This window comes from Silene latifolia, chromosome 3 (genome assembly GCF_048544455.1).
Source record: "Silene latifolia isolate original U9 population chromosome 3, ASM4854445v1, whole genome shotgun sequence".
Taxonomy (NCBI): Eukaryota; Viridiplantae; Streptophyta; class Magnoliopsida; order Caryophyllales; family Caryophyllaceae; genus Silene; species Silene latifolia.
In genome coordinates, this window is record NC_133528.1 from 130,743,765 (window position 1) to 130,815,853 (window position 72,089).

Consider the following 72,089-nt stretch of genomic DNA (forward strand, 5'->3'; position numbering starts at 1 on the left):
GAGGACATGAGTTATATGCGGTTGTGATAGGTAGTGGAAAAGAAAAGGAATATTGGTAAGGCTTATTAAGGCATGGAGCATGTTTTGTGAGGTGAGATGAGTGATATGATTGTCTGCTGAGTAATGTAAAAGTAAGTGAATGTGGGCAAGGGGTGATGTAAGTTTATGGAACGTGAGAATGAAAAGATTGAAATGAGAGATGCGAATTGTACGTGGTAACTTTGGATGTTTCAGGATTATGAAGGGAGGTAGTTATGACTTGGTTGGTTAAGAATATATATAATGGAAAGGTCGTTATAGGTAAATGGAAAGAAATGGTGTATAAAGAGCTTAGATTGAGTTATGCAGCGATGTGGGTTTGCAGATAGCGAGTGAGTTTGGAAATTTGTATTATCAAGAGGTGAAACCAATGTGTGATTTCCTTGGACAAGTAATGGTATGAAAAGAGTTTTGGGAATTCAAAAAAAAAAAATGGTGATGGGTGATCAGTGTGAGTGATAACATGAGATGGTCTGGACTGATTGGTGATAGCTGTGAGTGATAGCAAGATAAGAGAGGATCCAGGGTCAGAAAGAGTGAGATGATATCGATAAGAAATAATGGGATTTGAGTTTTGGAGCAATGAGAAGGTAACCGGAGCACTAAAGAGTTAGATAGAACTAATAAGGAATTGAACTATTATTTGGTATTGTCGAGTGTAAAGAGATAAGAAGGATAAAAGTAAGTTGAAAAAATGTTGACCAGAGTTATGTGATATAGAAGTAATGAATCGTCGAGATGTGTGATACTATCATGAGGATGTTAGTTAATGGTTATATAGGAGTTCCAGGACGACATATTAATCATGTGTTTCGAGGAATTAAGGAAAGTAAAAAGCTTGGTGAAGAATTTACATGATACGGGATGGAATTGGGAATAGTGTTGAGGTAATTTTGTTGATGGATTTGATGTTCGTTATTTGGGATGTTAACGAAAGATAGGAAAGAAACCGTGATGCTTAGGGATGGGTGTAAAAGGTTTGTTATACGAGCAGTGGGGGTATTGTGGTGTTGTCACTAGTGGTAAGGGTGATGATAGAAAAGAAAGATAGCAATTCTGAAGAGGTTGATTTTGTAGAGGCAGGGTTGATATGTACGTTTGGGAGGAAGTATAAGATGTGGATAGATGAGGCGGGTGCCAGTAGTTGAGTATTAGTTGCATGGTTATATTTGGCAGGAGGTGATGGTTATGCAAATGGGATAATGTGTTATGAGGGGCATACGAGTTAAGCTCGGGCGAGAGGTAACCTTTACCAGGTGGTAACTTACGTGATCAGGATTGACTGGTTGGATGTCATTACGGGTCTAATATGTATATAAATGTTTGTGTGAGGTTCTGACCTCACGGGAAGTGGTATGGTGTGATAGTTATAAAGCTGTTATCTGAATGTTCTGTAATATATATTAAATACGGTAACCTAGTGGAATGACGTTTAGAAAGGTAATAATTTGAGTGATCTGGCATGACTGGTTATACTTGTAATCTTGTATGTATTCATGATATATGTTCTTCCGTGATATGGTAAGGGGATGATATTCATGAGGTTATTACCTGTTTAATTCATATAATATGTTGCGTTGTGATTTAGTGAAGTGGATTTGAGTAAGTTTTTCTTGCCCGACAAATTATGCTGAGTCAGTGTTTATGGGATTGTGTAAGTTGTGATGTCTATCGGTGTGGTTGTGGTGCCTCGGGTGGTGATCCGGGCACGGTACTTCGTGTTGTGATGCGGGTATTTTCGCGTTGTGGTGCAGCTGTTGGTGACGGTGTTATGATGCCGTCACCGGTTGTGGTGGAGTAGGCGAGATGATTATGATACGAGTTTTCGAAAGTACATACCAGTTATACATAGATTGTTGTTTAGTTTGCTGCTGTTCCTTGTGAGTTTCGGTTGAACATATAGACTGTTGTTTTGTTTGTTGATGTTTCTTGTTAGTTTCAGCTTGGGAGTGAGGGTAGAGTATGATATGGAAGAGAGTTGTGTATGTTTCCGTGGTTGTCATGGCATAGTGATATTCTGTTGATGGGACACAGTGGTGAGAGGTTATTCTGATAATTTTGATCTTGTTTTAAGATGAGGCATCGATAGACATAGTCGTGGTAAGCAATTTGTGGAACATGTGTTGTACTGATCTGAAAGCTGCAGGTGATTCATAATCTTTTGTTGAGACAATGAGTATAGGGTGTTGGGAGTTAGTTTTATGTAAAGTTTTGTATGAGTTTTGCGGTAATGAAAGAAAAGAACTTGAGGATCTAGTGTGAGTGTACGTAACAAGTGTGGATCGTGAGTTAGGCTTTTGGCCATAGGAGTTTTATATAGTTTATATAGAGAGGTTTGTCGTGTTGCGGTAATGTGAAAGAATTGAAATTTTGGTTAAGCTAAGGATTTTGTGGTATAGGTTAGGTGGTGTGCCGAATGAATTGAGGCACGAGAGCTGTTTAAGTAAGAGCGCTAAGGATATAGGAATGGTGAGTGTTTAGATTATAGGCGGTTACCTTTCACATGCGATGATGATGAGGATTTTGGGAAGTATGACAAAGGATTTAGTATTAGAGAGTTACGAGGACGTAACATGTATCTTGAGAGGAGTAGGATGCGACAAAGAGTGTTTGAGGGTTGTGCATGTCGTAGTATAATTGGAAGTAGAGTGTTGGTGTAGCATAAATGATGGATATTTGTTGTGATTGATTTTATTAAAGGTCATGGACGTGATTGTAGTAGTGTAATGTTTATGAGTTCGATAGTGTTGACAGTTGGATGATGAGGTTATGAGTGTGAGTAAACTTCGAGGATGAAGTTCCTTTTAAGGGTGGTAGAATGTAACATTCCGTTTAATGTTATGAGTATCTTGATATTGGATTTTCTAGTGGATGATATGTTACGGAGCTAGCAGCGTTAACAACATTTGTGGACGGTAGTTGGTATGTATGGAGTTAGTGTCGAGAGAGATATAATGTGGTGGATATGACATTGTGAGCAATGTTGTGGAGATAGGAATAGTTGGTGGAATTGGTGTTACGAGTTCATGTTTTGTAGGTTGGAGTTTTGTTTTGAGTCCTTAATTGCGTTGTTGTGTCTTGATCGTGTTACTATGTTTGTTTTCATGTATAGGTTGAACTTCGGGGATGAAGTTCTTTTTAAGGAGGGAAGACTGTAATACTACGGTTTTATGAGTCTCTGGGTACTCTATCGAGTGGGCCTTACTCTGTCGAGTAAGGGTGTTTTGTTTTAAGAAACAGTATTCTGCCTGTAGGGTACTCGATCGAGTAGCCCAGGTACTCGATCGAGTAAGTGGCACTCGATCGAGTACGTTAGTTACTCGATCGAGTAAGTCGGTTAACGGGTAATGTTTTGACGGGTTTTGTTAATAACGCGGATTAGTATATATTTTATGTCGTCTTCTTCCGTAAACACTTTTCATAAACCTAATTCACTCAAAGGAGATTTCAAACTACGTTGTTCTCTTCATCCGCGTTATTGGCAAATCCCGGAGCTTGATAGGTCGGATTTCGTTGTTCTTTGTGTCCCTGTGATCCTTGCGTCAAGGGTAAGTCCTACATACCAATTTTATAGCGTTTGATTGACTTTGTTTAAACCCTAATTTATGGGATTGAGGGTTTTTGTGATTAGTTGTGTTGTTAGTAATTGTATGATTATGTGTTAGGAGGAGGATTCGTAGAGGAGAGATTTTGAGGCAATTTGCTAAGATCGTCTTTGTGTGTTTGCATTCCAGGTAGGGTTTCCCTACTCAGTATTAGTCACATAATGTGGTTTGGTGTTTGATTGTGATTGTTGTGAAAAGTATCATATTGGTATTGTGACGGTTGTTGGATTTTGTCATTGTTGATTGTTGTTGATTGTATCTGTCTGTGTTCTTGGGGTGCGTCCCTGGCTGAGTGGAGTCACTTGCGGGAGTGGCTTCACGCCCATGATTCGCTTTCTGTGGAACCCGCCATAGAAGGGATGTGCACATTAATGGATTTGGGTTTATCGCTCGATGGAGATGAGCGGGGCTTAGGTGGGAACGGCTGCGGTCCCCCACTGGCGGCGAGGAGTAACCTGTTGCGATGGGTGCTCTGGCGGGGGCTACACACTTTAGTGTGTAGTCAGGATTGAGGAGTTGATGATGGAGTTCGGGTTGATGTGACGATTGAGCTGTTTTGATACTTGTCTTATTGTGATTGTATTGTGTGATTAGTACTGACTCCGTTTAAATGTTTTGAAAACTGTGGTGATCCATTCGGGGGTGGTGAGCAGTTATTGAGCAGGTATGAGACGATGCATATGGGATAGCTGGGATGAGTCGCCACGTTGCAGTTTAGAAGTCTTCTGTTGTGTCTGACACTTTATAGTATTTTTGATAGTAGACAGTTTTTAGAACTTGTATTTCTTTTTATCAGTTTTGGTTTTGAACATGTAATCACTTAAACTATATTTACTTTTAAAGTACGTTTCTTTATTGTCTTTTGATTATCATTGCCTCGGGTAACCAAGATGGTGACGTTCCTATACCTGAGTGGTCCTGGTAAGGCACTTGGAGTATGGGGGTGTCACAGTACACTTCTCGATTTATTATTTTTATACCTAGATAAATCGTTTTAAAATATGCAAATTCTCTTTTCTCCTTCTATTTGATTTTTTAAAATTATCTTTTTCTTGATGACTACTTTATAAAATAATTGTTTATTTATTTAATACACGGTTTATGAATTTACTCTTTCTTATATACCGTTATATGTTTTCGTTTTTGTTTTTCGAAAACCTCTTACTTATTTGTAAAGATATTCTGATCTTTCAGTTCCTAATATTATTCTACTTTAATTTATTTCAAAACTGTTCACCATATTTATATTTTCATATATATTTTGTTTATTTTTACTGTTAAGACTTCTATATATTTTTCTGCAATTTTTGTTATTTTTTCTTTTATAAAGTTTTCTCTACTGATTGTCCAATAGTCATCAAACAAAATTGCAGCAGCCATTTTTTACCTACAATTCAAACTATATAATATTTAAATATATGTATTTTTATATAGCTATTCCATACTCCAACATCATTATTCCATTAACAAACCGACGCTCACGAGGTAAGTCAACAAACAAAAGCTCATCTATCACACCACTGCCAAATTCAATTTCATTGAGACGGGGAAGTACTTCATACATCGCTTCTGTTAAGAAAATTCAGAATCAAAGAGTGATGATGTGAAGTGTTAGTAATATATTACGACAGAAATCGCAAATTTAGTCACACAACCAAAAAAGACCAACTACAAGACGTCGAACTGAGATTAATCGCAACCAGGTTTAATTCGAGCTTATAATTTCCAACTCTATTGTAAAGAAGAAGAAAAAAAACTGCTTTTTCAGTCTGGAAAATACTGAACTGTCAATTTTAATACATATGGTTGTACAAGGTGAAGTTGGCAAGAATAGATTATAAGAGAGAGACACCAACTAGCATTAAAAACATTACAAAACCATTTAGCCAGCAAAATTGAAGATCCATTCCAGGCACTCATCAAAGATTTTAGTTATTTATTGACGCCAAAATAACAAGGTATAGTATAAGATAAAATCGTAAAAGCGTGTTAGTAAAGTAGTATGTACCGAAACCTCTTCCATATTTCGACCCACATAGCCATTACACCTATGTTTGCACAAGAAGTTTCTGAATTGAAAAGTTGTGCTTCACCCCCATAATTTTGTGCTATTGTGCAATCAATCCTTACAATTTCCAATTTAAGTAAATTGACTCCATAAGTTTCACATAAGCCAAAATCAAACCCAATTTAAAATATCGACAAAATCTCATTATATCGAAATAATATATCAACATGTATACGTATAATAACTAGCTTAGGACCCGTGCAAAATTGCACGGACATGCATAATATGTATATAGATTATGTTTTAAAATTGTTATGTTACTCCTTAGCAAAACCGAGAGGCTTGGGGCTTTCTTAAATTTCTCACTCTATTTTCTAATTTCTTATTTACGGAAATTGTGGCCCGACTTGCAGAATTCTGATTGCTCATTGGGGTGAGCTATGATAGCTAGATATAAGTTTATCCAATAAAATTCAAATTAATAAAGTTCATCATTGAATCATTTCACATAATTACATAAGCATTAACAAAAATTATATATACATTTCTTGTCAACAGTTTCGATATACATTTCTCGTCAACAGTTTTGAGTAATTCATCTAAACTTTCAAGTTCTGTAACAACTCGAAGTAACAACTCTAAATGCAAAAACACCATACGATCAACGACATTCCCTTATTAGAACGAAATTAATCTGCGTCTAAGATATATCAGTCACCGCCATCAAATAGTATGTTCTTTAATTGTGACGCCATGAGTTCATGACGAAGCCTTAATCACAATAAAGATGGTTAATGCCACCATCTAATAACCATTGAAATCTTCTTAAAGCCTGTTTAATGTAGGAACTTTCCTGGGTTTTCTCCTTGATCGATCTGAAAGTAATGATCATACCAATATATAAGAAATATGATTTAACTCATTAAATATGGTACTCCCACAAAATAACACTTTTTGTACCATTTGTAGGCTGTAGCTCCTAAACACTAAAGAAACAACCAAAATTATACGTGTATAATTGTAAGTACATTCAAGAGTTATGTGTTTACTCACCAAGCACCAATTAACACAGAAACCATACCTATTTGTCGATTGTGTATCATCCAACTTTATGTGAACCAAGTTCTGTGATTATTTTTCTTAAGCAATTATGTAATATACACATACGCCTACTTCAAGTTAAGAAACAATTCGTTGTAGAAGGTAGAACTCCACTAATATAAGTAGTATTGAGAAGCTAACATGAAGTTGGTAGGTTGACAATGCCGACAGTAATAAGCCACTTTAAAAGATTTTTTATCCTACAATATAAGGAATCCAAATCCCCGTTGAATAATTTGGAATTATTAGAATTAAGCTCTTTAATTAGATGCCAAAATCTGACGTCATGATGGATTCCCAAATATCATTATCAAGCTAGGAATAAGCGAAAGAGAAGGACCAGTACCAAGTGTATACTTAATAGATTTAAGAATAATGTATATTCCCATGATTAAAAAAAAAATATAATTATATGAAATTAGAGACCAATATAAATAAATAACAACATATATGTAATGCGCTAGGACATCAAATGTCTAAAACCATAACTATTCCTCGTCCATAGCACAACTAATTAATTATCTATGGACTAGTATTTTTATCCTTAAACAACTTGCCAACATAAACTAACTCAGGAGAACATATTTCTACATCACCCAAAATAAAACCATCATCAAAAGACAATGTTAGGTTTCTAAGAGCTTAAGTTATATTTCATCCGTCTCAATCATTTGTTTAATAGGTAAACAAATGAATGGGATGTAGAGAGTAGATATATGGGTTAAAGAGCTTGGTTGTACATTACGTCTCCATATACCTTATGTCATGTAGAAAGTCGATACTTAAGAGTAACAACCAAGGTTCAAACTTCAAAATCAACCGGGATACGCAACTTGAAAGAAAATAATACCTTGCAGCAACATTGACATTGCCCTGGGCATACAAATTTTTTTCCAGAGTTCTTAAAAACAAACTAGTTTTGTGGCCCGTGAAATTCACGGGATGTTTTGTTTTGAGTGTGATGTTTCTAGTGTTTTTAGTAATTGGAATTTTATTAAATATCAAAACATATAGTAAGCTCACCTTATGAATAATTCATCATTGATTACGTACTAAGATTACGGGCATTTACATGTTAACATAAAGATCAAAGTCGATAAATTAAATAAGCCAAAGTAGATGAATATTGCTATTTTTTCGAAGGTAAAATGATTAAAAAAAAACAAACAAATACCAAAATAAAATATACATTTGAAAAAAAAAAACTATTAGTCATTCACGTTGACGTCGTCAATCTTGTAGTTAGTCTCCAATATATAGTTATTTAAGCTATCCTAGTATTTTACTTCTTCATATAGTCTTCTTTTTCCAACGAATCGACCCTATAATAAAAAAAGTAACTCAATAATTAGTCTGAATTAACCAACAAAATAGTGAAATTTGTTTTATAAAATATTATCGTTGTTAACTTAAGTTTCCTCTTAAACAGTGAAAGAAAAAAGGAATGAGAATGAAGTCGTAGAGATGTAAGTATATTATCTTTGAATAGCTCAATACCACAAATCTTGATATCCCCTAAATGAGAACAAAACAAACACAATCGATGAAATTGAAAATGTGATGAACATTTTATAACCCAGTGGAACTTACATAAAAAGTAAATAAATTAGTTAATAATTTAAAACCTTAATACACTTGACTTGATGTTAATAGAATAATAGGAAAGTTTAATGATACATTTAGTTCTACTGATAATAGAGATAAGAAAAAATTGGGCTTATAAATTTTGTCTTCCATCAAAAATATATAAAGAATTAAGGATGCGTTTTATGACTTTTGAGCATCCTTTTTTCATTATTATCAAAATTAATATAGGTATAAATATGAATCAAGGTTCACGACTTTTGAGCATCATTTTTCATTATTAGGAAATTCAATATAAACATTAATAAGGAATAAAGAGAAATGGAATGTATAAATTTTGCTTGATTATTATTATTGTTATAATTTATTTTTTTACAAGATCCACTTTACAGGAGCATTATTTAAGATGTTGTCTTATTATGTAATTAAATTATGACATGTAAATGATGATAGTTAGTTTTGCTTGCATTTTAATTAGATTTATATATTTTATATTTAGATTATTGAGTTATAGATTTTTCTCATTAGGAAAGGAGAAATGGAATGTAAAAGATTTGATTTATTCATATTCTTATTTTTTTTTTGTTTTTTTTACAAAATCCACTTTGCATAAGAGTGGTTTAGAAATTATATTATAAAATTTAAAATATGACATTCAGATGATGGTAGATAGTTTGGCTTACTTTTTAATTATAGACTAGTTTTGTACCTGCGAAAATCGCGGACTTGTTCTATTTGTCCTATTTATTTGCTTTTGTTGAAGTCCATCTTTAACTAAAATATAAAATATTTTTTTTTATCGCGAATAAGCTATAAACCAAACATTTGTAAATATTTGCTTCTTTTACATTATTTTTCATGATCATAGTAATATAGATAGAAGTTTTAATTTGAATTTTATTTTCATATATTTTAATACATGTTAATATTATTCATGAATATTTTGTAGTCACCAATTTAATGTAGATAATTTTATAACAATAAATATTTGTTTAAATTTTTTACAAATTTGTTATTTTTATGTATTTATGTTGTACGTCATAAATAATTAAGCTAAAAACGACTGCGTCGTTAGGTCGATAAACAAAGCAATCCAAGATTGCAGTTACATATTTGATAGGTTTTTTTAAGAAAATTAAATAGATACTATTAATTTAACTTTTCCTTAAAATCTATACTTTTTATCAGAAATATACATGTAAAATAGAGAATCTCGCTGATGATGAATGGTAATGCTTTGTAAGCCAACTAAAAGAGTAAAAAATATGTTTTCGTTTTTACATTTAGATCCAAACATGTAATCTCCATTTTTTAAGAGCCTCATCACAATCAATAATCTGCAAATTGAGATAGTTAAAATTAAAATTAAATAAGCATCATCTTAATTACAAAACTAACTATACAACTTGGTAAACGTTTAAAATTTTAAAATCTTAAAGATAGAAATATTGATTACTTTTAAGAAGACTATGAACGTTTGAATCACATGCACATATACACCTTATTTTTCACTTTTTCGCAAGTGTGCTAATTACAATATTTAAGATGGTTTTGAAATAAATCAAAAGTAACAATATGAGAAATTGTGAAGCTTTATAATCCAAGTTATTGGATTTTTCATTTACCACATATAAGACCTTTTAGGTACTATCTTTATTATTAATGAGGAATTATATGGATAAATTTTACGATTTAAATTTTAAATACTGAGAGTAAATTCTTAATTTATTTTTTGTAATTTACTCCGTAGTACATGATCTTATGGTTTCCACTAAAACATATTATTAGTAGCTTTATAATCCAAATTATTAGACTTTTTATTTACTACATATAAGACTTTTTAACTACTATCTCTATGGTTAATGAAGAGTTAGATGGACAATTTGTACGATTTAAATGATGAGAGTAAATTGTTAATTAATTTTTATAATTTAAATCGTGATCGGTATTATGATTTCTATCAAAAAATATTAGTAAATCTTATAAAGAATTTAAATAAATAAGTCTGATGTAGCCTTAATATTAATCAATATAAAAATGACATGTGAATTAAAATTAGATGTTTTAAGTAGCCTTTTAACTATATTGTATTTTTTTTTACAAAAACATAGTTATAAAAAAACAATTTACTAAGATCCTCTAAATTCTAATTAAAAACTAAAAATGTTTTGTTTTTATAACAAGTGAGACAATTACGTACCAAATAAGTTTTAATATCATTAGAACATGGTTCAAGGACGGATGTCAAGTTTTTGTTCAACTAAATCCTTCTATTGCCTACACATTTCCCATGTAGTTTTTTTTTAACACACTATGTTAATATTATGAGAAGACAAAGAAAGCATCACCTACAAAAATAGAATAAGAAACAAACATACATTTAACGACAATTCAATTAATCTTGTAAGAGGGTTTACATAAAGATAGTATAAAATAAATCTATCACAAAGCGATATTAGTGGATAAATTACAAAAAACCGTGCATTTTACAATAAGCTTATATAAATTACACAAACAAAACTCGTAGAATATACCTTTTGTATAACGTTATTAACTGCACAATCCAACTTTGCAATAATAAGAAAATTGTACCATTCCATCTGCAAAAATAAATCAAGGTGAGAAATACAAATTGACATCAATAAAAGTTATTTAAACAATACCAAAGAAAAAACAAATCTTATGTATGATATAACTTTATTTTTTTCACAAATGCAAATGATTAATAAAAATTATATGCAATGGAAAATTTCAATAACATATGAATATGCCAAAAGGTTAGAAAAAGAGGATAAAAAATAAGGGAGCTGTTATTGCCACGACTCTTTTCAACTGCTCCACTGGTTTTTTGTATTTATTGACTAAAATAACCTTATTTATCTTTACTCTAATTAAAAGATGGGCCCAGCACCCCCTGCCATCGTCATCGTCTCTCCACATTCCAGCATCATCTTCTCCATTTCTTTAGGTTCCATGGCTTGATTCTTAAGGTATGAATCTTTAATATTTTCTATCATCACTTGATAATTATTAAATCAGTAACTTTATTGGTATATCTTGAGCACTAAATCACCTTGGTAATTGACTTCACAAAAATCGCCAACACTCCCGCTACTTGGAATATCTTCGTCATTTTGAGTACACATCGACCAAAATGTTGGCTTAATAGCCAAGTCGTCAATTTCCATCTAAGTCACACCTACTGCCTTCATTATTAGATTAATTAACATATCCTAACCTCCTCCATTCACTTTACCCATCATTTATACATCACCATAATTACCAATTACCCACCAATAATCCAATTCACAGCCATCTTTGTCATTTAAAAAACCTAACATCGGAGCTCCTCAAATCGCACAGCCAACTGCTAATTCGAGCTACCCACCAGTACGATCAACCAATGATGCATCTGCAACCGCCGGAAGCACCCCAAAAGATGCGCCTGCGATCGTCACCACCGGTTCAGGCGGACCCAAATCAGCAACCACCGCGCCTAGTTCCATTTTATGTCGAAATACCTTAGCCTAGAATCCCCTTGAAGACCCGCTTCGAAAATTAAGCTATGGACTGACAATAAGAATAAGTATTGTCTAGGGAATCTGAAATTCCAATTTGAATTGGATTTTCATTAGTACATGATATGTGTGGAGGGAATCCTAAATCCCTCATTTAGTGATCAAGATATGCTAATAAAGTTACTGATCTAAAAATTATTAAGTGAAAATAAAAAGATTAAAGATTCATAACTTAGAAATCAAGCCATGGAACCGAAGAAATGGAGAAGATAGGTGATGGGATTTGGAGAGATGATGATGGAGATAATACAGTAAGGCTTTTTTCCTTATGGGTGAAAGAGGAGCAGAAAAGATTGGTAAAGTTTACAGCGTTTGAGAAGGTGGGTCCATTTAATAAAAGTAAAGATAGACAAGGGCATTTTAGTCAATGAGTTGAAATACCAGTGGACCAGTTGAAAACTGTCGTGGCAATATCAGCTCCCAAAAATAAAAGTGCTTATTTTAAAAACTTTACTTATATTAACTTAGCATTAAATAAGGAGTTAAATTTTAAGAGGAGAAAGGAATCATCAAAAAGGAAAAGAAAGAGTTAAAGAGAAAATGAAGAGTTAGAGATGAATATGGGGTCATAAACGCGATAATAGGTATTCTATCTTAATTATATGAATGAATATTATTAATTAGTCACATATTATCAAATGAAAGTTTCTTAGTGATTCTACGATGTCGCATGTCTTATACATATGCTCAAGGTAGCCTTTTTATATTATTGTATAGATATGACATGTAGATTATGATAGTTAATTTAGCATGCCTTTAAGTTAGATACATATATTTTGTATTTAGATTATAGAGTTATTGATTTTACATACATAAATATGGAGCAAGGAGAAATGTAATGTAAAAGGTTTGCATGAGAGTGGTTTATAAATTATCTTATGAAATTAAAATAAGACATATAGTTGATGGTTGATAGTTTGATTACTTTTTAGCTATATTTATAGATTATTATTATTATTAAACTCACTTTGCATGAGAGTGATTTAAAAATTATCCTATGAAATTAAAATTATCTAAATTTAGTTTTTTACCATTAATTATGAGAGTAACTTTTAAATGTGGAATTGATAATTTTTTTTTCATGTGTATTACTATGCTAGTAATTCCACGTGGACTATATTTTGCCATGTCACAATTAATTATTGTCATGTCACATTTGTCTACATGGCATTTAATGTCTAGACTTTTAATAATATTTATAGATACTTTGTGGAAAAAATCCATCACTTGTGAATTTGTGATTCAATAGATTCAGCCCATTAAAAATATCAAAAGTCTCAATTAACCACAAGAATCAACAGTTACATATAAGTACAAAATACAAATATCTAAAACCCTCTAAATGTATGAACTTGCAAAAATGAGAACAGTAGAGCAGTGTTCCCGTGCCAATCATGTGCTGAACAGTGCAACCTACTTTCCTCTTTCTTCTTTTTTTTTCGTTTGTTTATTCCTCTTTGGCTTTCTTCTTTTGTCTGCTGTTCATTTCCTTTCTCCACTTCATTTCTTCCTTCAATCTCTCCTCATAACTTCATAACTTAACCTAATTTTTATTATACTTTCTACAATTAATCATGTTATCTCCACACAAACTTAAAAGAGGTTGTAGATCTGAACTTCTTGGTGCAGGTTACAACTATATCGGTAAGTGTAATCGGTAATCTAATTTTTATTCTCCTTTCTACAATTAGTTATTGAATTTTGCATTATTTCTAGGTGAGGCGGCATTTTTTGTATGTTCTATTGATTTAGAATTAGGTTTATTTTTTTGATACATTTTGCATTATTTCTATGTATGTTTTTTATCTAAAACCCTCTAAATGTATGAACTTGCAAAAATGAGAACAGTAGAGCAGTGTTCCCGTGCCAATCATGTGCTGAACAGTGCAACCTACTTTCCTCTTTCTTCTTTTTTTTCGTTTGTTTATTCACTAGTAGAAAAACCCCCTATCGTGTCGCCGCTATCGTGGCGGTTCTAATAGAAAACGACACAAAAGGCAAAAAAATTTGGCGGGAAAGAATTTTTTATGCTATAGGAAGTCTATTGTGGCGGTTTTAAAAAAGAACCGTCACAATAAAATAAATTATTTGTGGCGGTTCTAAGTCATAACCGCCACCACAGATAATTTGTGGCAGTTATTTGTATAACCGACATTAATAATGACACTAAAGATAATGATATATAGGAACGCTTATTCATCAAAAACCGCTACCATAAGTGTTTTATGGCGGTTTTAAGTACAATCGACATATTTTAAACGACATATCAAGACCAGACCTTGCTATCACATTACCTACTGACTTTAATTTTGCCTCTCACAAACCCTAAACCACAAGCCATCTGACCATTCCAATAACCATTACATATGCCGCCTCCCGTCGACCACCACTATATGCGCCGTCGCCCCCCGCCCCCCCGCCGTCAGTATCCACGCCTCGCCACCGCCCACCACCAGTTACCTATAGATACTAATAGGCTGTCCTTATTTTTCTCCGTCAATACCCACGAAAACAACCGCCTTTGCAAATTGCTCATGCCACCACTACCACTGCAACCGCCTTTGTTACACATCGCGTTCCCACCTCTGTGCTCAAGACGTCTCTGCCCTCGTTTTCTTTGCTCTCAACGCCTCGGTCATAGCTACAACATCAATATAAAGGTACCCGTTACTACTTATCAACATATATTATCTATAAATTTAGTTTGTTGCAATTGGGATTTTGCAATTGTTTTGCAATTGTTATCAATTAATTAGCAAGAGTTATTGAAGGTACGCCTTACCACTTCATCACCCATTTTCTTTCTCTTCTGTATTACACTCCATCTAAACTTCGTATCCCAGGAACTTCCATAATTTGGGTTTCCTCTTAATTGTTCTTTCACTTATTAATTTTAATTCAATTATTGTATTAAGTGAGTTTGTTGTTAATTTGATGCATTAAGTCAATCTTAAGATTAATGGCAACCTAATCACCTCCTCCTAATTCCACTAATCCAGGTTTTTTTTCCTTTATTTTTATGTTCTGTACTATTATTTACTATTTACAAGTACAAAGATTCACTTTTTGTAGTTGGGTGTTTTTAATTTGACGAAGATGCGGACTTTCAATTATTTTTCGTTCCGGTCATTTGTTTACTTTTTCTTTAAATTCCGGCTCAGGAAAGTGAAAAGGTAAAGAATTAATTGGGGCAAAGGAAGTATATGAGAAGGGATTTAAACTGTGAAGTATTTACTGAATTGCTTATCTGTGATTATATGTTGATTTTTAAGCTTCTGTATGTGGTCGTTAAGCTGAAATTGGGCAGAGGGAGTAAAAGAAAATTGGTATTTTGCAATTGTTTTGCAATCATTATCACTTAGCAAGAATTATTGATTGTTTAAACTATCAATTTTTTTTGCAATTGTTATCACTTGGCATGTTGTAAGATCTTTGACTGCTCATATCAATGAGTAAATCAACAGCACGGTCGATCTTCTGGGGAAACAGAAGCTACTAATTACTGTGTAGAAGGAGTGGGTGTAGTTGTAATTGAAATTGAAAGAGCAAAAGATATATTAGCTTTCTTTTGTAGTCTGCATGACAAAGCACCTTAAAAGATATATTAACTTCGTGCTTTTGTTGTTTTTGCCAGGAGATATTAAGCTAATCTTTATTCACCGCCTCACCAGTGATAGATGCATAGAGCAATCGACTGATGAACCAGGCATTCAGGTTTTTCTGCTCTATCGTACCCTGCTCTCTTCATTTTTTGGTTAGGTCCGTCCTCCCTGACATCTAAGAAACAAGTAAACTTAAGATGTATTCTGCTTAAAATTAGTGTTTTTGCTGGTTTCTAAGGTAAAATTATGAACTTGAGGATACAAGGTCAAACCTGGTCCCTCTTTTTACTTGAGGATACATTGTCGCCAACGAATTCAGATAATGGGATATTACTGTGGTTACCAGGAGGCAATATAGGCAGTTACGCACCTTTTGATTAACAAAAGTTGTTTTCTTGATTTTTGAAACTAGATGGGGGAGTATAAGTTGCTTGGCAACTTGTGAAATTTTGTGATATGCAATGTTGGTTTTTGTTCTATGTTCTCTGTTCTCTGATCCTGCCTGTTCGTGAAGTTTTATACAATATCTAATGATGCTTTGGTGTTAACTTGTAGTCTTTGAGGGTTTCATTTTGTGGCTACAACATTCCTCATCCTTCTGAACCTCTGGTTAATATCCAAGTCCAAACAACAGGTAATCATGGAACGTCTTGGAATCTTAATTGTTGCTTGCCTAGCTCGGGTTAATATCTAATGATGCTTTGGTGTTACAGAATAAATTGACTCTTAGCTAATTTATAGTCGTGCTAAATGAACTCCACAGTAATTCACTAATTCATCATAAGATGACTTCATACATGAAAAATTATTATTGTTCCTCGAAGATAAAAGGCTTGCTTGATCATAATTTCAATAATACTAATGATTTACACGAGTATTAGTTTAAGAACCTCAATTAATCAAAAATTACTTTGGTTGTTAGACCGTCTAGCCGACACAACACGATACAAGTACTATTAAACAAAAAATGATCATGTTTTAAGTATCACCGACTTAGATGCCTGTTCAAGATTTACTGATTAGAAGTAAATGTTCAATGGTTCTGTTCTTGATATTCTTATAATAGTTTATTTATTTTCTGTTCAATAATATTTTTCTTATAACTTATTTTGTTAAGTCTAGTTTATTGCAGATTCAACCATGGCACTTGAGGATATGAATGAAGTTAAAGAGGTGTGGGCTACAAAATGTTTAGAGAACATGTGTTTATATTAGATTATTGGATCTTAATTGTTGCTTGCCTAGCTTGAATTGTTGACGAGGATATACACGTTGAGTGTTGTTGGTATACATTGATACTATTGTTGTGTTAGATGAGATGTAAGGGTGTTTCTATGACATTGTATGAAACATTTTATTGCAGTAGTTTATTGCAATATTATGCAGGTATTGTTCCGTTAATAGTTATATTCATACTCGGATATTGTCAAATTTATAAGGAGGTGCTGTCAAAATTCCGCTAGCGATTTTTTTTTTTTAAAAAAAAAAGTATAGTGGCAGTTCTTAAATTGGAACTGACACCATAGCTTACTCCTAATATGTCTATTCTTACTTTAAAACCGACACCATAGGTAACCCCTATAGTGGCGGTTCTGGAATCAAAACCGACACCATAGGTAACCCTATAGTGGCGGTTTTACAACCGACACGAAAAAAATATGACCCCAGCAATCACGTCGCTAGGAAACCGCCACTGTAGGGTTATTACAACCGCCATTGTAGGGTATAATTCTACTAGTGATTCCTCTTTGGCTTTCTTCTTTTGTCTGCTGTTCATTTCCTTTCTCCACTTCATTTCTTCCTTCAATCTCTCCTCATAACTTCATAACTTAACCTAATTTTTATTATACTTTCTACAATTAATCATGTTATCTCCACACAAACTTAAAAGAGGTTGTAGATCTGAACTTCTTGGTGCAGGTTACAACTATATCGGTAAGTGTAATCGGTAATCTAATTTTTATTCTCCTTTCTACAATTAGTTATTGAATTTTGCATTATTTCTAGGTGAGGCGGCATTTTTTGTATGTTCTATTGATTTAGAATTAGGTTTATTTTTTTGATACATTTTGCATTATTTCTATGTATGTTTTTTAGAATAAATGAACTTCATTTGAGAAATATTTATATGTATCGATTTTTTGTTGATTGGTGAAGGTAGAAACAGCCGGAGGAGCACCAGTGAGTTCATCTTTACAAGCGATTAAGTTAGAGGAACCTCCTCTACCTCTTTGAATTGTTCAGATTGAGGTAAACAATCTCTCTATTTTTCCACTTTCTGAAATTATGAAAGTGTATGTGTGTATCTCAATTCAATTTGCGCTTATCTACAAATTATTTTTTCAATTTACACTCGATTCTACCGTTCCCTATTTTCAAATTTATCCCATGTTTTTAGGTTTTTTCCTACTAAATTTGCGCCATAGAATAACTACCTTCGTTTGTAGGTCGCCCTTTTTGGGACTGTCTTTTAAGTGTGAGAATGACTTATATTTTGAATCGAGGTTGTATTTTTGGAATGGGATTGTTGTTATGTGCTGTGCGGTGATTGAGGTTATATTTTTATCAGGTATTTTGTTGTGTAGACTATAGGTGAAAGGGTAGATAATTTTAACGTTTTTATCTTACTTGGTTCTGTGGCTTTTGTCATCAAGACTTTGATTGCTCTTTATTTATTTCCGGAATTTATATATTTATGTCGTATGTTTACTGAAACTTTATTTTTCATTTTTATTTTGCAGTCTTGAGGTAAAAGAAATGCTGAGAATGAGAAAGCATTGAGAGCAAAGAAGCAGAAGGTGGAGAGAAACGAGGCTGTCCTAGCTAAGCAGAAGGTCGAGAAAAACTTGAGCAATCTACGTGTCGATTCAGAAATGTAGTTAGTGATTATGTCGAAAGTATTTCATACTACAACTCTACACTTATCTGCATTTGATGATGTTCACAGTTTGCAGGCTAAGTGAAATAGCAGTCCAGTGAGGGTGGCAAATGTGGAACACAAGAAAATCATAAGCAACGATAATGGGTCAAACCAGTGATGGGAGTATGTCAGTATATCTTTATCTTCCAATCTAGGTTTATACATGAGTTGTCTTATCCTATCTTAATCAATCTCAAAAGCACCCCTACTTTAATACTCCTTCGTTACTCTGCTTTGTGCGTTCTTTCCAGGCAGTACCTGTCTTTTTTTTTGGTCGGATCTGAATGGCATGGTTCTGCTTTAGCATCTATGCAGGGGTTGTGCTTGATTGTTCAGGTTTGCTTATTGACTTATCTTAGGTTTGTTTATACTCCATTGTGCTTTTTACTTGTGAGTGCACCATCGTGTCTCTTCTCTGATCATTGCGTCTGTTAGCTGGCAGTTTATATGGAAAGCCAAGATTTAGGAGGTATATTCAATGCCCGTGTTTTTTTGTGTCACCTGAACATGTTATTTTGGCTTTCTCTTGATTTATAATTACTGTTTTACCTCGATGACCTCGATCTTGGTAGGGCAAGGCGACTATGTATATGATGAAGCTTCTGGGTATTTCCTTTGACAATATACTATTTTTGTTCTTCTTTGGGTACTTTCTTTTACAACATACTATTTCTGTTCTTGTCTTCTGGGTCTTCTTGTTTATTCATTGTTCCTTAGGAAAAGATTGGGTAAATTAGTCGCCAATATGAATTTCTTTTTGCTGTTTCATATTGTTCTCACTTTATTCACCTATGAAAATTAGGCGGAGTAATAAATAAAAACTCAAGAGTCTATCATTGATACCACCTGCTTATATAATTATGATTATGTAATGTCTTTCTCCAGGTATTATTACACCAACAGTTCGGGATATTACTATGACCCATCTACAGGATTGTTCTGGCTGCATCCTCAGGACAGTGGTAATTACTCAGAGCATTGTTTACCATGTGCACATTATTTTCATTCCATAGTTATTCCTCCTTGCTTGCTACACTATTGTCAATATTCTTATCAAGAGATCGTCAGATGTTGATGGATAAGGGCGTTGTGCTTACTCATTTCTTGGTTTTGTTTGATTTTGATACATACCTGTTTGAGTTTAGTTTAAATTTATTAGGGGAATAATTTTGGGGTAACGCTATGTTTGTTTGTTTGTTGTTGGAACCTGTTTTGGGGAGTTTGGTATGGAATTCATGACATGTTTAGATCAAGGAGATTTTTGGGTTAATGTGTATGACCTTAGTGGCAAAGTTCAGATGTAAATGCTGGATGTATTTTTATATGGAGGTTCCAATTTTGGCGTTTTAGAAGGGTGCAGGTTCTAAATTTGCTCATATCATCCAATCATTTATTTAACGGAATGAGTAGCAGTTTTCAATGTCCAATGTGTGAGAATTGTATTTGATTGTGCTTTTATTAGCTATTGGTGTTGTAGAGCGCATTGACGTAATTAGATATTGAACTGATTATTGGGTTTCTAATCTGTTTGTTTGTGTAGAAGTAGGTGCTAGCTATACTCCGACTTTGATCTCCATAATCTCCTTGCATTCTATTCTCGCTATGAATGAGTTGATATGCACACATTTACCATACACCGACTTATTTAGGGGTAGGATTTGTAGTTCATCTATTGGTGTAGCTAGAAAACATAATTTAATTTTGGGGACGGAAATGTTTAGGGGTTTGGGCCTCTGAAGTTATGTACATGTACGATGTAAAGAGAGTAAAAATAACATCGCGATACTAATAAGGGAGGGGAAGGGGAGAGGAGGGGGGAGGGGAAGAGGAAGGAGAAGTAGGAGGATGGAGGCATCTGGGAAGGGGAAGAGAAAGTAGACAAGGAAGGAGGAGGAGGAGGACAAGGAGGAGAAAGGGAATGCCAATGCGAAGAACGCATTAACCTTTTCCATGATTCAAAGTAAGAAATTTCACAACTTTTCTGAAAAATTTATGAGATTTTAACATTTGTCAGCGTAACAGAACTGACTTTTCATAATCTACTGTTTTATATCCAAGATTTGGTGGAGGTGGCGGCAGCGTAGGGGAAGGGTAAGGAGAAGGCAGAAGACGAAGAGGGAGGAGAAGGAGAAGGAGAAGGAGGAGGCATAAGTGATGGGTTATGGGAAGGAGGAGGAGGTGTGGGGAAGGGTAAGGGTTCGGGAAAGGAGTAGGTCGTAAAAGAGAAGGGTAGAGGGAATAAGTCAATTTCTAACTCAACGTTCAATCCGCGCAATAAAAAGACATGGCACCTTCAAAACAAATTTGGGGGTAAAATCACACATTGTTGTAACCTGGACCACGCAATGCAACTCCAGAATTAGCAACACTTTGCCATACGCTGTACGGAAACCCTCTGCTGGCTCCGAATTTGGGGGTAAAATCACACATTGTTGTATGGTTTGACTCACAGTTTGAGCCTTTGGTGACATTTCGTATCGGAAGCACTTGGTTCGACTCTGTCCGGAACACTCAAAGATAAGCCCTAGATGCGTTGTAACCTAGAACTGCCCATGGCTAACTTTAAGTGCCATGGCGCACACATTTGTTTGTACATTGTTTTGCAGGAGCTTCTAGAACGTCATTATAATGAAGTACTGTCGCTTTATATTAATGGGTACACTTGGGGTTCCGAGTATCTTTTTTTGGCCATTTGTTTTCTTTGCTGACATTGGTTTAGTTTTTGAAATGCAGCTTGATGTTATAATATAATTGGGGTTTCTCCTACACCTATACATCTAGCGTCCATATCCACGTCCAAGCCTTTTATTTTCCACTTCGTAGAAATGCAAGATCATAGTGGCTGTCTTTGATTTATTGTGGGTTGGATTATTAGGGACTAATGAGTCAATGCGTGTATACATTTGTACTGTGTGTCTTGTTCCTGCCACGTTCTTTGTATATGCTACCTCCATAGTTGAGATTAGGCTCAATCATCAATTACGTTACATTCAAGCCCATCAGATTTTGTGACCAACTTGTAGTAGTTTTTAAATGATGTTAGGGTTAGCTGATATTTCTACCTTTCCCCTCTTCAAATTTGTACATTTATACAGAGTATATTATAGTTTAGTCGTTAATTGTTGGTGCTTCTCTTAGCTAAATGTTTAGCGAGTATTTCACATTTTCATTTATAACTTTGTTTATCCTATAAATTGGGCTAACATCACTTATCCAGTTGTCCACAAGAGTTTAATTATTCAACTTTGTTTACTTTTCTTCAGTTTTACTAATAAAATTGTATTCATTTCTTGTAATCTTTTAACTCCTAAAGTGTCTACCTCCATCTGTTGATATACCGAGATGTGTTAGAGGTGAAGTATCGCAATAGGTTCCAACAAAGAGCTTTGGGATTATTTTTGAGTAGTGTAGTTGTATTGCACTGATCAATGTTTCTTATGTGTGGGTGTTTGATAGTGAAGCGTCTTGCATGTTCAGCGTCGTTTGTGATGGTTGCTCACGAATAAATAAACAATGTGTTTTCCCAAGTAGTCTTGCCTTATATAACTATGATTTTTGTGAATGGTTTGGTTTCCTTTTTTTTATGAATATTGTGAAATAATAATTAAAATGGGTACAAATTAATCGCATAAATCCTATACAACAATTCTTTCTAAATGATACACACGCTTAATAGTTTGAAAAGAGACGGAAACGGACCTTGGGGCTCCGCGCGCATCGCGCGCGGAGGAACAACTAGTTAAATTAAATACATACAAATCAATAATACGGAGTAGCTAGCAAATTACCTGCAATAATGTCTTTATTCCATGAGCAAAGAATATATAATTCACCCTTTAGGCCAAATTAATAGATGTGGGTGAATGTTAAGGTGCGATTGATAGTTCCGTCACAACTCCAACTTATTATCCAATAAAATTCAATTTAACTTCAAAATTAACGAATTCCTTGAAACGGGAAGCAATGAGCAATAAAAAATTTATGATTACAACTGTACAGCTATCATGAAAACTAAAAAAAGACGATAATGAAATACTGTAACAATTGTTAATATAAATGTATAATTTGGTAAATTTCTCTAAAATAATTAGCAAAATTAATTGAATCCTTCAAATAAAAAAGAGTTTTAAAACTATCACCAGTTTTACATGATTAAGCAAACACAAAACCATAAATCCTAGATCTAATAATCATGGTTTGATCAAACTTTAAGGAAATATGCAGATGTAATTGAAATGAGGATGTAAAATTTTGGAAAATAATTTATTAATTGAATAAACAATTCAGAGAAGAAGATTACCTGTAAGTGGTTGTAAAAGATGTAAATCAATCGAGTGGCACAGAAATGATAAACGGGCATATAAGAAAAAATGGGGAAGAAAAGTAGGGTTTACAGTCTTCAGGGATGTGTTGAGAGTTGAGCGGGAAAATATTATCTAAGAGAGTGACACGTGTTAAAAAAAATATTTAGTGGTTCTTCTATTATACTTATATATAAATATAGATAGATAGATAATAAAATTATACGTTTTATATACTAATTACTAAACACATATTTTTTACATATGTATTTAGCTATGCATTTTAAAAAAAAATAAAACCAAATAACAATTTTATATGTAATTTTTTTTTGAAATTTTCAAAAGTTGAAATTTTTATACTTTTTTTTATTATATTTTTTATATTTTCTTTCGTGAAAAACTTTTATACCGACTGCTGATTTTGACACACCTACCTAACAAAATATTGTAAAAAAACCATAAAACAGCTGTACTATATATATAAAAATATTTACTTTTTTGTTTTTATTAAAATACTTTTAATTTTTTACAATCTAATTTATCCTACATAGTTTTTCGATTACTTTTCAAAATGTTATTTTGTATTTTTCAAAAAAATCATTACCATTTTCATTTTGATTTTCTCGTGAGATTTTGATAACTGAGTTTAATTTCACTTATTATGAAAGTTATGAGGCCTAATAAATAAATCTGAAAGTTATGAGGTTGCATTTCATGATTGCACAATCTTAGGGAGGTCGAGCAACACTTTCCCGTAATTGCGAATATCCTAAAATATATATAGAAAAATAAAAAACTATTATTATCTTTGTAGTCATTTCTTATCTCTAATACTCCAACGTTATTGCTATAACCAACATAAAAATTCTTCTAATTTTTTTTCGACTATCGCAGGCGCTACAAAGACTTCTAGATATACGTTTTTTAGTAGGAGGAATATCATATACGTCATATAGAATGTCCAGTTCGCGCAGTAGTAGTGGCCTTGCAAAGAGGCCGTCCCAAAAACCTTATGTTCTTCCCATACCGTCAATATGCCATCACTGCGGAGCCAAACTTCTGAAGAATGAGACTGTTAATTTTTGTTGCAGCCAAGGGGATATTCGTCTTGCAAGTGTATTGATGCGTGTCTTAAATATGATGTTTTACACCCCATTTTACACGCATTTCAGAGCTCATTTATGTAGTTTATGCTACTATTCCCCCTATTTCCGTCTACTTTCGTGTTTTTGTACATTATTGCAGAAATGTGAAAAATCCAGCGGAAATCACGCTAAATCCGTCCCCGAGTACCTTGGATTGCATTTGACGTGAAGTATTTACTCAAGGAACGAGCTTGGTGCGCATTTCGAGGCCTGAAAGATAATTTTATGAAGAATTAGAAGCGGACTATCAGCTAAACCAGTCGATCGACTGGCCTTCATGGTCGATCGACCAACCCACGACTTATAGAAGCTACTGTTCAGCGATAGCTCAGTCGATCGACTGGCCTTCATGGTCGATCGACCAAGCCGCTAATCTGCGTGAATTAAGAGATCGAAAAATAGGAAGCCCATAGTAGTTAGGTTTCAGTAATAAGTGTTACGTATATTCCTATATAACGTAGCTTTTGTTTTTCATGATAATGAGCGAGTTATTAGGGAACTAATTAGGGTTTGGCATTAAAAGTTTTAATCATTCAATACAATTTACTTTTGCATTTGGTTTTTGATCTTTCTTCCTGCTTTTACGGTATTCTTCTGTTCTTATTTCAGTTTTATTGCTCTATTTGTTCATAGATTAGAATTGCTAGAATAGTTTCCCAGAAGCCAAATTATCGTTTTATGCTAGTTGTTTATTTAGTAAATTTAATCATGAATTCAGTAGCTTTATTCGTAATTCTTATTGTTGTTTTCATCGTAAGTATGAGTGGCTAAACCCCCTGTTCTAGGATGTAGGGAATCCGTAGAAGTAGGCGGCATTAGAATAGTGACCTAAATCGCGCCATGGTCGATCGACTGGGCTCCCTGGTCGATCGACTGGCCACGCTGAGATTACCTTCGTTTTAATTAATTAAACTGCTATATTTGACGAATCGAATGCATGCGACTAGTTGAATGTTTAGGAATTGACCGACCCAATAAAGATCGAAAGATAGGGAAGGGAGATAGCCTACCTAATTAAGACGACTAGATTAATGAGGTCGAAAGATGAGTTAATTTAGCCTTTTAGTCGCTTTTCAGGACGAAAGTTAGTATTAGTGATATTAGGGACCTGTAGCGAGATCGAAAGATGCTACCTGTAAGAATGGACCGAGAGGACTTCTTATTTTCCCGTCTCATGTGTTTGTTTTAGACCTACCTAGTATACTGCCGCCGAAACTATAGTGAACCGACCATCTTAGCACCCTTTTAATATTTGTTTTCATCCGTTCATTTAGTTTACTTTTCTTTTATTGTCTTTAGCTATAGACCAAATCAAATCAAACCTCCACAGTTGTTACTTTAAAGACTAAAATCACACAACTATTGATTGCATCGCCTCCCTGTGGTTCGACCCTGCTACCGCTATCTATAGTTGTAGTTGGAATTATAAATATTATTTTTGACACTTTACGACGAGTATCAAATTTTGGCGCCGTTGCCGGGGAGGCAATTGTTTAAAATTTTTAGACTTTCTATTAGTTTAAGGGACATCTGTTCCTTAAACTATTCTCATATTCTACTTGTAGTTTCTTCTTATGCGCAGGTCACAGGGTGGTGAATTACTGCCATTCAATCCTGAGATTGAGAAGACTTTGCGTGAGTTGAGACGATCATCTAGAGTATTGCCGACAGAGGAAGAGCTGAGTACTCTGTCTAGTTACTACGAGAACGCTTTATTTGAGGAGGATCCACCTTCATCTCCTGTTTCTACTTCATCAACTGAGACTGTCACATCTCCAGACATGGCTGAAGAAGCGAGTATAGCCAGTCACTCTGAGCCGACCGCTGAGAATCTCTATAAGGGATTCGCATTACCGAGGACAGACGAGAAAATTCGAGCCGAAACCGTCCTATATCAACTTGGTTGAGAAACCAATTTGGGGAGCCGCAAATGAAGATGCGGCTAAGTATATGGAGACTTTCATTGATTATTGTTGTTCCATACCCCCACCAACCGGTGTGACCAGGACAGGTGAAGGAGATCATGTTCATATTCTCTCTTCGTGATGCTGCAAGGGAGTGGTACAGAGACTGGATCGAGCCGCTAACGGGATCACCGATTGGAAGTCGCGGCCCTGGCATTCTACAAGAAATATTTCTCTGCCTCGAAGACAAATGCCATTAGAGCTCAGATCACGAGCTTTAAACAGGGTCCGGATGAGAACTTTCATGAGGCATGGGTCCGTTTCAAGAAGCTGGTGCGAACTATTCCGCACCATGGGTTCGAAAAATGGAGCCTATGCAATCGATTCTATAATGGGCTTTATGACGATCAGAGGGCTATCCTGGATGCAGCAGTTAATGGCAGATTCCAGGAGAATGTGGGAGAGACTAAGGGGTAGAAAATTATTGATGACTTAGCCACCCATAAAGCTGAGTATGGAAATTCCAGGGGAAATCAAAGGAGGAGTGCTGAATCCCCTTCTGTAGCTGCATTAGAGGCTCTTACGGCGAGATTTGATAAATACGAGTTGGGAGGAGCTTCAAAAGGAGGGATCTATCATGTGAATGCTGTTTCAGACGGTCTTTTCGTCTACAAGAGATGTGGAGGAGAAGGACATGTTTCAGACAACTGTCCTAATCCCTATGAGTCTTTGCCGCCTTTCAACATTATAGGCAGACAAACACTTATTATGAGCCGAATGTCCATCCGAACTTGAGGTGGAGTAGCCAAAATGTCTTGAATCCGACTCCACCTCCACAGCAGCAGCAGCAGCAGAATTATGTGCCCCCTCATAAGCAACAGCAGCCATATCAAAAGCCTCCATATGTCCCTCAGCAGCAGCAACAGTTCCAAGGGTCCGAATTTGCCGAATTGAAAAATTTGTTTTTGAAAGAGTCTCAAGCTAGAGAGGTAGGGATGAAAATGTTGAGGAGAGCCGATTGCCCAATTGGCTAGCAAGAATACAACTCGAGCTCCGGGACATTTACCGACTCAGACTGATCAAAAGGAGACCTTAAATGCAATTACCTTGAGGAGTGGGTCTACCCTTGATGGGCCCGCCATGGTCGAGGATGTCACTGAAAAAGATGAGGCGGAACCAAGTAAGAAGAAGGCTGGAACGGACAGTGGAAGGAAAAAGACGATTACCAGGTATATCGGTCGATCGACCGATATACCTAGTCGATCGACTCGATCCGCGAGATACTGATAGCTTCGGTCTGTAGAAGTCAGTCGATCGACTGACCAACATGGTCGATCGACTGATAACGCTGCTGATGGTGAGTCTTTTCGTCCTCCAATGCCAAATAACTTGAGGGACCACTTGTTTCGGGGTACGACTACTCCGAAAATATTGAGGCAAGACCCAAATGCTTTGATGGGTCGATTCGGTTCGAAATATGACCCGATGACGATTAACGGTTCATTTTTGAGACGGTCTGAAGAAGGGTCAAGCTACAACAAGGAGAAGGTAGTGGATTTTCAGCCTAAATCCACCGACGCCGGCATGAGAGACTTAGAGGAGAGGGCTAAGTTACTTCTTTCAGCCCCTTATCCAGAGAGATTAGTGCCGATGAAGGAACAGGTATCGTTTAATAAATTTGAAAATGTTATTCGTAGCTTAAACGTACAAGTTCCTTTTCTTGAGTTAGTTAATCAAGTGCCTGCTTACATGAAATTTATGAAGCAACTGTTGTCTAAGAAGAAGTCACTTGAAACTGTGCATTCTCGTCGCACTAATCGAGGAGTCATGTTCTTATTTGACCCATACTGCACCTCATAAGCTAGAAGACCCAGGTAGTTTTTCAGTCCCATGTAGTATTGGCACCTTTTCTATTGAGAAGGCCTTGTGTGACCAAGGAGCCAGTATTAGTGTCTATGCCCTTGAGTCTTGCTAGGAAGTTGAAATTGACTAGGTTTGCAGTCACAAACATGACAGTACAGATGGCTGATCGATCTGTGGTCCATCCTATAAGAGTCTTAGAAGACATTCTTGTGCAAATAGGAAAGTTCTTTTTCCCTGTTGACTTCGTTGTACTAGATATGCCCGAGGATGCCCACATTCCCATCATATTGGGTAGACCATTTCTGCACACTGCTGGTGCAGTTATTGATGTTGGTTCAGGGACTTTGACCTTCAAAGTAGGGAAACACTCCATTGTTTTTGCCCAGACGGCTAAGAAGAAAGACCCCATGTGGCCAGTCACTTGTAATACGGTTTCTGAAAAGAGATCTTATTTTGTGCTTCCTGATATGCCTGTCTCTATGCCTGTTTCTGCTATAACACCTCCGCCCCAGATTGGGAGCAAATTGGAGGACGATTCTTCTGGTTTGGATATTGCAGGAGCTGGTTTGGGGAAGGAAGAGCCGCATGTTGCTCCAGCTGTGAAAGACCCAATCGTTCAAAGAGGCGGTTTAGGATGTCTTAGCTATGGCACAGATGAGGAGCCCGATGATGAGCCAGTCAAAGCGACGGAGTCCGATTTGGATTCTGACGAGCTAGAGGAGGTCATTGATTGGGAAGATGTCCGAGATGTTGATCCATTGAGTGCTGCGGATGTTGGAGTTGAGAAGAGTGCAGCTGAGAAGATGAGCACTATAGAGGCTACTTCTTGTAGCCAGAAGCCGAGCAAGTGGGCCATTCCGTGGCCATTCTTGATCAACTATTAGTTGATTAAGGCTTTTTCATACAACATTTTATTACTTTTTAAGACTATTTATTGTTTTTTTTCGTGTGCGCGAAACTTCGCAATTTTAATAAGTTTGCTTAGGATTTTATATGCTTTAGACTGTTACTTTGGGTTTTGCGCAATTTTGGGCGCGTTACTATGTGTTTGCAGGTTTATAGACCTTGATAGCTCAATTTATTGAGTTAATTCGAAGAAATCAGAACTTACAGCAGGTCTTCCAGTCGATCGACTGGCCAGTATGGTCGATCGACTGAGCTGCGTTTTCCAGGAGCTTCTGTTCCTGTTCACCCTGGTCGATCGACTGGATGATGTGGTCGATCGACCACCCTGCGCTGCTGTACCTCTTTTCGATCATTCCCCTGTTGTGTTTGATCGATTTGCGGAAGTTGAGGGAGTCTTTTCTCCACTTTATTCTCCGTTTCGTTTCTGTTTTCTTCCGTTTCTTTATTTTACACATAATTTTGCGTTTCGTAAATTGTTTTCTCGGTTTTATGCGCGGTATTTTCTGTCTTTTCAGGCACTTATGGTAGCACTGCTGGCTACTGAAACCTCCTAGCTCACGCTGGTTTGGGGAGGTTTCCTTTTGCTGCGCTTAAAGTCTTGTGAGTTCCGAGTCCTTACTTCATGTCTTATGTAGTTAATTTTCGCAAATTCCCGTTTTCCTTTTATTTCATTACATGATTTTGCACAATGGGGACATTGTGCGATTTGGTTTGGGGAAGGTTTTGCGTTGCATTTCATTTGCTTGCATTCACGTTTACAATTTTGTCTTGCATTGTTATTTATTTTCCCTCATATATACAAAATTCAAAAATCCAAAAAAAAAAAAAAAAAAATCAAAAATTCAAAAAAAATGCACGTTTATTTTAGCATATAGGTTGAGTCGGAACGGTAGTATTTCAATGATGACATTGAATTTGCATCTGTTTATGCCTAAACCGTGCTTAATTAACATGTTATTAGTAGAATCATATATGCATAGTCTACGAGTTTTCGTTAATTTACTCGCTGAATCTTGAGACTTGACTTGAATTTATGGCAAGCTACTTATATTTCTGAGGTTTAGAGCTTATAACTGGTGTCACTCATGACCAATTCATCTAGGATGTGAGTAGTCACTCCTTATGAGACATGTTACATCAATATGCATAAACATGAACTTAATCTGCTTAATACCTGTATGCATTCGGTTTGTGGTTAGTTGACACATGTGGAAGAGGTCACCCTTTTATTCATTTTGCCCATAAGCTCCACATTGCCAAAAATAGCTTTTTTTGTCCCGTTAACTACATCCTACACTTAGCCTGCCCTCGTCAAGCTAGTAGTTTATGTTCTTGGGATTCTTACTTTGTTTTTGGTGGCTAATGCTCCTTTTGAGATGATGTTGGGAAGATGAAAAATGAAGGAAAGAAAAAAAAATAAAAAGAAAAAAAGAAAAAAAAGAAAAATAGAAAACACATGCTGTACTGTAAAGGACGGTCGATCGACTGGCCTCATTGGTCGATCGACTGAAGCCCGAGAAAGAAAAAAAATCAATTCGCATAATTCAAGTCTTTATTTAATGGCGATTTTTGCTCCCATGTTGCATTTGTATCTTTTGGGGAGTTGATTATTTCGGAGATTGTGAGATTTGTGCTTGATAATTAGCACCGGGTTTATTGTTGAAATTTTGAGCAAGAAGTTGGATGTTGTCATATGGTTTTGTTTGGGTACTAGCTTGATCACCTATACCTCCACATTCCCATAAATGTTTAGCCTCTTCTTACCCAAACCTCACATATCCATATTTACCTCGGCATGTGTCATGGTCATTTGTTCGGTTGGAATGCATATGTACGGTTGTAGAGATTATTTTCATATTAGATTGCAGGCATGTTCTTTTAGGTCGCAGTTAGGTGAGTGTCACTACAAAATGAATTCTTTCTATCTTTTACATATTTTCACCTGTGCTTATGTGTGATTTGAGCGACCCGTGAGAGTCCATAATGATAAGTCTCTATAGTTGACGGCTCAGCAGTTTTTAACGACTACATAACTCGTTTGCATGATTCATATTGCTAATTGATTGTTAGTTGTTGCATTAAACTGGTTTAGGCTTTATAGTTGCATTTCGCTCTGAGATTGAAATCGTTCCAATTAGGTTTTAGGATCGAGTATTGTTCTTGCTTGGGGACAAGCAAGGGTTTGGTTTGGGGAAGTTTGATGCGTGTCTTAAATATGATGTTTTACACCCCATTTTACACGCATTTCAGAGCTTATTTATGTAGTTTATGCTACTATTCCCCCTATTTCCGTCTACTTTCGTGTTTTTGTACATTATTGCAGAAATGTGAAAAATCCAGCGGAAATCACGCTAAATCCGTCCCCGAGTACCTTACATTGCATTTGACGTGAAGTATTACTCAAGGAACGAGCTTGGTGCACATTTCGAGGCCTGAAAGATAATTTTATGAAGAATTAGAAGCGGACTATCAGCTAAACCAGTCGATCGACTGGCCTTCATGGTCGATCGACCAACCCACGACTTATAGAAGCTACTGTTCAGCGATAGCTCAGTCGATCGACTGACCTTCATGGTCGATCGACCAAGCCGCTAATCTGCGTGAATTAAGAGATCGAAAAATAGGAAGCCCATAGTAGTTAGGTTTCAGTAATAAGTGTTACGTATATTCCTATATAACGTAGCTTTTGTTTTTCATGATAATGAGCGAGTTATTAGGGAACTAATTAGGGTTTGGCATTAAAAGTTTTAATCATTCAATACAATTTACTTTTGCATTTGGTTTTTGATCTTTCTTCCTGCTTTTACGGTATTCTTCTGTTCTTATTTCAGTTTTATTGCTCTATTTGTTCATAGATTAGAATTGCTAGAATAGTTTCCCAGAAGCCAAATTATCGTTTTATGCTAGTTGTTTATTTAGTAAATTTAATCATGAATTCAGTAGCTTTATTCGTAATTCTTATTGTTGTTTTCATCGTAAGTATGAGTGGCTAAACCCCCCTGTGCTAGGATGTAGGGAATCCGTAGAAGTAGGCGGCATTAGAATAGTGACCTAAATCGCGCCATGGTCGATCGACTGGGCTCCCTGGTCGATCGACTGGCCACGCTGAGATTACCTTCGTTTTAATTAATTAAACTGCTATATTTGACGAATCGAATGCATGCGACTAGTTGAATGTTTAGGAATTGACCGACCCAATAAAGATCGAAAGATAGGGAAGGGAGATAGCCTACCTAATTAAGACGACTAGATTAATGAGGTCGAAAGATGAGTTAATTTAGCCTTTTAGTCGCTTTTCAGGACGAAAGTTAGTATTAGTGATATTAGGGACCTGTAGCGAGATCGAAAGATGCTACCTGTAAGAATGGACCGAGAGGACTTCTTATTTTCCCGTCTCATGTGTTTTTTTTAGACCTACCTAGTATACTGCCGCCGAAACTATAGTGAACCGACTATCTTAGCACCCTTTTAATATTTGTTTTCATCCGTTCATTTAGTTTACTTTTCTTTTATTGTCTTTAGCTATAGACCAAATCAAATCAAACCTCCACACTTGTTACTTTAAAGACTAAAATCAGACAACTATTGATTGCATCGCCTCCCTGTGGTTCGACCCTGCTACCGCTATCTATAGTTGTAGTTGGAATTATAAATATTATTTTTGACACCTTACGACGGGTATCATGTATCAACACCAAATACTCTTAGACAACTTTTCCTTTCGAATGACGAGTATGGAAAAAACTTTAGAAAATACATCACGTTTTATAACAGCTCGTTCGCTTTTACATCATTTGGAGTTAAGAAAGACAGTGAACTTGCACGTAGAAATCGGGGTATTTACACGTTTAGAGTTCAAGGACAAGTTTACCGTTACATTAATGATGTACTGCCGACGGAGGTTCGCCCAAGATACATACAACTATACTTCTATGACACTGACCTTCAATTAGCACATCGCCTGCAAGACTATCCAGATCTACATCATTATGTCATGTCTACGTGAAGGAAATCCATATGCACATTTTTTTCGATCTTTGAGAGAACTTAACATCCATGAAGAAAATCGTATAGTTATCCGATCAAATCCATCGCATGATCAACGTACCCATAACACCCCAACTGCGTCGCAGATTGCTACTGTTTGGGTAGAGGAGGACACCTCATCTGCACCACTTGCACATGATATAGTTGTCTATGCATGTGGAGGCGGAAGTCGTCGCATACTACATTACTACGGGTGCTACGATCCTCTACAGTATCCTGTCCTTTTCCTTTACGGTGAGACAAGATGGCATCAGAGTATCTACAGATACCAAATAGGTCATAGAATGCGACAACAGTATTCGACCTTTCCTATTAATGAAGTACTTGTGCAGTCTACTGATGACTTGCTTGAGGCTGAAGAACAAGGTCAGTTACTGTTTCTTGTTCTAATACTTCATTCAGCTATCCTTATATTTGTAGTTCTCATATTTTTTAAAATAAATCTTCTCTTTTTCAGTTGCACATTCAGCTGATTCTGATAAAAAAAGTTTCTTGTAGAGAGTATTACTGCTACCGTCTACAAATTCGAATTACTGATACATCAATACTACTTCGAAGCGGTCGTCTACTCCAACAATATGTTGTTGACATGTATATTAAGCTTGAAACGACACACCTTGATTTCATTAGATTCAATCAAAAGGTTATTCGAGCTGAACTTTATCAGGGTATAATCGACAGCTACAATTCTGGCGAGACTCACGCTGCAAACATTGGCCATCGTTTTATCCTTCCTGCTAGCTTTATTGGTTGTGATCGGGATATGCGCCACCGCTATTTAAATGCTATGTGTTTGGTTTAACGGTATGGAAAGCCAGACATTTTTCTAACTATCACATGTAATCCCAGATAGCCTGAGATTGAGTGTGAGCTTCTTCCCCATGACGAAGCGCAGAATAGACCTGATCTTGTGACACAAGTTTTTAGAGCCAAACTTATAGAATTAAAAAAGGCTATAGTCAAACGAAAACTATTTAGAAATGTTGCTGGTTACGTTTACGTTGTGGAGTTTAAAAAAAGAGGACTACCTCATGCACATTTCCTTATAATTTTGGATTCAGCAAGCAAGATTAGATCACCGGAGCATTATGATTTGCACGTATGTGCTGAGATACCTGACGAATCTACCAATCCACACCTCTACACAGCCGTTGTTAAACATATGATGCATGGTCCTTGCGGCATAGATTTTCCTTCTAATCCTTGCATGAGAAATAGGCAATGCAAGAATCACTATCCTCGTGACTTCTGTGACTTTACCATGAATGGTCGAAATTCATATCCAATATACCGAAGGCGAGAAGACGGACGATTTTTTTACATTCGTGAATCATGGATTGACAACAGATGGGTTGTCCCTTACAATCCTTTTCTTTTAGCGAGATTTGATTGCCACTTAAATGTTGAGGTTTGCTCAATGATTAAGGCAGTTAAGTATTTGTATAAATACGTCTACAAAGGTCATGATCAAATTTCTATTGCTTTGACCGACAATAATAATGTAGAAGCAATTGACGAGATTAGTTCTTATCAAGCAGCTAGATGGATTTCGCCACTGGAAGCCGCTTGGAGAATCTTCAGATTTAGTTTAAATGAAGTTCATCCTAATGTTGTTACTCTCCAAGTACATCTTCCCAATATGCAAACTGTTGTTTTTCGACCTTTTGAGCAAGTCGAAAATGTCATAGATGATGAATACAGAACAACGACAATGCTAACATCATTTTTCCATCGTAACACATATGATATATATGCTCGTACATTGACATACCAACAGTTTCCTGAGCATTATGTGTGGCATGGAGAAAAGGGTTCCAAAATCTTGGACTCGCGTCGAAAGGCTTTGCAATCGGGAGATTGGTGTACACAAATCCTTCCGAAGGTGAGCGCTACTATTTACGCCTTCTACTAACGAATGTGAAAGGTCCGCAGTCATTTAATGATTTGTTGAGCATAAATGGTGCACTGTGTTCTTCGTTTCGCGACGCTGCGTATAGACGTGGACTTCTTGAGGCCGATAAGTCAATTGAGCAGTGCTTAGAAGAAGCTTGTCACTATCAACTGTCGTTCGTCTTACGAAGGCTTTTTGCAACACTACTGATCTACTGCGAGCCAAAAAGTCCACGTTTGTTGTGGGATAAAGTTTTTCCGTACTTATCTGAAGACTTTGCTCATGCATTCCCGACAAAAAAACGTAAGGTTTTTAACTTGACACTCAGGAATGTTTGCACAGTTATTGAGTCCATGGGTAAAAGTTTTTCGAAATTCGACTTTGGTGGTCTTAGGTTGGACGAAGAGTAATCCAATCAATGCAGAATGAAAGCAATTGAAGAAGAGATGAACATTCCTATAACGTCAGAAGAAATTGAATCTGTTAATTTGTTAAATTCCGAACAAAAGTACGCTTACTCGATAATTTACGACAGGGTTGTGCGTAATAAATGCGGTGCTTTCTTTCTAGATGGTCCAGGTGGTACTGGTAAAACTTTCTTATATTCGGCTCTGCTAGCAAATCTTCGTAGTCATGGCATTATTGCTCTCGCCGTTGCTAGCTCAGGAATTGCTGCCTCGAACATTTCCGGTGGAAAGACTGCGAACTCGAGATTTAAAATTCCTTTAGATCTTGATGAAAATCAAAGCTACCAAATCTCAAAGCAGACTGCGCTAGGTGAGCTAAACCGAGCGTGTAAATTGATCATATGGGACGAAGCATCAATGGCGAAGAAACTTGCAATTGAGCATTTTTAAAGAACATTACGTGACGTTTGTTCAACTGTTAAAGCATTTGGCGGGAAGGTCGTTGTATTTGGTGGCGATTTTAGGCAGGTACTTCCGGTTATACCTAAGAGCACTCTCCAGGAGGCAGTAAGTGCAAGCTTTGTTACGTCTTCTCTATGGCAAACTCACAAAAAAATGCATTTAACTGTTAATATGAGAGCGATTCATGACCCTGTTTTCAGTAACTTCGTTCTGCAAGTTGGTGAAGGTAGACCACCTTATGAGAACGGAAAATATATACGTTTACCACGAGCCATTGTCATATCTGAATCTCAGAGTTGCTCACTTCTTGATACACTTATTCAATCTATCTACCCTGATATTGGCCTTACCACTTTAGATCCTATGCTCACTACGAAGCGAGCAATCTTAACACCGAAAAATGAAGACACCGAGATTATTAATTCATTTTAGTAACGAAGCAACATGGTCGAGCATTTGAGTATAAGAGCTTCGATGAAGCTGCTGATATAACTGCTGAACAATATCCGATAGAATTTTTAAACACTCTTTCCCCAAGCGGTCTTCCACCACATCAATTAGTATTGAAAAAAAATAGTCCGATTATTCTTCTTAGAAATCTAGATCCAACTTCCAGACTTTGTAACGGTACAAGATTAATCTGCAAAGCTTTCTCAAGAAATGTCATCGACGCAGAAATAGATAACAACCATCATAAAGGTGAACGAGTATTTATACCTAGAATTCCGCTACAGCCATCACCCAGTGATAAGTTTCCTTTTAACTTTAGGAGGAAACAGTTTCCTATTAGGCTGAGTTTTGCGATGACAATTAACAAGGCGCAAGGCCAAACTCTTGACAAAGTGGGCATTTACTTACCGAGATCTGTCTTTTCACATGGACAACTATACGTCACGCTTTCGCGTGCTAGGAAAAGTGCTGATGTAACAGTTGCTATAATACCACGTGACAACTCCGATAACAGCTGGCGAACAACAAAAAACGTGGTTTGTTATGAAGTTTTACATAGAGCTAATATAATATAAAGTTTTTTCATGTGTTGTATGTATTGTAAATACTATTTTGATAGTATAACTATCTTATACAAAATAAAAAGTTCCTTTTCCATTCGCTATTTGTGTTTATCTTTTAAGGCTTCATACGATATTCGGTTGCATACATTTGCAAATTACATCTTTCTTTTTGTAGTTTGTTAGGGCCCCAACAAAGATACCGCTGGTTGATGTCACTGACGCAGACGGCAATTTTACCATTTCAGCGACGCTGGATTCAATTATGCCCCCTAAACTTGCATGCAATGGAACAACTTGGTTACAGAAGCTTCTTTTCATAGACGGCGTTGTACATAATTAACTTTTATATTTTCCCTTTATGATAAAAAAAATTATATTATATAATAACAATCCCATTTTGACGTAATTTAACATTTACAGGGTGTTGAAATGTCTGCCACTTTATTTAATCAAGATATTGAACTTTTTTCTGAAATATTTCACGAAGGAAAGGACTACGAAATAACGAATGCCACCATTAATCTTATTCCTGCAAATCTTCGAAGAGGAAGTCAACATTTCCAAATGATCATAAAATCTCGCACCCATGTTGTTCAAACTTCTGCGCCGGATGAAAGTCATAATACCGTTTTGGTTCCAGTTAACTCCTGTAGAGACTACGTAGGCCACGTGGGAAGACTAGGTAATTTAAATGTAGTTTTATGAATTCCCTCCTTTAGCCAAAGCTGCAACAGTTACTTAATATTTGCTCCTATAGACATCATTGCTGTTGTCTTAACAATGTACGCAGAAAGAAAAGTGAGATCGATGAAACAAGAGGTAGAGTTCGATGTTCGTGATCTAATCAATACTGATCAACAGTATGAAGTTTTATTTTTATCCCTAAATATACGTCTTTGTGTATTGATCCAATTTCACACAAACTTTTTTTTAACATGCCATAGTATGAGACCAGTCACGCTAACAGTTTGGCATGAACCCCTCTTAAACGAAGTTGCGGTGTTTGAACCGGTTGTCAATTCAATGCCAGTTGTTCATATCACTAGGGTTAGAGCAGACAAATTTGGTGGTAGGTTTTGTATTTTAAGTTTTTACGGACACATATCTTTCTGTACGTATTTTTAAAAATAAAAAAATGTCCTTGTGGTCGCTTGCAGAAGGAAGTTGGAATACCTCACCATACTCCATTATCAGTCTTAACAGCATACTCCCAGAAGCAGATGCAATGCGTGTTTGGTAGGTACAAGTACTTCTTTAGGCCACAATCGTTTATTAGCACATAATTTCCTTTTCTCTTTCTCATATAGGATTCATGAAAACATATCTGTGCTTGAGTTGGTCAGAGCAGGTCTACGGAATAATATAGGAGAAAGTTCCGGAAAAAAAATTGGAAAAAGCTCCGGAAAAAAAAAATGTGTCTGACAAAGGGCAAGAAGTGCGTATTGCTATTAGTCCCCTTATGGATATGGAAGTAAGCCTTTATATATTACTAAAACTATAGGATATCTCCCGTTCCGCTTGTCTGCTAATATTACATAAAATTTTGTTTTTCCTCCCTCAGGAAGGCACTACTGCCTGGATCGAAGAGAAAGTACAAAAAATCACTAATCCCGATAGTTTGCTTTACACCTCATGTAATGTCTGCAATAAAAAAAACTACAGTTCTATTGGGGACACGGTTTTTCTGTAGTGCATCAACAACACCACATATGACAACATCGATTCCAAGGTGAGCTGCAAGCATTTTGTGTACAAATGCGCTTCAGGTTGCTAACCTTAATCAGTTTAAGGCTAAATCGATGTGTTGTTTTCCAGATGCATACTACATGTAGTTTTCGAAGATGAGAGTGGAACTACAAACATTACTCTATTTGACCTTCTTGCCGAAGATCTTCTACAGACAACTACCGACAAACTCATTAAAGTTGTTCCAGAGGTTTGTTTTTTAACCTTTGCGAATATTAACCTGCTACTTCAAATTCGAAGACGCAAAAGCGATAATAAAATAGATATTTCTTTTCATGACTGCAGCAACGAAGAGACCTTATTGACGAGTTAATGCTAATGATACGTGGCGAAGTATTTGCTGTAAAGATGGTAGCATACATGCTTGGCGATGCCACTAAACAGATTCGTTGGCGTGTGCAAAAGCTTAATAAGAAAAGCAAGTAGTTGTTGTATGAGAGAATGTTGCTACAAGGATAGGAATGTATAAAAGCGATGTACATAAAACACCCGTCCACACTATCTGTGTAAAATATGTAATAAAGCACATGTGTGAGTTTTTCAAATGTGCAAGTAGGTAGGTGTTGGCGTTTGTTTATGTAGATAATCAACGTTTACTGGTACATGTATCATAGGGGTGCTTCCACGTGTTTGTAAACTTAAAAACCATATGTTGTATGATACTTATAGTAGAATGCACTATAGCTTATGTTGTGTTAATATGAGTACGACTTTGTTCATTGTACATAAGTTTGTTTATTTGTCGTCCATTTCTCCATAAATACATATACAATCAAACAGCTAACATATTTTTCTTATCAGGATCGATGGAAACACCTAACAAAACTTTGGAGACCAATTTGAAAATTATACTTAATGACATGCTTAAACAAGTCAAGCTACCACCTGCAGAATTTGGCATCCACGCTGTTACAAATGATGAACTTAGAGCAGATGTCAAGATTAGAGATGTTGGCAACCCTCCAAATACAGTCACGTTTATTGGAACCCCTTCAAGACTTTTTGGTCCATTACAACAGAATTGCGCACGTCAAGCAATTACTTTTCTACGTGATATCTATAAATTTGAGGTTCTTGATTATAACTACTATGCCCTACAGGAGCTGCAACATAAGTTCAATTTACTTGAGCAGGAACTTGATAACCTCATGGACTTTTAGCTAAGTAGAACCACAAAAGTCCTAACGGTTGTGGATGATGCGTAGGTAGCCTGTTTGTTTGTGAAGTACCTCTTATGTACAAAAAGCCACTACCGCTTTGGTGTATATGTAATAAATAATTTGTAGCTTAGTCGTTTGCACCGTACCTCTTACGTACATAACAACTCCACAATTTCCCTGTTTATGCTAGCATGTACTTTTACAATGTAATAGTGACAAAGTACGTGTTTTTGTAAAATATACTATATAATAGTAACAAATTATGTGTACTTGTTAAAAAAAACATATATATATATATATATATATATATATATATATATATATATATATATATATATATATATATATATATATATATATATATATATATGTGAGTGAATGATTCAATATTTTTTCCTTAGTGATGTCTTGTCTCTATTTTTTTCAACTTATAAAGTATGAATACCTAACGAAGTTAACAATTGACAAATAATCTACCTATTAATATTAGACAACTTTCGAAAACTACGCAACACACAATAGAGGAAAATAGTTATTCTAAGTTAAAATTAATAACAATCGAAATTTTTATTTATGGTCAAGATTATTAGATACCAGGTTACAAATTTCTTTTTTCTCTTATAATTTTTTTTATTACTCGACTAAGCGCCAACTTTCCCTACATTTTTACCAATATATTCTATTTGTATTCACATATTATTTCTTAGCAATATTATATTCAAATATTATTTCGTGGTACTGCATATTGTCTTTTACCTTTTCTATCCTTACATTGCTGATATACTTGTTGTATATGCAGCTAGGAAATAATGCAGTTGAAATCAACGGCGGACAAAACACGTAGTTCAGATCTTGGACGTTGCTCTATCATAGTTCCTGCAACCTTTATCGGAACTGATCGAGATATGAGATATCGCTATCTTAATGCAAGGTGTTTGGCTCATCGATATGAGAAGAGCTTCGTTTTCCCAGCAATGACATATAATTCCCAATGGTCCGAGATTGAACATGATGTTCTTCCAAACAATGAAGTACATGATACATCTGTTGAGTTTGCTGTCCATGTGGTGAAAGATGATTAACTTAAAATATACGGTTACTACCTTATATAAAAATGTACTTAGTCTATGGTAGGATAACATTACCTACAACCACTTTGTGTTTACTAGATCGGAGAAAAGACCTATCCGCAATAAATCAATGAATTAGTTTCATTTGTAATATATGTACATGTTTGCTTGTACAAATACCGTCTAAATATTGTACAAATACCGTAAAATAATATGTTCTTTCAATACTACAGAAATCGCCTCCATTTAGTATCGTCGATAAGAGTTGGATGCCGCGTGCGTAGCACGCGGCTTTCCAACTAGTTAATACAAAAACAAATGAAATAATTCAGTCCACTAATTAAACTATACACCTTATTATTAAGCTAAAAAAAACGCTACAATCTCATAAATTGATTCTTATTTTAAATTTGACAAAAAACCAATTAATCAGTAAATTGTTTACAATAAATCATAAATCTCAAACTTCAAATGGAACAAAAAAAATAAACTTTAGAAATTTGTAAATAAAGATATTAAAATTGATCAGGAATATGGTATACTCTTCTCTGCATGCATGAATATACTACTCTTTTGACCTAATTCACGACATTCATCAATCAACGATGCAGATCTACTGATCAACCCACTTCAATAAATATATTATGGACTATCTTTGATTCTTCACTATCAGCTTAATAACTAATCACCTTACATATATAATAGTAGGTTATTAGATAATTGATAATTTAATTGAAATAGTTATTAATTTTTGGAATAAAGTAAGAATAATGGAAGGTAAAGTTGAGGGAGGAAGAAGAGAAGAAATTAAAATAGATGGAAAAATGGAGTTGATAGTGAACGACGGAAGTGAGGGAGTAATAGGGTTAATGGAGCGATATGTGTTTAAGAGGATCTAACAAGTAATTGGAGGTCTTGAAGAATTTGTGTTATGGAGGTACGGCCCAATTTACCAATTGCATAATGTCCTTCATTAAGGGAGAATAGTTCAAGACGGCAAAAATTTACCAAATGTCTATGGTTGTACTCCTTATAAATCACTCTACAATTTTTTTGGGGAAAATAATTTATTTGCGCACAAATTTTTATTTAAGACGGCACCATTCATATTAAGTTTAAGAAATGTCAACTATTATATCACTTGTATATATAAAACAAATACGAATGGTATGTACTTGATCCGTCACAAAACTTAAGATTGATAGGACCGTCTTAAGGGAGACATAGTGTTGTTTAGCTAGGATAAATGTAAATGTTAATGTATAAAAGGTTTTTTATACATAACTTTATTGATAGCCCGTTGTATACTTCCTTCTATTCAAGGTGAAGTTCCCTTTCATTTGTCTACTTTAATTTTTTTTTTTTGGTAAAAGGTAACTCATTAAGAATGAAACAAACAATTACAAACTACCACAACGGTACAATTTTGGGAAACAAGGACATTCAACCATTGTTGATCGAATTGAGCCAAGTCTCCTCATTCAAACTAAGTTTACATTTTTGCCAAGAAAAAGATCTAAATTTCATCAGGGCACCAAGCTTATCCATGACATGTTTAGGATGCATAAGACTTAGCTTCCTTCAATCCTCACCCTATTTCTTTGGATCCAAACTTCGTAGAAAAGGGCTTGCACCCAGGCTAGTGCAACCTTCTTCTTTACACTTGACCATGGTTTTCTGTAAATCCAAACTAACAGATTGGCAGTTGGTAGAATCAAGTTCAATTTAGTCTTTAAATTCTGCAATAAAAGACGAGTATAGTGGCATTGCTGAAAGAGGTGTCTACTTTAATTAAGGGAGTGACTATGAACCACACAAATCACACTACCCTGCATGTAATTGAATTTAGGTCACACAAAGCTTTCAAATAAAGAAATACAGGAGTTAACTTGAATAAACCGAAAATGAAAATAAGAAGGATCACCTTAAATAAGAGGGAGTATTTTAATTAAATTATGTATATAATATATCATTCACTTTTTAGTCATTGTATACTTATATGATAATATGACGGAATTGCATATTTGACGGTTCGACTATATCGTTTCAAACATGTACAAGTTCAATTATCATTTTTGTTATTGTATGTGTTTCAATAATTAACATTATTCCCCTTCATTCATCAAATTTTCTACATCTGTTTTTGGTGTGGATTTTTATTTTTATGACCTCACATACAAGTGACTTTTAAGGAGAGTACTTATTTTGGTAACCAACCATATAAACCCATTAAAGGAAACATAAATAATCAGTTGAATATACCGAAAAAAAAGGAAAAAATGTAAAGAATCTGATAAATTGGAGGAAATATGTACCAAATAAAAAATGGAAAATTGTTATTTTAATGTGCACGGGTCAAAATTTCACAGCATAAATTTAAAAAAAAAATATTAATAGTGTTTGTCTCTCTTGAGACGACATTGTAAGATCAAAACGGGTCAAATAACTTTCAATCGAATTGATATGACAGGTTTTAGGTACGTTATATTAGGCATTTGACCATTTTCCCTATCCATTCTATTTGACTCATTTTAAATTTAAGGCGGATATGCCGTATGCCTATCTTAACTTATAATTTTTCTAATTTAGAGTAATATTATTAAAAATTATATTTATCATATTTCTGCTTTTATTTAGTCTTTAGAAAGTATTGTTCTCAAGTGGAGGTGAATTTCCGTATTAACATCATTGTTTGGCAAGTCTTCTTCATAATTTTGATTTTCTCTCAAATGTTGCAAAATGATATTCACTCTACAAATTGTCATTGGATACGAAATTTGCGGATCTTTGAAGGATCGCAAATAGTTATATAAAAGAATGGAAACAATAGCTATAAAGAGTTTAGGTGGTCAATTACATTTGAGTTTGGTCATTTAGATTTTTACAATGTAAAATACTAGATTCTTTTTTTCTTCTTTTAAACAACCAATCTTTCCTTATAAGCCAACGAGTCATTGCTAAAGTCATATCTCATAAACTCCTATAACGAGTAAGTGTGCTACTAATAATAAATTTTGATTCTTTCTCTAAATTAATGTGCGTCATTTAACGAAAGAAGCGGAAGAAATATTTCACTACCTTGAAATAGTCTTACTTTATTCTGATATAGGGTTTTGAAAAAAAAATTATGAATAAATACATAAATATAAATTTGCTAAAATTTATCAGATAATTCCATAATATAATAGATAATATAGAATAATCAAAAAATTAATTTAGATACTTAGTATTATTTTCATTTTGTCAATTGATGGAGAGACTTTAAAAAATTATCTAACAACTAATGCATAACATTATGACAGTGAAAGGCGGTGAGTAAATAAGGTGTTAGCAAAAAAATATTTTACCCATTTTAATTTTATTGTTCAATCTTCCATTTTAAATTATATCAAATTAGTTGTGTTACATGACAAAAATGATTTACAATGTTGAGAGACAAGTGTTAGCATGACTCAATAAAAAAAAATTAGTATTTGCCGGACTTGAAAGGCGAACGAATGAGCAATGTTAATGGTGAGAGGTCGTGATAAAGGAGGGGGCACAATGGGTGGGTAATGATGGGGGTGGGGACTCGCATAATGATATGAGAATGGTTAGGGATCACGCGTGAGGGTGGGACTGGGATGATGATTATGCTGGAGGTACGAGACGTAGGTGATGGTGGAGGCAAGATAGGGTAGGGTAGTTGGAGGACGTAGGTGATGGTGGAGGCAAGATAGGGGCGGAAGGGCGGGCGGTTGAGAGAGGGGTTGAGAGGGACAACGTGGTCTAAGGTGTTGGGTGCATTCACTACTGAGGGTCTGCTGGTGGATCTCGAGGTAGCAGATCAGTGATGGCGAACGCTGCTTCCAGACATCAACCATATTTTTCAACACGTGTTATTAGCCTTATAGTGTGCCACGTGTCAATATATGTAATTCTAAAACGTAAATAAAAAAATATCAATTTAATTGGGAAGGATATTTGTTCAGTTACGATATTAGGATAATTTTACAATATCTTTTAAAGAATATAGCATTCTGATTGATTGACTTAAATTTGACTAATTAAGTTTTAAATCCGACTAATTAAGAACTGGTGGTTGAGGGAGGAGCGGTGTGTTTGAGTGACTGGGTAGGGTAAGGGTGGGAAGAGCGGTGTGTAAGGGGTGGTCTTGGTCGGTTGAGTTGGAGAGTCATGTGGGGAAGCTGACCGACACGGGAGTATTTTATTGGCAAATTCAACAATCATGTATCCAAATTCACAATTGATCAACTAATAATTTCATTTAAAATCTTTAAGCATCAGCTTATCACTTTATGGTATCGATCTAAAAATTAGGGTCCAAAAAATATCCGAGAAGGCAAATAACTGTAAGTCTCCCTTAAAACTCGCATAATTTAAATATTTAACTAGATGAAAAGAAAACAAATTACAAAGTACTATGAATAAAATTACGAGATATAACTTTACAAATATATGCATAAATTAAAAAAAAAAAAATCTTTCAAAAGTTCTATCCAAAACCTAGGAGTATTAATGAATTAAACCTTACAACTTCACTCCAAAAGCTATATATTTAAGATCTACTTCGATTAACACTCTACATTGTCACCCGTGCAGAGCACGGGTTCAAAAAATAGTTCAGAGTAATCGAGTAACCACTAACCATCCTCTATCTACTAAAGGAATAGGTGAACTTGCAAATTTTCTCACCAAAAAGCATATTTTTAATGAATGAAGCTATTGACATTTGACAATTTAAAGGGGGTGTTTGGTTGAAACTTTTGGAATAGATTCAATCCATTATAGTGTTTGGTTAGGGGTTTTGAAATAGAGTTAGACCCTGTTTTTTTGGACAGAAATTATCTGAACTGAACTGAACTGAACTTAATAGAGCTAAACTAAACTGAACTGAACTTAATGGAGCTAAACTGAACTGAACTAAACTGATCTGAACTGAACTGAAATAATAATAAATATTATAATAATATTATTCATTAATAATAATAATATATTAATATAATAATAATAATAATCTAATAAGATATATAAAAAATAAAATAGCAATATAACAATAGATATAGTAATAGTTATAATAATAATAATAATAATAATAATAATAATAATAATAATAATAATATATGAGTAATATAAATGATACAATTATGAATAATAATATAATATAATAATAATAATAGTAATAGTAACTAAAAAATAAATAATAATAATAATAATAATAGGTCTAATATAATAATTTATTAATATAATAATAATAAATATGTGATTAATAATATTAATAGTAATGAATATATTAATAAAATAATAAATATAATATAATAACTATTTAATATAATAATATTAAATATAATATTAATAATAATATTAATAATAATAATAATAATAATAAATATGTTATGAATAATATTAATAATAATGAATATATTAATAAAATAATAAATATAATATAATAATAATAATAAATATAATAATAATAAATATATAAAATATAAATATAAAAATATATAAACAATACGAATTAATTATTAATAAATATTATATTAATATAATAAATATAAAAATAATATAATAATATTTTTGTGCCCGGGCGGGTTGTCGCTGATGTTGCTCAGCGTAAGTGTGCTAAGTACGGGGATTTATGCGCGACAGCTGGTTATGGTTTCCTTCCCTTCTCTTTCTCTTCGCTTGGAGAGCTGGGTTCGGATGTTGTTGCCTTACTCAAGAGGATCCAGAAATTCTCGATATCTCAGGATGCGGGGGCTCGGGTGACCGCTTATATTTTTACTAAACTTAGCTTTGTTGTTGCTAAGGGTGTGGAGGCCCAGATTGTCTCTCGGCTCCCCACCAATTTCATGTAAACTTTTATTTTTCTATCTATGAAAGCTGCACGCATCCCTTTTTATAATAATAATAAGAAGAATATCAATAATAAGAATATAAAATAAGAATATAATATTAATGTTGAAATAAACTAATATGTACTAAACTGAACTGAACTGAACTGAATGGAGCTGAACTGAACTGAACTTAATGGAGCTGAACTGAACTGAATTGAACTTATTAGAACTGAAATTAAGTCCAAAAGAACAAGGCCTTATTCTAACTTCATTCCAAGCCCTTGGAATCTCACACCCATATGGCCCATATATATACCCAAGTTTCTAAATCCATTCCACCTTGTTACTATATTCAATCCATTCTAAGATCGAATCAAACAATTGTGAGCAAGTATGAGGTTCTAACTCCATACCTCTATGATATCGCAATCCATTCCAATCCATTCCGATACTTTGAACCAAACGACCCCTAAAAGTATTCACTAAATAAGTAAATTAATAATTATAATTTATTTCATTATATTATTATATTTTCATTAAAATTAATTTTTCATCAAATTATATAATTTTCATTAAATCCTAAATTATCATATTTTAATTAAAATATAATAATATAAACTGTTAAATCTTTTATTGATGGTATTATTTGAGAATGACTTGACTCATACTACCTATAAACAAAACTATAGATTTTTTTATTACTTTCATGACAGAAAAAAATGAGGGAATTTATAAATTGGCATCATTAGTTTTGTGGTACAACAAAATTTGTTTTAAAAATACATTTCAGCACATTACTTGTTCTCTTAGATTAATTTTTAATTTTATATTTTTTTTCTGAAAAAAAAATAAACAATTAATGAGATATAACTGTTATTTAAATATCTTATTAGAAATAAAAAAAAATTATATATACTGTGCATTTATTGCACGGGTTCTAAACTAGTTGAATTTTTAATTGAACATGTATTCTTAGTTCGTATATAAATAGTTCGTACATAACAATTGTTTTGTTAATACGCCATTTTTATGGTTCTTAAAATTTTCAATTGAGCATAAATTATAAACCAAAAATCGGAATTGACTAATTTTTTTTTCAAATTGATTATCTCTTTGAGATCAATAAATTGATAAATCGAAAATGGACATTCAGAAGTTTATCATCGAAAATATGGTTGATTTGAGATTTCCGTTTCAGCCGACAATTTTTTTTTTCTCAAATCGTAGATTATGACAAGATAATCATTTTAGGAAAAAAATTGGCCGATTCTGAATTCCGGTCTTGGAGTTATGCGCAATTGAATTTTTTTTCTAGCGACAAAAAGGGCATGTTGTGCATGAAAATCAAACATGATGGGTATCATGTACACAGACTTAAAAAGTTGGGTACAACGTGCAAAATGACAAAGTTCGAGAGTACCATATGAATTTTCCGTTTATTAAAAGAGTGAGCACCAACTTACTATTCACTAGCGAATAGTAGCTTGTATAAATAGTGTCACTGAATTGGGTTGGGCTGCTTTGTGCGGGCTTTGAACCTCACCAATTTGGGCCTCACTTATTCAGTTTATATTCTACATGTATCCTCATCATTCCAAATCCGTTATCAAGCCCAAATGGTTGTTATATCCCTCCCTTTATCCCCGTCACCTTTGATGGTGTTATTTCAACAATGTCATTCCCGCGTTATATTTTTAAGCACCTTTGTTGGTGCCATTTTAGATCCCTACCTTCATCCCCATCACCTTTGATGGTGCCATTTCAACAACACCATCCTCGGGTTATGTTTTCCAACACCTTTAATGGTGCGCTTTTCGTCACAACCACCACCATCACTGTAACACCAGGGCCCAAACCTTGGGTCGGAAGCAGTCACTCACGTTAGCTCGTCAGACTGTGTACATGACCCACATATCAACAGGGTCCTTTCCAACGCATTTTGTCCTCACTCACGCGCATCCCGGGAACCTTCCCAAGAGGTCACCCATCCTAAGACTACTCCCAGCCAAGCACGCATAACTGTGGAGTTCTTTTGCACAGATAACCAGAAAAGAAAGTGCACTTTGTTGATATGAGTAGTACTTCCAATCCTTTTAAGTACTAGTCAGATTTTAAACCTATCAGTGGACCTCTTCAAGGGGATACCCACCCGAATAACGTCTTCGGTTCAGTGGAGTATTACAATCACCACATGTTCTAAACTGGTCATGTTTTGCCTATCGAGTTTGGAAGCGATTGGGAGGTTCCAGATTCATTTAACGTTGGACGTCTGATTTAGCCCAAAAAACTATATCACATGGCTTAAAATTAATTATCCTGTAGCAATAATTTTGGTGTTTTAATAATAATAATAATAATAATAATAATAATAATAATAATAATAATAATAATAATAATAATAATAATAATAATAATAATAATAATAATAATAATAATAATAATAATAATAATAATAATAATAATAATAATAATAAAAATAATAATAATAATATTGATTTAGCTTAAGAAAATAGCTATATTATTTTATTATGTGTCTTAAAACTAATTATCTTTGTAGCAATAATATTGGTGCTTTAATAATATGATAATTTAACAAATTTATTGAATCAATTAAATCCGGGATGCTGAAGTTGAGTTGAGGTAGCTTAAAGCTATGTTTAGAATTAAATTTAATCGTGAATGTTGTGTTTATAAATAAGTTGAATTTGTGCTTGCTTTGGTGCCTTCAATTTATGTTTAGCTATTGATTACTCAGAGGCATGTCGTGCTCCAGTTTTAATACGGCTTTTATATCATCATATAATTATTTATTCGTATGCAAGTTACAATTTAGAGTTCAGTTTTGACGGGTGTTTATGGATTAGAGTTTACAATCAGCGATTTATAGAGTTGTGTATGGGTTTTTAGGTAAAGAATAATTAGACATAAATATTTTGTGATATTTAGGTATATATGTGTAGATACCCAGTATTTGTTGAGTCTCCAACAAACACCCTTATCGGACTACAACATGTTTAGGAATTGCAACGTTTGATCGACAGTTTTGTACAACTATACGTCGAAAAACTTAAAACGAGTTCGAAAACAAAACATTTCAAAACTTTTCAAAAGTACCTGGAATGTTTAATGCATGATGACGAGGTCACAATGACACTAACTAGAGTCAAAACCGACTAAAAAATTCAAATTCCGACTCCAACAACGAGTCAAATCGAGTCAACCACAAAAAACAAAACTTTTCAAGACTTCCATGTTAAGTATTTCCCGAAATGCTTCATGGTCAAGTACAAATCATGTCATCCAAAACATAGGATAGAACAAATCATGATTACAATTGTGTGATAGTGACAAAACACCTCGAAGACCCGCGAATTGGCTCGCGCCTCTTTGAGCAGCCTATGCGGCCACGTCGCTCAAAACGCACACAACCACCCATTTCTCTATAAATACCCCTCAAATGCTACCATTTGAGATTACGCGAGTGTTCGCCCCCTTATTTCTCCCTTAAAATTCTAAACTCGACTTCTCAAGTCACAATCTGACACGTGTTTTCGACCTACCGATCGAAAACACAAACCTTACGCATTGTTTGGTACCGTCATCGTGCATTAAATCACTTGGCCGACCATCTCGACCAACTAAACCATCACTAAACTTAAAACACTCTTTTTACATTGCTAAAACGGTTTTCAAACCGAGTTTTCCGACCAAACAAGTTGATACACTTTCGTCGATTTCTCGTCTCAAGCCTAGCATGTAAGTATGAGGGTGTAAAAATCCTCTTCTATCATGTTTTTCATCTGTTTTATGACTATAACATGCTAAAACATGCATAACATAATCCAAGTATGGGATAAATGAGCCAAAACCGGATTTTGGTCGGAGAGGGGCTGCTTGTATAGCAGCGGGGCTTGCGCCTAAATCCCCTCTCAGGCCTTAATCCAGCCGTGTTTGGTCTCATCTTTCCCTTTATTTCATTTCTTATTTGTAATCGGTTTTTACCATTTCAAATATTTCAAATCATTTTTCATGATAAACTTTTAACCATAAAACATTTTTCACCCTTGGTTTATCATACCATGACGGTTTAATTCGTGTTTCGATGATAATATTTGGTTAAATAAATTTTTAAAAGGTATTTTAAAACCTTTTATTTTATTTCTTTACATTTTCAAAACAAATGCATTAGTCATAAATACAAAATCATCCTTGGTTCTACATACCATGTCGGATTTTAACCCAAGTACGATGATAAACATTGACTAATCACAAACAAATGAACTTAAAACAATTAGTTCATAATCATTTTCAAAACTATTCATGTCAAGTTTGTAAAGACGAACCCGGCATCGCATATTGTCAAAATAATGATAATTATTCAAGTCTCGTTCTTTACATCAACACAAAAGCGGTCGAAATGGCCTTTTCAAACCAAGACGGGTTCAAACACCCTTTTTTCAAACCATTTTATAAACCTTTTAATGGTCAGAAGACGTCCCTTCAATCGTCTGTTGACCCGCGCCTAAACAGGCCGCTAATTTTTCAATTTTCAAATCAGGACAGGCCTGTTTGCATCGCCCAATGGCTCGCATCTATATAGGCTGCGTGATGCAGGCCCTGTTTCCTTCCAGCACTTGTCTAGCACGATCCCAACTTCGGTTAACACGAATACATGACGGATTAGATGACGAATCTGCTCTTTCATATTGTATTTGCAAAATGCCTTACTAAGACAAATGGATCACGTTATGCACCGTAAACCCAACTTGGTAAATGGATGTTTAATTTCCGTCTTGCATGCAAATCAACATTTAATCCAACTCGACATCAAATACTTGATATTTGGATTAAACAACCGACATAGAAATCTCACATGTTAGGTTCAAACTTGTGGATGCGCATTCATACATTTACCCGTTTTATCAACTTTTGCATTTAACGAACCAAGATCGATCAGTAGAGGCCGCTACCGCGGGCGGAATTGGGTGTCCGATTAAAGGGCTTCCCAATACGCACCTTCACCTCTTACTCATAAACTTTGGATAATGGACGACCTTATCCAAGGCGTACGAGAGTCATTCTAGAGATAGGATGCTAAAGAGAGACGAGTCCTTATCTTTAGTACCTATGTCAAACACCGCTTTTTGCCTTGGTTGACCTAGGTATAAAGTGGATTCGAACGGGTTCCAAGCATCCCACAAATACATGGTGGCGACTCCGAACATCTCTTGCATCGTTTCGAGACCCTTGCCGAGACAAAACCGACCGATTTAAAACGATCCGGCCGAAAGCATTTTTTACGCCGCCGAGCGTGGCTTTCAAAAAGACTGTTGCCACGTCACACAGATCGGCTGGGCGTCGCAGGTGGCCCCTGTCCACAATATGGCCAGTAAATAGACAGTTTTAAAAATGCTAAATTAGAGATGTTGTTTATGTAATTGTTCTTTATTGGAAAAGAGGTAAGGACAAGTGGTAGGAGGTTGGGTTTGGTGTGTAGTTTTTGAGAGTAACGTGTTTAGCTTAGGGGGTGTTTTAAAATAACATAAATATCTGAGTTGAGATCGAGAGCAATTCAGGGATTGTACTTTATTGTTATATCCTGATTATTTATGTGGATATTGTTTTTGTTTGATTTTGCGCATGGCTGAATCTGAACGTGATAGGCTATCGCACTCCTATGTAAAGATAAATTCCCTAAATACAAATAAATGTAGTAATAGGGGTTGAACACAAGGAGACGGGAATTGCGTTATAAAATGCTATGGAGAGATTTTTATCAAGGTCGATTACGTTTGGTTTGATTTGTTGGCTGGTTTGATGATTAACAATTATAAAGATGTAAACTATATGATAAAGGGAGTCTAGGGGAGTCGGATCACACATGCAAAGGTAAATATATGTTCATGTTAAACTTGGTAATAATAACATTGTCAATTGTTTAGGCTTAGAGACACCCACCTTACGATATTAGTGCCAACCATAGACCGGGTCCTAAAGTAACTCTCGTTTATGACTAGGTCGTCCTACTACACATGCTTAGTCTAATCCGATTCCATGCCTCTCGACTTATAGAATGAATTAACAAACTTAGTCTACGATTACGGCCAATAACCAAAGATTAAACGCTGAGGTGCAAACATGTGATAGAAACAATTAGACAATATTATAACAACCTAATTTATAATTTTACATATTTGATTTTACATGGCTTCCCTAACCCCTAGATTAAGGAAATTAGCTACTCATATTAAAATGTAAACATAAACTATGTTAAATAAAATGCTAAACATGATTGTAGAAATTATATAAACTAAATGATAAAATATAAAATATGAGATTAAACTATGTGATATAATTAAAGTACTTATGATAAAACTATATGATAACTAAATGGAAATGTAAACTAGATAAACAAGAATTAGAATTACCGAAAAAGGAAATAGAACTTGAATTGCAAAGAAGAATAAAGAGAACCAAATGCTTGAATAACTTAGAACCAAATGTTTAACAACATCAACTAAAAGCTTAACAATATTGAAACTAATATGAAAACTTAGAGAAAATTTTGCTTGAGGCTGGAGTGAAATAGTGTATGAAATGCGTAGAATAAGATGTATGAAGATATCCCAAGCTTTGAAGTGCCTCCCCTTTATATAAGGGAATGAAGTGAAACGTAAACAATCCACAGACAGCCAACCCCAATCGTGGACAGGCCACCCCGATCGGGGACACCTGAATCCGGGTATTTTTCATTAAATGCTCCCTTAATGACTTGTGGAATCCAAAGTGCGATGTTAATGTGCCTTTAATCTCCGGTTTTAAGATCCTTTTAGCATCTTATGAAGCATCCCATGTTGAGCATCCCCAAAGCTTTATGTGGACTTTGCATTTGGGCTTGACTTCCTTTGACTTTGATTTCCATTTTCTCTTTTCAATCCACAACATTTGTTCATGCAAGTCCAAACATCACTTCAAGTTGGTCCATCTTACTTATTTGTTAGCCAAGCTTCTAGTTCACTTGCACATGTGTAGGATTAACCTCCTAAAAGCTCATATACCTACAAAATGTGGCGAAGCATGCAAAATACAACTAGGAAGCAATATTAGCTCAAAATCACTAAGTTTAGTGCATAATGACATACAAAATGGAGCTAAAATATGGGGTTCAAGTGTATATAAAATGGACTTATCAAACTCCTCCCAACTAACCTCTTGTTTGTCCCCTAGCAAGAAACCATATCCCATCAATTGCAATATCCCAAATTAAGCTATGCATAATGATTTAAAAACCCGAAACAACATGGGCATAGGAATAAAACAAGAACATGGATGAGATTTACATGATGGCGTAGCATGGAAGACTTTGAATGAACCCTTAAGCTCTTGCATGATCTTTTGACTTATGAACTCTCACGGTGTACTCAAACTCTTTTATATGTGAAAGAACATTTTTTGTGTGAAAACACTCATCTATCCTCGACTCATGAAAATGTGCCCGCAATCTAATATGGTAATCAATCAAAACTAGTAAGCCAAAACAATCAAATACAAGCATGATAAAGAAACCAAATGGGTAGGAAGAAGGCATATATAATGGGTAAGAAAGGGGAACAAATGAATTATGAATTTTGGAGCTAATGTCAAGCTAGCAACAACCAAATGTAAGGATGCTCAATCCCAATTCTAATCCCAAATTACAATGCAAATCATAAGTAAACTCTTCAAAACATGTGAATAATGCCTGAGAGTTTCTCACATCAACCTCTTCTTCTCTTTTCTTTTCAATTCATACTTCTTTTTTTCATTTTCTTTTCATTTTTTTTTTCATTTTTTTTTCTCATTCTTTTTTTCTCAATTTTTTTCATTTCAATTCTTCATTTTTCTTTTCATTTTTTTCCTCTTTCTTTTTCATTTCTTTCTTGAGCATTAAGCTCACATGATATTCCAAACTTTGAACCAAATCCCAATTGAGCACCCAAACAAAACCAAACAAAGCTAATAGCTCAATAAGGTAGGCAAATTATAATGTAGCTAGAGATAAATGTTTGTGAAGGGGTCAAAAAGGCAAATATAGTCATGTGAATAGCTCCAAAATGCTATAACAAATGAATGCATACTTATAAAGAGATGAAATGAAGACCATGCTTGTGCGTTTTGATGAAACACACATCATAAGGAGACACCTACACTCACCTAAGAGAGACCGGATATGGATGCATCAGTCTAAAGAGGCTCTACCTTACCAATTTTGTAACTTGCCAATAGTCAAGATCAAGCCTATTCGGTTCATTTTCTTTCTCCCACCTACTATGTCAAGACATCCCCATGTAGCATATCCCATCATAAAAGAACAAATCATTAGCTATAAGCTATCATTCGGATAAGCAAGAGGGAAAGTAGGCTTCAAGCATGCAAAAAAATCACAAGTTCTCTCAAAATTTTCAAATTTTTTACATGAAAACTACACTATATGATGCAATCTCCCCCCAAGCTAAACACAACATTGTCCTCAATGTGCCAACAATTAAATTACCCAACTAAACCATAAAAAATGGCCCAAAGCACATAAACAAGAAGGACTAGACATCATATTTAATGGGTTGCGAGAAATAAACTAAAATGCAAAGCAAATAAAACTTACTAGACCTGTTAGCCTTCCCTCAAGCTAGTATGTATACGGGGGACTTCTTCATCATTCATCTAAGAAAAGGGCCAAAAGTTGAACCTCTTCCTTCCTTTCTTCTTCTTAGCACTTCCACTTGCTTCACCTTGTTGACCGCTTCCACTAGAATCATCCTCTTGGAGAGGAGTGACATACTCACCAATGTTTTGGCCACTTCCATGACCATCACCATAGCCACCATACCCTCCATGTAATGCCTCAACTCCATAATCCGAACCATAAAAATCCGGACCGGGAGCATGTAGTAGAAGTACCTGCATCATTGTTAGGAGGGGGAGAAGGAGGAGGAAATCCACCCGGGGGATAAGTATAAAATGAAGGGTGTGGCCCCTCGGGTTGGATTACTCCTTGCCTAGCAAAATGATCATATATGGGATGCAATGCAAGTCTTTGGTTATCACGAATTGTATTAACACTTAAGCTTAAGTCTCGCATCATATCCATCATTTCTAGACTAGAGGGTGAATGAATACTAGAGGTGGAATGACGTGCTTGAGAGGGTTGACCTTCCTCACGCCGCTCAACGGTGGTACGTGTCTTACCCCGTAGAGGTAAGTGGTAAGTAGGTCTATTAAAAGGGGCACTCCCATGATAGGGCTTGGTGTGGACTAAGGCCTTAATTTCTTTCTTTTCTCCCGGTAGACTAATGGAGTCTTGTCTACCAATTTTCCAAATAATGTTAGGGTGAGAGTCCCTAAACCAATTACAAGATAAGAAATATTCATAATCGAGCCCAACCCCTTTTTCCCTAGAGATAAGCAATGGTCTCAAGTTGGTGTTTTCTTGATGGAAACGACACAAGTGGTGAGCAATCTTTGTAACCAAACCTCCTAAGACAATATAACTATTCTTTGGGTTACATTGTTTGGTCAAGTGGACCGCAAAGTGGTAGGGAATGTTAATCCCCCAATTATCTTCACCATTAACATTAAGGAAAGCACCCAAAATATCCACCTCAACCTTCCTCGCCGAGTGAGGCTTATTTCTCCCAAAAAAGGTCCATCCCATAAACCTTTGCCAAACCCGAATGTCGGGGTAGTGTATGTATTGGTGAGGGCAATGGTCCCAACTTTGAAAAGGGAAGTGAGAAATGGCATTCCATGTCAAAACCGGGTCATAAGAGTGGAATAATTCGGTATGTAAGTCTTTATGAGGCAATTGGAAGATATTAGCGAAGTCCGCTAGGTCCATTCTATGGTCATCATTAAACAATCGGAAAGTCACAAAAAGCACAAAACCGGGTTTCTTCGACCTATGAAACTCAAAAGAGCTCAAGAACTCAAGGGTGAGTTCGGGAAAAGTCTTATAATACATTGTATAACAATGTTTCATAGCAAGGTTTTTAAATAATGTCTTAACATTATTTTCTATTCCAATATTGTTTAAAGAAGCTTGATTAATGAATTTAGTTGGTTTCATACCTTTGCTTCTTAGGATGACCCAATTGTCATATTACTTTTGACAATTGAAAATTACTCCGGGAAAATCCGGATCTTGCCATTCTGGGACCTCTTCCATTTGCACATCCTCCACAGCCCGGGAGGATTCCGCATCATCTCTTCTCCTTTTTTAAGCACCTTGGGTAGGAGGTCTTCTTGGTGCCATTTTTCTGAAATTTAAGACAAAAATTTATCTTAAGGCAAACCAAAATCCATCCAAATAGATATAATAGAATGAATTAGTTATCTAATTCCTACTATAAACATGAATAGAGCATACTACAATTAATTTCTACTACAAATAAGCACAAAATCAAATTCCCCCAATTTGAGTTAGGGTTTGATAAACTTGATTAAAATGGATGAAATTAAAGAGAAAAAGGAATAAAACTTACTTGATGAAATTAATGGATGAATGAATCTTGAAAAATGATGAAGAAATAGATGTTTCCTTGTGATTTTAGATGAAAAAAGTGAAGAAAATGAGAGGAGAGGAGTAGAGGAGTACTGTCGGGGTATAGGAGAATGATATAATGAAATTCTTTTTTTTTACCCGTCTAAAACAACAGCCAGCAATCCACGAAACCACGTCCCCGATCGGGGCTGACAACCCCGATCGGTATTGACCTACCCACGCTGTACTTTCCTTTGCTTCCGTAATTGAATAGTTCCGTCCCGTTTTTCGAAAACTACGTCCCCGAACGGGGTTCTTGCATAGGGAAGCGTGCTATTTTCTCCTCTAAGTCTTCTTCTCTTCATTTTCACCTATAAATCCCAAAAACAAACATCGTTAAGTCTAGTATTTTATTTCTAATCTACGAAAAACAGTAAATTGCGGAAAATTAAAAACAAGAAATTAATAAAGCAAATAAAAAGCTTGGGTTGCCTCCCAAGAAGCGCTGGTTTAACGTCCCGCACGACGTAAGAAGCTATTTGATCAAGTTTCATCATTGAGCTTGCCACCAACCAAATTCCATTTCATAGCTCCTTTTGCATTCCGCAACCATTTGAATTTTTTCAAATAAAATTTCCCTTTCTTTTTGGCACTCTTAGCAATAGTTGATACGTGCAATTTATATAGACTTTTTAGCCTCTTATTGCACGCATTTCTATGCCATTTCTATCGCTTTGTATTGAAAAATGCCCTGAATTGGCTACTTTGGTTTGTTTTGTCTTAATTGCAGAAATGGATCCAAAAGTAGTGGAATTGCATCTTATTCGTCCCATTGAGCATGCATTTTAAGGAGACGGAGATTTAGAGCAGGAGTCGTACCTCGGGAAGCGTGAAGGAAAGTCCTTGGTAGACTAACCAACGAAGTCAAGGCTGTTCTCAGTGGAAAGTGCTCGATCGAGAGCTTTGGATGGTCGATCGAGTGGTTTGGCTGCTGCGGATGTCGATCGAGTGGTTTGGCTGCTGCGGATGTTCGATTGAGTGGTTCTTAAGCTCGATCGAAGATGGATATTTTGGGAGTGTTCGATCGAGAGCTGCTTTTGCTCGATCGAACGGATTTGCTGGAGAAGTACTCGATCGAGAGAAATAAAAAGCCGCGATCGAGTGATTAGCTAGTTTACACGGGTTACTTAGTCGATGTTTAGGTTTACTTTTGTTAATTTTTATTTCCCTATATAAGGAAGTCATGATTAGGTCATAAACACTTCTTAATCTCTTGACACTCTTAATTACGTTTTACATAACTTTTACTCTCTTAAATCTCTGCTGCTACTTTGCTCTCATTACCGGATTCTCTCTTTTGTAATCTTTCTTTACTCTTAACTTTAATCGAATCTTTATTGCTTTACTTTAATTCCTTGTTCTTTAATTTTTGCTTTATTGTTGTTATTTTAGTGTATGCTTCTTCCCTATAATCGCTTTATCATGTCTCTTAGCATATTCGTTGTTGTTATTGTTAAATCCGATAACATGAGTAGCTAATCTCTCTATGTTAGGATTAGGGGAGCCATGGTAGTAAAGTGACGATGTTGCGAATAGGCTAGATGATTTATTTGTGAGAATCTATGACCATAGGAATATAACTGTAACATGTTTAGTTGAGTGCACGCTTCTAAATAACTTTAATCTGGTTAAATTCATTCCTGGATCGGAAGATTGGAATGAACATACCTGCTATGAATAGTAGACCACCCTAATGAGGACAAAAGTTAAGTTAGTGGAAATCTAGGGTGGATAGCGGACCGGAAGGACCCTTCCCTTGCCCTTCTCACAGTAGATTGTCTAGACTATTTATGACTGAGTCGATAAACTGCCATGCTGAACCGAAATCCTGACATATCTCTTTTATCTGATCACATATCTATTAGTTTCTCGCTTTATTGCTCTATTCTTTATTTCTCTTGACCTTTGCCTTCATTAGTTTAGTAAACAAAATTCAAACCCCCCAATTGTGACTAGATAAACGGACTTACAGATAGATACCTTGCCTCCCTGTGGAGATCGACCCTACTTACGGCTAGCTTCTGTTAGTTGTACTTAGGTATTTATTTTTGGTACCTAACGACGGTATCAAATTTTGGCGCCGTTGCCGGGGAGGCAATAGCCTATTTGTCTGTTCTTTGTTTCATTTATCTCTCTTGGTCTCAGGGAATTTTTATTCCTTGAGACAATTCTCACTTATTTTCTCCAGTGCTGTTTATGCCCAGGTCTAACAGGTCAGAGTTAGTGCCGGCTGATCCTGAGCCAGAAAGGACCTTTCGCATTAGACAAAGACTGCAGAGGAAAATTCAAAAGGAAGCCTTGAATACTTTTGAACCGGAGCTAGAACACTTTTTATTCGCAGAAGACCCATCTTGTGAAGAAGACAAATCTATTTCTGCCATAAATCCAGTGAAAATGCCTAATATCGCGAGTCACTCAGAGCCCACAGCTGCTTCAATCCCTAAAGGTTTCAAGCTTGCGACCGAGGATGGAAACACTTTCGACATCCGACCGTCCTATATTAATCTAGTCGAACAGAACCTATACCAAGGTATGGCTGGTGAAGATCCGCTTAAACATATGGAGGTTTTCACTGATTAGTGCTCTACCATTTCCGCCACTAAGGGAGTGACCCAGGACAAGATTAAGGAGGTCCTGTTTCCTTTTTCTCTGACCGATGGAGCCCGTGAATGGCTCACAGATCTTGACAGAACCGCAGTCGGGTATTACTGACTGGGAGAGTTTGGCCCTTGCTTTCTATAAAAGCTATTTTCCTCCACAACGAACTAATCAGCTGAGAGGGAAAATTACAAGTTTCAAGCAGACGCCGGATGAAAACTTGCATGAAGCTTGGTGCCGTTTCAAGAAGTTGGTGAGGTCTCTTCCTCACCATGGTTTTTATCAGTGGTTCTTATGCAACCAGTTCTATAATGGGTTGTATGATGACCACCGTGCTATCTTGGACGCCTCATCTAATGGACGATTTCAGAAGAATAATGATGATGACAAGGGATGGGGTATTATAGAAGAAATGGCTACCCATTGTGCTGAGAATGGGAACCCGGGAGGAGGTATTCGCACGGTTTCTTCAGTAGATAGTGCAGTTGTGGCTCAGCTGAAAGCCATGAATGCCCGTTTTGATAAGCTAGAGTTGCAAAGTGCTGGTGATCAACAAACGGTTCACTTGTTGACCAGACAAGAAGTCGTTACATGTGAGAGATGTGGGAGTAATGACGGTCACACTGCTATTGACGGTCTAACTAAGAAGGAGCAGGTTCTTGCCTTTCAGCAATATAGGCAAGGAGGCTCTTATTATAATAACCAGAGTAGAGTCCATCCCAATATGAGATGGACTAGTCAGAATGTGTTGAATCCTACCTCTCCTCCGCAGCAGCAACAAGCTTACGTTCCTCCTCATAAAGCTCAACAAGGCTTTCAAAAGCCTCCATACTTTCCATCGCCGCAAAAAGGTGCTTCGTCAAGTGGTGTTAGTGAGCTGACAGAGTTGAAGTCAATGATCCAATCATTGACTATACAGTTGCAGAAGAGTGGCCAGGAGAAAAATGCGTCGATAAAGTCACTTGAGTCTCAAATTGCTCAACTTGCGGCTAACCAATCTTCAAGGAAGCCGGGTCATTTACCGTCTCAAGACGATAAATCTGATAAATTTGCGAAGCGGTCTTTCCTATGAAGGACCCAAAATGTCAACTGATAAGGACATATCAGACCCGGAGGATACTGTTGCAGGCCATGAACAGTCGTCATTGGATGAAACCATGCTGAATCCGAGAAAAATACTCGATCGACTCATTTCTGGTGGTCGATCAAGTAGAATTGCTGAGAATATTACTCGATCGAGTAAAGCTGCTAATCAAGAGTTCGATCGAGAGGAGGAAATGCCTCGATCGAATGAAAATGCTGAGAAAACAGCTCAATCGAGTGGAATCATACCTCGATCGAGTAATGCTGATAAAGAGGATTTCGATCGAGTGGCTGATAATGCTCGATCGAATGAAGTTGTTGATGAAAGACCTCGATCGAGAGGAAAAAGGGATCGATCGAGCAGAAAAGATGATGCTTCTGTCGAGACATTGGCGGAAAGAAACAAAGGGTTAGAAATTCCTATCATAGTTCCCTTTCCAAGGCGATTGCAGAATAATAAGGCCAACCAACAGTTCGGGAAATTTGCTGAAATCCTGAAGAGCCTTCATGTCAACGTTCCTTTCGCCGAACTGCTTACCCAGGTACCCTCTTACATGAAGTTTATAAAAGAAATTTTATCGCGTAAGAGACATATAAGTGACCATGAAACGGTGGCTTTGACTGATGTAGGGTCCGCCTTAGTTCAGAATAAGACACCACCCAAACAATCAGACTAGGGTAGCTTTTCAATTCCTTGTCATATAGGGACCAACTAAATTGACAACGCGCTATATGACTTAGGAGCTAGCGTGAGTGTCTTAACTTTGTCTCTCGCTAAGAGACTGGGTTTGACCAAGTTTAATTGTACCAATATGACCGTTCAGATGGCTGACCGTAGCATATCACGGCCACTAGGTGTCTTAGAGGACATACTTGTGAAAATCGGGAGATTCTTTATTCCCGTTGACTTTGTGGTCTTAGACATACTCGAAGACTCTTATACCTCTATTATTTTAGGGCGACAATTTTTATTTACTGCTCGCGCGGTAGTTGATGTCAGAGGAAAGACCCTTACCTTCCAGGTAGGTGAAGAGGAGCTGACATTTTATCAGTCCAAAGCTCGTAGGGCCCCTATGCAAGTTCAACCTTGCAATGCCCTACCCTCTATTGACCCAGACACAGACACTCAAGCTGATAATATTGAATATTGTGCTGCTATAGTGACACCTCCGCCTCAGACTGAGAGCAAAAAGGAGGACCATTCTGTTGTTTTCCATGCTACAGCTACAGACAGAGTGGATACTGGAGATGCTGACGGTAATGGTATAGTGAAGGTCCAATTAAGTGATGGGGATGCCGCCAATAAAGATAGGAATGTCAAAGGGAAGAAGAAAGTGAAGGCGAATGTGGACGCAAACTATTCTCCTTCCATCAGTTCGAGTATAAGCTCATGGCGATCAAAGAGGACGGTCCGCGATGCTGAAGGGACGTCCTCCAGTCAGAAGCCCTCTTTTGGGCTACTACAGTGTTTTGGAAGATAAGCGGGGAATGCCCCGTTGTAACACTTTGTAATTTCGAATTTTCGTTAGATATTTTAATTGCGTTTTGTTGGAGCTAGTGTCCTCCACAGTTAGTGTGATAACGTGTATAAATCTCTTATAGGTTCACAGGGTATACTTAGTATTTTATCAGTTGATTAACGTTTACTAATAACGGTTGGCTTGCTAGAAGTTTGACGTTATTATCATACTGATGTCGGTGATCAACTGGTCCCTAAAAGTCACACCTAAAGGATGTGTTTGAGAGATGTGATTATATGAAAATGTAATCACATTGATGCCTTATATGACTAAAAGGTTAGTCCATGTATTTGACTAAAAGGTTAGTCAATGTGATGATGAGTCGATTATTTAATACAATTAAATAATATCAGCTGAGACGAATTAATTGTTAATTCGTAAATTGAATATAAACAGTTATATTTAATTAATGTATATAATGTTAGCTTAAACGAATTAAGATGTTAATTCGTAATTAAACGTAAACGGTTATATTTAATTAGCAAATTATAAATATGCGATATTTATAGTTAATGTATATATTATACGAAATTGTCATAATATATGATGACAGACCGGTATTAATAAATCGACTACAAACTGTTGTGTGTGGACTTGTTAAATACGTGATGACATAAATGACAATTGATATATATACACATATTATACAATTTGACAATAACCGAAAATAAGAAGATTTTCTCCTTATTTTGGTTGTTGGTTACTCGGTTTAAGGAAGAGAAAAAGAAGAAAAATATCTTCCCTTTTTTTACTCCTTTTACACGGTTAAAAGGGATAGAGGGGAATCATTTTTATCACTTGATTTTTGACCTAAAACTCTCTCATCACAAAACCCTAAAAACTACCCTAAAATTATTAGTAAATTAGGGTTTTCTTTCTAGCAAGAAAGAGGCATTTCTCGGAGCATCCTGGGTGCAACGATTAGGAGAATATCGATCTCGATATTTGTTCTTAGGCCAAATTGCTAGGACCGAAGGTTAATTCTAATCTCTATTCTTTTGTTTATGCAATTTCGTTTATGACTCGTAATTTCATATTTATAATTTCGTTATAATCCGAATTTTCTTGATGAGATATACCGATATTTCCCACAAGTGGTGATGATTATGCCAATCTTGTTATAGTAGCAACATTAAATAAATTGTTCACATAAAAATGTTTTTTTTTTCGAGATAAGAAAAAAAAAACCTGTTTTCGTTTTTAGGGAACAATGCCGAGAGCATTTAAAAAAAAAAAACTGTTTTTTTTGTTTTTGAGGTATGCCGAGAGCAATTAAAAAAAAAATTGTGTTTTGGCCAATAATTATTATACATTAAATCTATAATGTATGATTGTTAGTTGTGAAAAAGTTCACAAATTTTTAGATACCCAATTATTTTAAAGTGGTTTAAAATAATGTTGGATTAATTCATATTACAAGTTAATGTGTATTAAAATTGGAATTATTGTGAGTAATTGAGGAATTGTCACATAATTTTGATTATTTTAAAATAGGTGGTTTGGATAAATTACTCTACATAATTAAGGAATTATGTCTTGAATGATTAATTTATAGTTGATGCATTTTTATTTAGTTGTATGAATTGTTGAATGGTTTATTTACGTATTTTTGCAATCGGTTGTAATTTGTATTACCTAGTGTGGCCTTAGGTCATTATGTTTTCGTAATGATGGAAACATATCTTGATGTAATTTTGAGATCTCGAATCTCCTTTGGTTTTCTTTAGTATTATGTTTTTGAAATTAGAATGTAAATAGGTTTATTTTGTAATTTATTAATTGTAATTTTAAGAAGACTAAAGATGGAGATTGGATTGCTCACTCCCGCTACATGGACCAAGATGGAACATCAAGACAAGCTTCTCGGGTCCTAGGAAGGATTCCAAAGTTGTATTTATGTTCATTTTGGTAGATAGGCCACACTAGGACTTTGTTTTTATTTTACGTTTTTCCTTTCTTGTTGCTTTTCATCGCATGATAATTAGTGCATCATATTCCGCCTAAACCAAACCACCTACTTATATGCATGAAAATTGACTCATATAGTTTGGATGTTAGTTATCATGGACATAAAGATGTCACACTATTTTTAGCCATCATCTTAGTTTATTCATTCTCGCATGCTAGATATTAGTTCACTTAAAATGAATTAAAATAAAGTTGATGGGATCTTCCTCTAAAACTAAAATTGAGACTAGTCTTTATAGGCCAAACAACTATGAATCCCTTCTTCGTCGGTAGGCATATAGGACCTTACTCTCCATGTGACCCCTTCTACGTTGGGTAAGTAGTTTGTGTTGACTTATTTTACCTCAACATTATAATCCGAAGAGTTTCTCGTGATTATGATGGACTATAGATAGAATTTACAGAAATTTATCGACCAATTGAGTCTTGGGATCATTTATATAATTCTTGAGGGAGGTCAATTGTATAAATGCTTGAGTCTTCGCATTATAACAGTTTTTGCATTAGACTTAAATCATAACGATGAGTATGCTTATTATGTTTTTCTTCTTCTTTTCGCAGTGTAGAATTCGTTTTATATTGATAATACTGCTTACAACAAATGGCTGGAAACAAAGATATCCCTATGCCAAGTGCCACACTTGCACGCGAGTCCTGGCTCAAAACTTTCATGGACCACATGAATCAGTCCACACGACTGAAGAATGACGGGTCCAACTTTGCGGACTGGGAGGCATCATTACGGAATGCTGCCATTGCTGACGGTAAGCTTAAGTACTTAACTGAGCAAATACCGCCAAACCCAGGCCCCAATGCAAGAGCTAACGAGTCACTTGCTTATAGTGACTTCGTCATGGAAGCGGGTGCGATAAAGAACGTACTCATTTTTGCAATGGAAACCAATTTGCAAAGACGCTTCATTGCCCAAGGTGCAAACAAGATTTTCACCACGCTCACTAATGAGTTCTCAAAAGCACCGAGAATCGTTACTTATGAGCATACCTGTCGCTTCTTTGATGCGAAACTCCAGAAGGGCCAACCGGTTAGCCCACACATTCTTAACATGATTGAGAATGTTGAGAAACTGGAGGCACTTGATTGCAAAATCAGTGAGAGCATAGTCATTGACCGTATGCTTCATTCACTTCATGATGGTTTTGCCCTCTTCAGGGCAAATTACTACATGAATGACATGAAGAAAAGTCCTCATGAGCTACACTCACTTCTCGCATGCACCGAGAAGGATATGAAATTGAGTGGGAGCATGAAGCAAGATGTTCTCATGATTTCCAACAAGAATAAGGGTAAGGGCAAAGCTCACGGCGACCTAACTGTAGGAAAGCCAAAGTTTAAGAAGTCAGGAAACGGTAAGAGTGGGCCTGGTGAGACTAGTGGCTCACAAGGCAAGGAAAAGAGCAAGGGCGGTAACGTTGAGTGCCACCATTGTCACAAGACTGGACATTGGAGGAGGAACTGTCCCGTCTACCGTGAGGACATAAAAGCAGGCCGCGTCACTCCTGTTGGTATGTCATCTTATATTCATATGATTGAGATTAACCATGCAAGTTTCGGAACTTGGGTACTTGATAATGGTTGTGGTTCTCATCTGTGTAATCATTTGTAAGGCCTAAAAAACAACACACCCCTCGCAAAGGGTGATGTGGACCTGCGAGTCGGGAATGGAGCAAGAGTTGCTGCAGTCTCAATGGGAACATACGTAATCCAGCTCCCGAGTGGTTTTGAGTTATATTTATATAACTGTTACTATGTACCCAGTTTATCTAAGAATATTATTTCTGTTTCCGTACTTGATAAAGACGGTTTTTCATTTTCAATAAAGGACAACAGCTGTATTTTCTCTTTTAATGAAATGGTTTATGGCAAAGCAGTTTCCATGAATGGAATTTATATCTTAGATCAAACCACAGATATATTACATGTGAATACTAAGAAATTAAAGGTTGGTGACAAAGATCAAACTTATCTATGGCATTGTCGAATGGGACACATAAATGAAAAACGTGTAAAGAAACTCATTGAGAGTTGGACTATTTCCACATTTGATTTATCATCATTTGGCACGTGTGAATCATGTCTTATCGGCAAAATGACTCGAATTTCCTTCAAAGGTGTTGGAATGCGCGCTAATGACCTATTAGGACTCATACATACTGATGTATGTGGACCTATGTCAATCACCGCAAGAGACGGCTATAGATATTTTATCACTTTCACGGATGATTTGAGTAGATACGGATATGTCTACTTAATGAAGCATAAAAGTGAGTCTTTTGAAAAATTCAAAGAATACCAGAATAAGGTTGAGAACCAACTGGGAAGAAAGGTTAAAGCACTTCGTTCAGATCGTGGTGGCGAATATCTTTCAAATGAGTTTGATCAACACCTTAAAGACTGTGGAATTGTTTTACAGTTAACTCCACCTGGAACACCTCAATTAAATGGTGTGTCCGAACGGAGAAATCGAACACTACTTGATATGGTTCGATCCATGATGAGTCACACGGTAGTACCTGATTCATTATGGGGTTTTGCTCTTTTGTCAGCTGCTCTTATACTTAACCGAAGTCCGTCTAAAGCTGTCGACAAGACTCCGTATGAAATATGGAAGGGAACGGTCCCTAACTTGTCCTTTATTCAGGTTTGGGGCTGCGAGGCTTATGTCAAGTGGAGACACGAGGATAAGCTCGGCCCGCGATCGGTCAAGACATACTTTATTGGTTATCCAAAAAGAATGTTTGGTCATTACTTCTATTCGCCTACCGAACATCGAGTTTTTGTTGCGGCTAGTGCAAAGTTCTTAGAGAAAGAATTTCTCGAGAACAAGTCAAGTAATAGAACCTTCGAGTTGTTGGAGATTCAAGAACCAACAACCGAGGAACAGATGGAGGAAGATGTTCCTTCAACTAATGATACGGTTAATATTCCTCAGGAACCTAGGAGGTCGGGTAGAGTCTATAATCCTCCAGACAAATACATTGGTATGGTCGAGGAAAATGACGTTTTGCTCCTAGAGAGTAATGAACCCGCTACCTATAAAGGTGCCATGACCTGTTCCGACTCTAAGCTATGGCTTGAAGCCATGCAATCCGAGATGGACTCCATGTATGAGAATGACGTATGGGATCTTGATCATTTACCTAACAAGGTACGACCTCTTCAGTGCAAATGGCTTTACAAAATAAAGCATTCTGTAGACGGGCAACTAGATACCTATAAAGCACGACTAGTGGCAAAAGGTTTCACTCAAGTGCACGGATTGCATTATGATGAAATTTTTGCACCCGTAGTTATGCTTCGTTCCATTCAGATAATCTTAGCGATTGCCGCTTTTCATGACTATGAAATTTGGCAGATGGATGTGAAAACCGCCTTCTTAAACGGTTATTTGGAGGAGGAATTGTACATGGTACAATCCGAAGGTTTCATAGATCCTGAAAATCCTAAGAAAGTGTGCAAGCTTAAACGTTCAATTTATGGACTTAAGCAAGCTTCTCGGAGTTGGAATCATCGTTTCGACCAGGTGATAAAAGAGTATGGTTTCACTCGATCGGTCGAGGAACCATGCTTATATGTCAAGTCGAGTGGGAGCAAGATTGTTTTCTTGATATTGTATGTCGATGACATACTCTTGATTGGGAGTGACATTCCTCTCTTATCTTCGGTAAAAGGATGGTTGAAGAACCATTTCCATATGAAAGATCTGGGTGAGACACAACGCATATTGGGAATCCGTATCTATCGAGATAGATCACGACGGATGTTATCACTGAGTCAGGAGTCTTATTTGGATAAGATTCTTGAAAGGTTCAGCATGACCAACTCCAAGAAGGGGAACCTTCCCATGACTTCTGGGATGCATTTCAGCAAGTCTCAGTCACCCAAGACACCGGAAGGGGTCGAAAGCATGAGTCGTGTTCCTTATGCATCAGCCATAGGATCAATCATGTATGCCATAATATGCACACGTCCAGACGTGGCATATGCATTGAGTATGACGAGTCGGTACCAAGGCAATCCAGGTGAAACACACTGGATGGCTGTTAAAAACATCCTTAAGTACCTATGGAGAACTAAGGATTGGGCATTGACTTATGGAGGAGATACTAAGCTATGTGCAATCGGTTACGCAGATGCTAGCTTCCAAATGGATCGAGATGATTCGAAATCTCAGTCTGGATTCGTCTTTACTCTTAATGGTGCTGCGGTCAGTTGGAAAAGTTCCAAACAGGAAGTTGTAGCAGATTCTACCACTGAATCCGAGTACTATGCCGCTTCAAAAGCAGCAAAGGAAGCTATATGGATGCGTCAATCCTTACAAGGACTAATCATAGTTCCTAGTTCGAATGACCCAATCACCATCTATTGTGACAATAGAGGTGCCATCTTTCAGGCCAAGGAGCCTAAGTCTAGCAACAAGTCTAGACATGTACATCGGAAGGCTCACTTGATCCGTGATTACGTGGAGCAAGAGGAGATAGTGATTGACAAGATTACTTCGGATGACAGCATCGCGGACCCTCTCACTAAACCATTGAAATATGATAAGCATGAAGGGCACGTTATTTCCATGGGAATTAAGCGTGTTCCGGAGTTGTACTAGTTGCTTATGGATTCGATACATTTTCTTTTTCATATGCTATTTATAACTTCATTGTATTATTTCATATTTTGTTTTTCATGTGGATTGTACGACAACATTGAACGCCGCAAAGTGAACTGAATTACATTATATTTGTTTTGGTCCATAATCGCCTACATGAGCTGATAACTCTGGCTATTATATTGTGAAGTTGATTGATGGTGGGTTCAACGAGCCGAGTCAAACGGTTGGCTGATCGATCACAGATGCGAGTTATAACGATACCTCGTAGGACATTGTGACAACGTAATGGAGTCCTAAATGTTTAAAAACATTCGGTGCCAGGTCGTGGATTGGACGTCCATTGTGTTCCTAGAGTCGATTCTTTTGACTATCGACTGTCTCTTGAGATTAAGGCAGTTTTTGGGTGACTTTGGTTTCTTTCTCATGGTCGACCGTAATAGGAGGCTAAGCAGATTTTTACTGGGTCATTTCATACTGTGCTTATATCTGCAAGATTCTAGTTGAAGAAAATATCCAACCTTTATCAGGTTTAGTTATTTCTCAGGGCCACTCGAGGAGTTGTAACTGAAATGCATGGCCATGCTCGAATGATGATTCGTTTATCAGTTAAGTTACTCTCTAGTCGGGAAAACCACTCTTGATATTGATCACTTGTAAAATACGACCTTTGTGAATACGGATTTTGCAAATTGTTTTACATTGAGTGGGAGAAATTAAGGATATGAGAATCGGTTATCACACATACACTTGTGAGGACAAGTGGGAGTTTGTTGGAGCTAGTGTCCTCCACAGTTAGTGTGATAACGTGTATAAATCTCTTATAGGTTCACAGGGTATAATTAGTATTTTATCAGTTGATTAACGTTTACTAATAACGGTTGGCTTGCTAGACGTTTGACGTTATTATCATACTGATGGCGGTGATCAACTGGTCCCTAAAAGTCACACCTAAAGGATGTGTTTGAGAGATGTGATTATATGAAAATGTAATCACATTGATGCCTTATATGACTAAAAGGTTAGTCCATGTATTTGACTAAAAGGTTAGTCAATGTGATGATGAGTCGATTATTTAATATAATTAAATAATATCAGCTGAGACGAATTAATTGTTAATTCGTAAATTGAATATAAACAGTTATATTTAATTAATGTATATAATGTTAGCTTAAACGAATTAAGATGTTAATTCGTAATTAAACGTAAACGGTTATATTTAATTAGCAAATTATAAATATGCGATATTTATAGTTAATGTATATATTATACGAAATTGTCATAATATATGATGACAGACCGGTATTAATAAATCGACTACAAACTGTTGTGTGTGGAGTTATTAAATACGTGATGACATAAATGACAATTGATATATATACACATATTATACAATTTGACAATAACCGAAAATAAGAAGATTTTCTCCTTATTTTGGTTGTTGGTTACTCGGTTTAAGGAAGAGAAAAAGAAGAAAAATATCTTCCCTTTTTTTACTCCTTTTACACGGTTAAAAGGGATAGAGGGGAATCATTTTTTGTTGGAGCTTGTGTCCTCCACAAATTAGTGTGATAACATTTGTAAATCTCTTACAGATTCACAAGGGTATACTTTGTATTTTAATCAGTTGATTAACGATTACCTAATAACGGTTGGCTTGCTAGAAAGTTTGACGTTATTATCATACAGATGGCGGTGATCAACTGGTCCCTAAAGGTCACACCTATAGGATGTGTTTGAGAGATGTGGTTATAGAAATATGATCACATTGATGCCTTATATGACTAAACAGTTAGTCAATGTGTTGATGAGAAAATTATTTAATGAAGATTAAATAATATTAGTTGAGACGAATTAACTGTCAATTCGTAAATTGAATATAATAAGTTATATTTAATTAAATGTATGTAATGTTAGCTTAGACGAATTAATCTGTTAATTCGTAATTAAATGTAATCGGTTATATTTAATATCAACAAGATGAATGTGTCATAGTGGTAATAGTGAGGGTACTCAAACCAAGAGGTCATGGGTTCGATCCTCACTAGATGACAATTTAACACATTTTATACATTTTTGGAATAACCGAAAATAAGGAAATTATACTCCTTATTTCGGTGAAATGGGCCGAGAATTAAAAGAATATGATCTACCCTAATTACTTCCTAATACACGGTTTATAGGGAGTGAGGGAGAACATTATTCTAACCTAATTTTTTCCTAAGCCATTCTTGCCTCCCTCTCATCAAAGAAAAACACAAATGACCTAAATTTTTACAGAAAATTTTGGATCGATTCTAGCATAATCAAAGGGCATATCTCATATCATCTTGGGTGCAACTGATAGGAGAATATCATTGCGATATTGTTCATAAGCCGTTTTTGCTAGGACCGAAGGTTATTTCTTAATCCTTTACTTTTGTTTATGTAATTTTATTTTATGACTAGTGATCATCTTCATAAAATTCGTTATAATCCTTGAATATAAAGGGATGCATACAGATAAATCCCACATTTTCTCACTTGATTTTTGACCTAAAACTCTCTCATCACAAAACCCTAAAAACTACCCTAAAATTATTAGTAAATTAGGGTTTTCTTTCTAGCAAGAAAGAGGCATTTCTCAGAGCATCCTGGGTGCAACGATTAGGAGAATATCGATCTCGATATTTGCTCTTAGGCCAAATTGCTAGGACCGAAGGTTAATTCTAATCTGTATTCTTTTGTTTATGCAATTTCATTTATAACTTGTAATTTCATATTTATAATTTCGTTATAATCCGAATTTTCTTGATGAGATATACCGATATTTCCCACACGTTTTAGACTGTTAGACAATAGCATAGTTAGTTTTGGCGAAAACCGAATATAGACTGCGTATTTTTGTGATTTGGTATTTGCGGGAAGTATTTCTATGTGTTTCTATGTAGGTTTGGAGAAGACTTACTGCATTGGGATGCGTGCCATGAGAAAACAATTCGATCAAGTACTTTTTGTACTCGATCGAGAGGATTACCCAGAAAAAGAGGTCGATCGAGCAGTTTCATGCTCTCGATCGAATTGTCAAAAAAGAAGAGTTCTCGATTGAGAGGCTTTTTACTCGATCGAGAGGAATGCAGGGAAAAGAACTCTATCGAGTGGTAATCACTTGATCGAGTGATAAAGGTTTATATCACGCAGGAAGTAAAACTTTTCCCTTCTTATTTTCATTCTAACTTTTCTTTTCTTCCTTTATGCGATAAATCCTTCGAAAAAATCCCCAAATCCCCCATTTGTTCTTGCCCTTTACCAAATTAATCTCCCACTTTGTGTTTATTGTTTAATTTTCGATAAAAGCCCCAAATTCCCACATTCAAATTCGTCTTAGTTGCGATTTAATTTAGGAATTAGGGTTTGTTCGAGTTGGGTTGAAATTCGACTACTTTCTTGCATATTTGTCGATTAATTTGCATTCTCTTGTGGGTCTTCAATCAAGTAAGTCTTTTCCTCCCTCTTTTTGTTGTTTATTTGTTGTTTTTCGACCTTAATTGAAGG

At 35.7% G+C, this 72,089-nt stretch overlaps 3 protein-coding genes and 1 long non-coding RNA gene across 31 annotated transcripts; 3 read left to right on the forward strand and 1 right to left on the reverse strand.

The window, feature by feature from the left end:
• Positions 1–6,163: 6,163 nt before the first annotated feature.
• On the reverse strand, positions 6,164–23,977 carry LOC141648043 (uncharacterized). The gene is made up of 3 exons (XR_012545922.1): positions 22,226–23,977; positions 10,872–10,937; positions 6,164–6,527 (listed from the first exon to the last, which is right to left on the reverse strand). It is a non-coding gene; the product is annotated as an uncharacterized LOC141648043 (long non-coding RNA).
• LOC141648040 (uncharacterized) lies at positions 14,175–24,411 on the forward strand. 28 transcript variants are annotated; one of them, XR_012545914.1, is made up of 12 exons: positions 14,177–14,575; positions 15,550–15,629; positions 16,073–16,151; positions 16,640–16,690; positions 17,675–17,767; positions 18,259–18,351; positions 18,465–18,592; positions 18,689–18,773; positions 19,010–19,083; positions 19,323–19,399; positions 19,978–20,397; positions 20,496–21,675. XR_012545914.1 is itself a non-coding variant. In XM_074456461.1 (12 exons), the coding sequence occupies exons 7-12, from the start codon at positions 18,555–18,557 to the stop codon at positions 20,172–20,174; spliced, it is 465 nt and encodes a 154-aa protein (XP_074312562.1). In that variant the 5' UTR covers positions 14,177–14,575; positions 15,550–15,629; positions 16,073–16,151; positions 16,640–16,690; positions 17,675–17,767; positions 18,259–18,351; positions 18,465–18,554; the 3' UTR covers positions 20,175–21,675. The 28 variants fall into 28 exon arrangements, 20 of the variants coding, with proteins under 20 accessions (XP_074312561.1, XP_074312558.1, XP_074312564.1 ...); XM_074456461.1 differs by adding an exon at positions 18,873–18,906 and having other exon boundaries at positions 19,010–19,043; positions 19,978–21,675; XM_074456471.1 differs by lacking the exon at positions 19,978–20,397 and adding an exon at positions 18,873–18,906 and having other exon boundaries at positions 14,178–14,575; positions 19,010–19,043; positions 21,157–21,675.
• Positions 24,412–32,545: 8,134 nt separating this feature from the next.
• LOC141649693 (uncharacterized) lies at positions 32,546–34,904 on the forward strand. The gene is made up of 4 exons (XM_074458376.1): positions 32,546–33,019; positions 33,061–33,399; positions 33,457–34,485; positions 34,536–34,904. Exons 1-4 carry the CDS (start codon positions 32,546–32,548, stop codon positions 34,902–34,904), a joined length of 2,211 nt encoding a protein of 736 aa, XP_074314477.1.
• Positions 34,905–34,919: 15 nt separating this feature from the next.
• On the forward strand, positions 34,920–35,795 carry LOC141649694 (uncharacterized). The gene is made up of 2 exons (XM_074458377.1): positions 34,920–35,271; positions 35,386–35,795. The coding sequence occupies exons 1-2, from the start codon at positions 34,920–34,922 to the stop codon at positions 35,793–35,795; spliced, it is 762 nt and encodes a 253-aa protein (XP_074314478.1).
• The last annotated feature ends 36,294 nt before the right edge of the window (positions 35,796–72,089 follow it).

Bases quoted from the DNA above. Each gene is read 5' to 3' on its own strand.
- LOC141648040 (XM_074456460.1), top strand. From the start codon at position 18,555: ATGGGAGTATGTCAGTATATCTTTATCTTCCAATCTAG. The intron at 18,593-18,688 runs GTTTATACATGA...CGTTCTTTCCAG, and splicing joins ATCTTTATCTTCCAATCTAG to GCAGTACCTGTCTTTTTTTT. The intron at 19,400-19,977 runs GTAATTACTCAG...TTGTTTGTGTAG, and splicing joins GCTGCATCCTCAGGACAGTG to AAGTAGGTGCTAGCTATACT.
- LOC141649693 (XM_074458376.1), top strand. From the start codon at position 32,546: ATGTCATGTCTACGTGAAGGAAATCCATATGCACATTTTTTTCGATCT. The intron at 33,020-33,060 runs GTAGTTCTCATA...TCTCTTTTTCAG, and splicing joins ATTCAGCTATCCTTATATTT to TTGCACATTCAGCTGATTCT. The intron at 33,400-33,456 runs GTTTAACGGTAT...AATCCCAGATAG, and splicing joins ATTTAAATGCTATGTGTTTG to CCTGAGATTGAGTGTGAGCT.
- LOC141649694 (XM_074458377.1), top strand. From the start codon at position 34,920: ATGAAAGCAATTGAAGAAGAGATGAACATTCCTATAACGTCAGAAGAA. The intron at 35,272-35,385 runs GTGAGCTAAACC...CAACTGTTAAAG, and splicing joins CTCAAAGCAGACTGCGCTAG to CATTTGGCGGGAAGGTCGTT.